Here is a 72,089-nt window from a genome sequence, read left to right as displayed (position 1 = left end):
CATCTATGCCTATGATCTTCCCTGGGCCTTTCCATTCATTAAAATTGTCTCTCTTATAGTATATTATGTCTCCTTGCTGAAAACCGGCATCTGATGGCCGTACATTATGTCTTAAAGTTGTGCGAATTCTTTCAGAGACTTCTGCTTCCAAAAAGGCTTTTCTACTGCTATGTGATGCAGTTAAATGCTCAGCAGAGGCAGAACTAATTGTAGTCCCTTCCCAAGCTGGAGGCTGGTCATCCAAAATGGATGGAATTTTAGAATTTCTACCAAACACTAATTGATAGGGACTACAGCCCCCAACCATCTGCAATGAATTCTTTGCATGTACCGCCCAGGCTAAAGCTGAATTTAACTTGCAGTTTGGTCTATCTGCCAAAATTTTCCGGAGCATGACATCTATTACCGCATGGTTTCTTTCACACACAACATTACTAATGGGCTTTCTGCAGCCATATTCATAACTGTGATATTCACATTTTCACACATATCCCTAAACTCATCATTAGCAAATTCGCCCCCATTGTCCGTAAGGAATTTTGCCGGTGGGTCCATTCCTGTCCCTATCCATTTTTCCACGATTTGATCCAGAATTATTCTCTTTTCTTTACTGTGTACAATGATTGATTGACTAAATCTGGTTGCTGAATGAAAAATAAATATATTGTTAGCTTTATCCCAGATCTTAAGATCCATAGCCACAATGTCGTTAAAATCTCTGGCCAAAGGTAGGGTTACTATCGGTTGTGATGGTGTCCATCTGTACTTCCTACAAACTTCACAGCGATCACTAACCTGTTCTATCAGCTTAGTATAGTCTTCATCCCTTACCCCTGCATCCTTTAATCAATTTTTCAGCATTCGAGGAGATGGATGCGCAAATTGCCTATGCAGTTTTAATACAACAAGCTTTTTATCAGCTAAAGTCCCATTTCCAACTGCCATGAACACATCCTTAACAACTGCACCTGAAATATTATTTGTCAGTAATGGAATACAATAGAGTCCCGACTGTGTAAATTGTAAGTCCACCGTTTTTCCAAAAACTGTTGCCTTATCCTGTTCCATATCCAGTTTCATGTGTGCTTTCTTCATCGATGGTCTGCTCAGAAGCAAGGGTATCTCACTTGATACAACATCTGTGCTAATGAAATGGTTCACTCCGGCAATATTGCAAGGGATCACCACTCTTTTCAGCGACTTCAGAGTATTATCATCCCCAAACCTGAAACTTGTGGAACTTTCAAATTCCTTAACCTTGTTACGATTTTCAGCATTCAAAGAGTCCAGGTAACATTTTACCCAGTCAATCCTACATACAGTAGATGTGCAGCCACTGTCCAATACAGCACTATTGAAGGATTTTGCAACCAACACCCACATTACCGGAGTAAAACTGTTTGTTAATCGGACAATGCCTTCTTTCTGGTCACTATCATTTTCCTCTTCTGACTCTTCCGTGTCATGTGTCGCTTGAAACACTATTATAACGAGTTGGACAGTTGAAAGCATAATGGTATTGAGAGTCACATTGAAAACATTGATTTATCATACCCTGGGAATTTCTGGGTTCATCTTCCTATTTCCATTCTCCATGTCCCTCCTCCTATTATAGGTTCTAACTGGGTTTCTGTCCTCATAATTTCCGGGTCCCGGTCACCTTTCATACTCTTGCAACCTGTTCGTAGCCATACAATTTTGCCATCCTGTCAGTAGTGTATCTTCCATAATCTGCTTTATTGCTGACTGACCCATTGGGTCATCAGAGCCATAGGAATCAAATGTTTCCCCAGAAACTTTTTTTAAGGCCTCTGTCATCTGATTGACTAAGGTATCCTTATCCGCAAACTGAATTTAAGGTTAGGAGAGGTTATTGGGTTACGGGGATAGTGTGGAAGTGAGGGCTTAAGTGGGTCGGTGCAGACTCAATGGGCCGAATGGCCTCCTTCTGAACTGTATGTTCTATGTTCTAACCCCTTTCAAAACCAGGAGCCTATCCATGTTGCTCACTCTAGCATAGTCCAGTAATTTAAATGCCAACACAGACTGTGGAAATTCCAGGCTGTGTTTCTGCAGCCTTTTATATAGTCTGCTAAATTCCATTATATAGTCTTCAATGGGGATATCCTCTGTTTTCCGGAATCTATCAAAATCTGACCAGGCTTCATACCCACTCCTCCATATAACGTAATAGAGTCTCCAGACCTTCTTCTGAGTCTAACTCTTCCATTTCCAGCTCAGAAAAAACTTTGCTTTGGATTTTACTGTCATAAGGTAGAGAAAGAGCCAATGCCATACCTTGTTTCCTCTTTCCCAAGGCAGTTACCTTAGTCCAAGTAACAATTGCACTTCTCCATTGGTTTCAGAAAATAAGGGGGGGTAGTCATATCCAGCCATCTTTAACCAAGGTTCAGCCATATAATTTTTTTTTATAATACTTTTTTTTCTCACTCACTCCTTGGCTGGGTCTGGAAAAGTAGTATCTTTCGACGCTTCACATTTGCACAGCAACCATCCCCTGCTACCAGTGTTAGCCATTTAGCTGCTGTTGTATAAAAAGTCAAAAGTTCTGCTCCTTCTCACAAACAACTTTGTTTTCCTTTAACACAACACTGTACAAAACTCCATCATCACGTCATATGCCCCAAAGGCCACCTGAAGCTTCTTTACATATCAGTGTCAATTATTGGATACTTAACATAAATTAGACATTTATTTGGAATGTCTCTTAACCCATTCTTTAACAACTCGGAGGAGGAAGGACTGACTGCTGGTAAGGAAGGACTGGGTGGGACAGATGTACCACTCAGTCTCACTCTATACAGATGACCGGCTCCTCTATGTCTCAAAGCCACAGGAGGGACTGAAGGCAATACCACAAATACTGAAAGAGTTTGAAACCTTCTCGGGCTACAAACTTAACCTGGGCAAAAGTGAGACATTCCCAGTGAACCCAAAAGGGGGAGGGACAGAGCTGGAGGGGCTCCCATTTAAAACGGCTCAGAACAGATTCCGTTACCTGGGGATCCAGATAACCAGAGACTGGACACAGATCCACAAGTGGAACCTGGCCAGCCCGGTGGAGGAAGTAAGAAGATACCTTCAATGGTGGGGCTCACTCCCACTCTCCCTGGCGGGGAGAGTGCAGACGATCAAGATGAACGTACTGCTAAGGTTCCTCTTCCTGTTTAGATCCATCCCAATCTTTATCCCCAAGGCCTTTTTCCAAAACATAAACAGGCTAATCATGATGTTTGTGTGTGTGGGGAGGGGGGGGGGGGGGGGGGGGGTGGGGGGGGGGGGGGGGGCAAGAACCCGAGAATTCCCAAACCGACACTGCAAAGAGGGAAAGTTAGAGGGGGCCTGGCTCTACCGAGCCTACAATACTACCACTGGGCAGCAGTGGCAGAAAGAGTGAGGGGATGGGTATAAGAACCCGACACAGATTGGGTACAAATGGGGGAGGCATCCTGTAAAGGAATGACCCTCCGGGCCCTGGCTACAGCAGCACTCCCATCCTAATCAACAAGATACACAACGAGCCCAGTGGTAGCGGCCACGCTGAGAACGTGGACCCACTTCGGGATAACTAAAATGTCCCCCATGGCCCCCACATGCGGCAATCACAGATTCCCCCCAGCCATGTTAGATATCACCTTCAAAAGATGGAGGTGGGACAGGGGCACACTGACGGTCGGGGACTTCTACGTAGGGCGCAGACTGGCGACACTGGATGAATTGACGAGGAAGTGGAAACTAGCAAAAGGACAGGAATTGAGACACCTCCAAATAAAGCACTTCCTCCGCAAAGAGACAGTCGTGGCCCCAGAAAACATACTACTAGAGGACCTGATAGGCACAAGCAGCGAGAAGGAAAATATACGGACAGCTACTGGGCAGAGCTCGAACACCACTGGACGGGACCAGACAGTAATGGGAGGACAAACTGGAGACAGGGGCAGGGTGGGGACTCTGGAGCGAAGCACTGAGCAGAGCGAACTCAACCTCTTCCTGCGCAAGGCTAAGCCTAATGCAGCTCAAAGTGGTGCACAGAGCGCACCTGACCAGAACCCGAATGAGTAGGTTCTTCCCGGAGGTGGAGGACAAATGTGAACGGTGCCAGAGGGGCCCAGCCAACCCACATGTTTTGGGCTTGCCCCAAGCTTGCTGTGTTCTGGACAGCCTTCTCCAAGGCAATGTCCAGGGTTGTGAGGGTGGGGGTGAAGCCATGCCCAATAGTGGCAATCTTCGGGGTATCAGATCAGCCAGAGTTACACATGGGGAAGGGAGCCAACGCCCTCGCTTCCCTAATCGCAGGCCGGAGAATCCTGCTCGGCTGGCGATCGGCAGCACCACCCAAAGCTACAGACTGGCTCGCTGACCCCTCGGAATTTCTCCACCTGGAGAAGATTAAGTACGCCATCCGAAGGTCAGAGGAACACTTCCTGGATACTTGGGGGCAGTTCATCGGCCTGTTCCAAAACCTGTTCGAGGCCAGCAACGAGGAGTAAGCTAGGGGAAAAAGAAATGGAGAATCAAAGGACTGCGTAACCCGGGGGAGGGGGGGGGGGGGGGGGGGGGGGGGCGGGGGATATCATAAACCGATCCAGAGGGCAGCAAAATGTAGACGGTGAGGGCCTCCATTGTCCTCCAGGCATGTCGGACCATTGCTGCCTCCTGGCCTCCATGCTCCAGCTCCTCCTCAGGCTCATCATCCAGTCCCTCCTGGTCCGCCTCCTCCACTTCCACAGAGGAGACCGCATGTCCCTCTCCTTCCTCCTCCAGCATGTCATTGTGCAGGGCACAGCAAACCACCACAAAGCGGGAAACCCTCTGGGAGGCACACTGCGGGGCACTACCAGAATGGTTCAGGCATTTTCAGTAGTAAAATGCACCGCTTAATGACAGCACGGTTGGCAACATGGGCCTCACTATAATGGGTCTCGGCCTCGGTCTCAGACCTCCGCACCAGTGTCATCAGCCATGACCTCAACAGATATCCCTTGTCCCCAACGAGTCAGCCCATCATCCTGGGGTGGCACCCAGGATTTCCAAGGATCTCCACACACGTGCATGATATGGAGACGGTGGTCACACACAATCTGAAAATTCAGCGAGTGGAACCCCTTTCCGTTAATAAAGGGCACTCCATGATGCCCCGTTGCATGCAAGGCTACATGTGTGCCATTGATTGCCTCCTGGACATGGGGCATCCCGGCGATAGCAGCAAATCCTGCAGCCCATGCATCCCGGTGGGCCTGGACCAGCTCAAAGGTAATGAGGTCAGATACCTGGGCATACAGAGGATCCGTCACCTACCCAAATGCAATGGTGGGCTGTACATTGTGAAATGCAGCACAGGTCCCCCCTCGAGCCCTGGAAAGAGCTGGTGGCATACAGGTTGAAAGCTGCAATGATCTTCAGGCCACTGGGTGTGTGTGTCCTCCTCCTCCACGGAGTGCCATGTCCACGAGGACATGGCACAGGTGCCCCCCCTCCCCCCGAGCATTGGGGCAGCAACTCCGATGCCCTCAAGTTGCATGCCGGGAAATGGAAATGGCTGCTTACCTCCTCACTTCCCGTCAGCAGCCATTGCACTTTTTTTTCGTAAAGGAGTACTAAATGGCACCCATGTGATTTCTCGCTGGAGAGTTGGATAATTTCCAAGAGGTCACTGCATTTGACTTCAATCTCGCGAATGAGATTGAAATGATTGCAAATGAGGGTTAATGATATTCCCACCATTTTTGGTCGAGATCCAGAACTGGACATTGGTTTGTGGGCCAGATGAATTGCAAACTGGTTCGCCCCTGACGTGAATCTTGATTTTGGCCTTTTCTGCTATTTACACGGCACACCCAGATCTGTGCCGGGTGCAACGCGGTGGTTAAATCGCGCAGATTGTGCCATTCAGCAAATTGGTGTTTGCAGCGAAGTTGTGAGTGGAATTTATGCATCGATTTGAAGTTATGTGTTACTGACAAACAATGGCATTTATCCATTAATCATTATCATAGCCATAATAGTCACAGACTCAGAGAGTCATTAATATGGCACAGAAGGAGATCATCCTTCCCCTAGTGTGGAGAACAATTCCACACACAATACCCTGAATTTTAATGATGTTTTACTTTTTTTAAATTTAAAATAGCCAATTCACTATTTTTCCAATTAAGGGGCAATTTAGCGTGGCCAATCCAAATACCCTGCACATCTTTGGGTTGTGGGGGTGTTACCCACGCAGACACGGGGAGAATGTGCAAACTCTACGCGGACAGTGAACCAGGACCAGGATCGAACCCGGGTCCTCAGCGCCGTGAGGCAGCAGTGCTAACCACTGCGCCACCATGCCGCCCTTTTATTGATATTTTATATAGGCTCTTTAATATAGCTTGGCATTTATGTTTTACACGTCATGATCAAATCTTGAATTCAATTAGCTCTTTTTAATTCCTTATCAACCTTAAGTGATACTTATAACAAATACACTGTGAGCCCACACACCAGATATACCATGTCTTCAGCAGCATTGGGCCCGTCAAGTATTGTTACTGCTAGTTTTACACATGTATCTCTTAGTATTTATCGATGTTCAATTGCGCTTTCCACTCCATTTCTGTGTTGCACTTTCAACATTTTGAACTTGAATTCAGAGATGGACACAACAATCAAGAGCCTGAATGAAATTTCTGATACAGTATAAAATTTATGCAGCACCAATCATAGCTAAAAGAAAGTGCTTCACAGCCAATGAATTACTTATGAGTTTGTTCTTTAGTGTTATGTAGACATACACAGTAGTCAATTTGTTCACAGGCAACAATGACAAATGAGAAATGTATCTATTGTAGGGTTGCTGGTTAAGGGATAAAAGTTGGTCAGGATCCTGAGCAAATTAACCTGTTATTCTTTAAACAATGTCATTGGGTTTTCTGCATTCATCTGAAAAGGAAGACATCTGAAAGATAAAAACCTCTGACAATGCTGCCCTCCCCCAGTATTGTGCTGAAGTGCTTGTCTTGTAAATGTGTTTCAATCATGCAGCAGAAATTGAGCATTAAAACTTTTGATTCAGTTTAGTGTGCGACCATTGAACCAAACTGGCATAATCTTTTCATTTCAATGGTCGCCAATTTTGAATTGCTTTTATCTTGGGAGTTTCCCCCCCACCATTGTTTTTCCCTTCACTAATATCAGGCTGGTTACTCTGTCAAAGTTAATTTAAACTGTTTGACTGAAAAAAAATCATATAATGTCCTTTGGAATATTTGATATGGGAAGTCAGATCAAAACAGAATTCCTTTTTTAAATAAATTTAGAGTATCCAATTCATTTTTTCCAATGAAGGGGCAATTTAGCGTGGCCAATCCACCTACCCTGGGCATCTTTGGGTTGTGGGGGTGAAACCCACGGAAACACTGGGAGAATGTGCAAACTCCCCACAGACTGTGACCCAGAGCCGGAATTGAACCTGGAACCTCGCGCCGTGAGGCAGCAGTGATAACCACTGCACCACCGTGTTGCCTTTAGATTAAAACAGAATTCTACTGTTTTAATAACCATCAATAATTGTTGGAAAAAATTGCTCAAATTAACTATCTTTACCATATAATGTATTTGTTCTGATGTGTGCATTTTTGCATAAATATTAATTAACTGGAACTGAGAGCAAAGTAGGCACAATCAATTGGGGAAAAGGCATGGAAATCTGTAATACCAGACTTATTCAATGTACCACTGGCACTGGGTGAGAATTTGATAGTCGAAGAATGTTTTTGCTGGCTGAGATCCTCTTTATCCATCTTACTCCCCACTCCTAACACCTCCGATGTTCATTTTACATATTCCTCTGGAGACAATCTATACCTTCCTCCTCTCCACGACTTACTCACTAAATGTTCTATTTCACTCCCCCAATGAGTCTGCCTTCACCTTTTTGCTCTAACTCCACCCATCAAATGAAAGACCAAACACCCTTCCACTCTTCAACAGCTTGCAAAATATTTGCTCGCTTGCGAACACGCCCTCCTTGTCTGTATCCTTATCCTGGAGGAGTAAATTGACATTCTGGGAATTGGCTGAAATCTGGCTCAATGCTGCTGATTTATTCCCCCTTGCTGAGAATAACTCTCTGACTTCACATTTCATCATGTCCCATGCCTAAACGTATTGTGAGAACTGGCCTATGACGATACCCTTACTCCTCTGGCTTCTTCACCATGTCACCCTATAGCACACCTTCTCCCCCACCATCGTCACTTTCCATCTCTGGAAAAATAAACTTCACCTCACTCCCACTTTCTCTCAAATTCTAATTCATTCTTGCACCTGCCTTGCATGACCACATTGACACTTCTGTCGACTATTTTCCACTACCGACTCACCTCTACCATTTACGCCTATGTGCCGGATGGACCACTTCTTGTCTTGCTTTCGTTAAACTGTGATGGTTCCATAAGATTTGATAAATTTGAATTATCACTTTTGCTGCCCCCTAGAAATTGAAAAGATATTTAATAAGCTGGTGTTTGGGGATTCCCCAAATTTCAGTACAATAAATAATGTTTTCTATGACAAGATTTGTCTAGCAAGAGAGGAGGAACTCTCCTTAATTGGGTAAATTGATAGTGTGCACCACCAGAATCTGTGACTATTTGGAGAAGGCATTAGGTGGTAGAACTGATGGGTTTGCACTCTCGAAATTGTTAACTTGCGCCTGAGGAATTCAGACACTATGAATTCGAAGTAAAATTTAGGAAATGCAAATGTAATTGTTACTTAGTGAGCATATGATCTCCACCTGAAGATCATATCAATTGGATGGGGCAACTTTGTGTAGCCAATGCTAATTCATTGGCAGAAGCAAAACCTGTGTATTCAATACCATTGGCAAGAGGCCCATATGGCATTTACCTGCCTGCCCATCAATTGGAGAATCCTTGGGTTTCAATATTTGTTGCCCTGTCTTCGAGTTTGCATTCATATTGAGGACTTGATATCCGAAATAGCAATTTATTTTAGTAATAAAGATGATAATATTATGCAAAGGCTAAGCAAGCACTATATTATGTTGGTACATCATCTGCATTACATAGATTACATAGAACATACAGTGCAGAAGGAGGCCATTCGGCCCATATTGTCTGCACCGACCCACTTAAGCCCTCACTTCCACACTATCCCCATAACCCAATAACCCCTCCTAAACTTTTTGGATACTAAGGGCAATTTAGCATGGCCAAACCAACTAATCTGCATATCTTTGGACTGTGGGAGGAAACCGGAGCACACAGAGGAAACCCACGCAGACACGGGGAGAACGTGCAGACTCCGCACAGACAGTGACCCAGTGGGGAATCAAACCTGGGATATGTTTTTCTTATCGTTAGAAGCCTACTCAAAATCTATTTCTCATCTGTGTTGAATGCCCCGGCCCACTATCTAAGTGGTTGCACTGTACCATTTGGTACATCAAAAATATTTCATGTTTTTCTTTATTTGTTCATGGGATGTGGGCATTGCAGGCTGGGCCAGCATTTATTATCCATCTCTAATTGTCCTTCAGCGGGCAGTTAAGAGTCAGCCACATTTCTGTGGGTCTTGAGTCACATGTAGGCCAGACCAAATAAGGATGGCAGATTTCCTTCCCTTAAGGATATTAGTGAACCAGATGGGTTTCTACAACCATCGACAATGGTTTCATGGTCATCATTAGACTTTTTATTCCAGATTTTTATTGAATTCAAATTTCACCATCTGCAGTGGTGGGATTTGAACCTGGGTCCCCAGAGCAGAGCAGCGTGTCTTGCAGTTTTTGTTTTGAATGATAATTTGAAAACCAGTTTGGTGAGAAAGTTGCAATCGATGACACAATTACATTAGGGAGTCAGTAAACACACCTCTGCCTGTGCTTCCATTTACAAATCTGATGAATTACTGGGCAGCTCAGTCAGATAATATATTTGACGTGTACAAAGAAACAGATATGCATATAATCCATTGTTCTTTATTTGGCAAGGCCTCGATTTCTTTAAGAGAAAAAAATTAAAGATTGGCAATGGGAAAGTAGGGTTGAGGAAGAAGATTAGGCATTATCTTATTGAATGATTGAGAAGCCTTGAGGAAGTGTATGGTCTATTCCTGGTCCTATTGCTTATGTTCTTGTGTTGTGACAATCACATGACCTCATGCTCAACAGCTTAATACAGTACAGCATTGGGGGTCCGGGGGGGGGGGGGAGGGGCTCTGTGTAGGAAGAGTTTAGCAGTCCACACTCCGGCTGAGGAATGTCTTCTATACCATGAGAATATAAAAGATAAAGAATTTACAGAATTTATTCACAGCCTCGCTCTGTCTTACTTCTACAACATCCTCCTGCCCCATGTTTCAGCTCTCGTCATCTCCCTCCAAGTCATCATCGCAGGTAGAATCTTCAACTCTAACAGCTGTACATTCCTTAAATTCCAAAAGCCCTCCCATATGGATATGTTTTTCTTATCATTAGAAGCCTACTCAAAATCTATTTCTCATCTGTGTTGAATGCCCTGCCCCACTATCTAGGTGGTTGCACTCTACCATTTGGTACATCAAAACTATTTCATGTTTTTTTTATTTGTTCATGGGATGTAGGCATTGCAGGCTGGGCCAGCATTTATTATCCATCCCTAATTGTCCTTGAGCGGGCAGTTATGAGTCAACCATATTGCTGTTGATCTGGAGTCACATGTAGGCCAGACCAGATTTCCTTCCCTTAAGGGCATTAGTGAACCAGATGGGATTTTACGCCAATTGACAATGGTTTCATGGTTATCATTAAACTTTTAATTCCAGATTTTTACTGAATTCAAATTTCACCATCTGCAGTGGCAGGATTTGACCCTGGGTCCCCAGAGCAGAACTCTGGGTCTCTGGTTAAGTACAATACCACTACACCACCCAAACCCTACTCCAAACCCTATTCAACTGGTTTGGATTCTACAGAATTTGCTTAACTTCCTGATGAAAGATTATGTACATCTTTCTCCCTGTCCCCACATCCCAAGGCAAATCAACGAAAGCACACCCAACCCCACTATTTGAATTATCAGTTGTTGATTAGTTGGTTTAATTTCCACAAACTCCGCGTTAATTTCTAGGTGTCTGAGCAATGTGAGAAAATATTCGTGCCTTGATCGTGTTCCACAGAATATTCCATCAGTAGCACTTTATACATCCTTGTTTTTAAAATTCCACTCCTAACTCAATATTTACACAGCCATTTTGCAAAGATGATAACACGGCATTAAGTTGTTTTAACGCGGAGTTTATTTTCCAAATCTAATCTCCAGTCACACGTGCACATTGTGTGGCCACATTGAGTTTGCACCGGTCGTCGAATTGGAATAATCACCGTGATGCACACATCTCTGAGCATTTTGGAGAGCTGGGTCCCATTTGTTACATTTTTCTCCACTGAAAAATTAATTTCTAAGTGTCTGAGCAATGTGAGAAAATATTCATGCTTTGGTATTCTATGTCTTAGATTCCTCCTCATTTCTCCTTCATGACCCCACCCCCTCAATGCATCAGCATAAATGCAGCATTATTTTGCACCACAAGTGTCAAAACTTGCACCTAATATTTCGAGGGATTGGATAAAGATTTAAAAAACAGTTTAAATAACGATAGGCAAATATGTTTAAGATTCGGTCCAGCAGAAACGGGAAGTTCATTGAAGGAATACTGTTCAAACGTCATGCCCATCGACAGGATGTTTACTTCACCCTCACCGCCCCCCCCCCCCCCCATCCTTAACACCCAATTTTGAAAATAAAGGATTCACCATTGTCTTCCTTGACTAGCGCTAGGAATGACCGCGTAAAGGTGACCTATGTTCAAACGTGCGAGCATGTTGGTGGAAATAGTTGACAACTCTTTTGTCCACGCTCTGTAGCTTTTACTTAAAAGAAAACAACTTTTTATTTAAAAAAAACTAATGTAGATATTCCGCAAACTTAACACCGTGACCTCTTATTTGCAAAAAAAATTCCATCTCGCCTCAAACCAGACTTCCACCTGAATGACACTGCCCTCTAATCCTGGTCCTGAGCAAATTCTTCCCGACACTTCCACCATACATACTGCTTTTAACTTTATTCTGTCCCTGTGATTTGTCTATGTGACTACCTTGCCCCCCCCCCCCCCCCCCCCTCTCCGCCCAATGTACTTTTATTTTGCTTGTGGGAACTTTCTGTCGCTCCGGAAGAGCTCATATATGGGGATTCTGAATAAAATACACATCTTCCCGAGCCATGGGTTAACGTGCTGTTGACAAGGAAGCCGGTAAAAGCGCCACTGGTTTAACCGTCTCAAAGAAAAGTGGGGAATAGGCTACACCATACGTGTCTATGTGTATAGACGGTGTTGACACGCTGATCTCCGTCTTGCTGGATGAACAAATATTGCCGAGCAGCTAAGAAGGAAGTGAAAAGATTACGGAGATGGCGTAAGTGAGGCTTTATGAACTCGGGTTAAAATGCCACAATGACGTACATACTTTCCAACAAATTGCATGAACTGGGCGCCCACATATTTTGCCACATCGGGTTGACTGACTGCCCCAGCTTTTAAAAATGGATCTAATATGGGCTTTTGGCTGTCCACCTCTTCCCCGCTAGCGCCCCCAGCCAGCGCCGCTTCCCGATCAGTTGAATTTATTGGACCAAATGATGTTGTCACGATACACCGAGCGGGAGAATGCAGGTGAATTAGGTGCGATTATTTTGGAATATCTGCCTGCGATAAATCCATGGTGAGTTGTCTTTAACTGTGATTGGGACCATTATTGTGCACCATATACGTGCTAATGCTGAGATAGATGGGTTAAAGCTTGCAACCCCGAGAATTAATGAATATGGATTGACAAGGGTTCTTTCAGCTATATGCTGGCTGCCTATTATTGTAATTACATGTGTTCCATTTCAAAAGAAAAATGCGAGGGCGCTAATGGTATCGTCTTTGCAGAATTCACTTTATAGTGGGCACAGTCCGCATGCATTTATCAAAGTTGACGGCGTTTTGGGTATCAATTGGCTGATCGTCTGCTCCAAGATGCAGCGCTCGGCTCGCTTCTTGAGACAAGGAGACAACTTTTGTGTTAAGGTTTTTTTGTTGTGTAAAAAGTTTTTTGGCGACAACTTAAAGGGATTCTCACGCGACTAGGTATGAGAGTCCCTGCTTCATTCTGGGGTGCACTTGAGTTGATGAGCATGCAGGACAGAATTGATCGAGACGTCGGCCCGGCGATGTCTGGCAAGTTGTACTCTCGTGTCTGTGAGGTCAGTGAGATAGCTTCTGTAAACATCGGTGAACCAATGAGTCATTTTCATGCCTTACCTGGAAGCAGAAATGCGCTGACGTTTGCTTTGTTATTGCCTGTGGCATCCATGAAACTTTTGTGTTATATGTATTGCCTTTCTTGGGGATGAATTTGGGGAGAGGTTGTGTAAACCATGCGTGCCTTTTTGGAGCTCTTTAGTGAACATGGGTGTCGGGGCAGTTGGGACTTCTGTGTTTTGCTGTGGAGTTGTAGGAATAACGCTGTGTGCAATTTCAGGCAGTGCCTGTTTGTGGGATCCTGCACCGACGATACCTGAGTTGCTAATATCGTGTGCCCATTAAAGAACCTTAACGGCTTCCCCTCGTGGGAGGTGCCGATTGTTGGCTGCATTTGGTGCACACGAAACATGCTGCTGAGGGGCTATTTTCGGGAAATCAACGAAATGTTTCGCTGCAGTTGGTAAACCTACGTTTGAGAAATTCGGTGCTGCCGATTCCCTGGGTGCTGCGCTTCATAACAATCTGATATCAAATTGCTCGATTAGCCTGCTGTGTGAAATGTACTAAAAGGTACACAGCGATCCGGCAGTGAATGTTGTCCCGTGTGAGGGGGGTGAGTCGGAGCGAGGAGCATTATGATCTGCTGAGAATTTGCACCATTCTCTGTTTCTACTAAATGTTTATTAAACATATACTATGTAGGCTCAGGTTGGGTGGAACTCACGCGGCATCTTATGTAATTCTATGTGGTCGCGGTGTGTGCCCGCCTGCAGCACTGCAACTGCATGCGTTTGTGTGAGCACTATTCATACTCGCCGCTATCCCCTCCCCTGTTACTCCAGCCCTGGGCGCTGTACCCGACATTGATTGACAGGCAGTCGGGCTGAAACCCCTCCCGCACTGTAGCTTGGAGGGGGCGGGGCTTGGTATTATAATAGTGGGGGAGGGCGCCGCCTGGTGCGAGACAGGTGGGAGAAAGAATGCTGGAACGGAGGCGGGGCGGCGAGAATCACTGACAGAGGGGGCGGGTCCGGAGTGGATGATTGGCAAATGGGGCGGGGCCCTGTGGATGATTGGCAGATGGGAAGGCGGCCGGTGAGGATGAATAAAGATGAATGGCAGTGGGGTCGGGGTCCTTTGTGAGGATTTTTGGCATTTGGGGCGGGCCCGATGAGGATATGACAGTAGGGGGCGGAGCCTTGTTGGGATGATTGTCAGTTGGGGCGGGGCCGGCGAGGATGAGTGACCGTGGGGGCGGGGCAGCTGTGGCTGATTGACAGATGGGGGATCTGGTTAGTAGGGGGCGGGACCGGTGTGGTTGATTGGCAGATGGGGAGGGTCAGGTTAGGATGTGACAGTAGAGGGCGGGGCCGGTGTGGATGATTGACAGACGGGGCGGGGCGGATTTGAATGATTGCATATAGGGGGCGGGGCCAGTGTGGTTGACTGACAGATAGGGCGGGTCCAGTTAGGATGAGTGACCGTGGAGGCTGGATGATTGACAGATGGGGCGGATTCCGTTAGGATGTGACAGTAGGGGGCGGGGCCGGTGTGTGTGATTGATTGGAAGATGGGGCGGGTCAGGTTCTGTTGTCACAGTAGAAGGCGGGGCCGGTGTTGTTGATTGACAGATGGGGCGGGTCTGGTTAGGATGTGGCAGCAGGGGGTCGGGGCCGGTGTGGATGATTGACAGATAGGGCGGCTCCAGTTTCAATTATTGCTGGTAGTGGGCGGGGCCGGTGTGGTTGACTGACAGATAGGGCGGGTCCAGTTGGGATGAGTGACCGTGGGGGGCGGGTCGGGTGGATGATTGACAGGCGGGGCGTGTCCAGTTCGGATGTGTGACCGTGGGGGCGGAGCGGGTGGATGATTGACAGATGGGGCGGGGCTGGCTGACGTCGCCGAGAGGAAAGGGAGACTCTGCTCATTATATTCAAATGTTGTTCCAGGAGGGATTTGATAATACGTAGCCGAGCAGCCAAGCTCTAGAGTCCCTGAGCTTTTCAAGAACTTGTCCAAGATCGGCTGTCAAGAATCATGGACTGTTTTCATCTGCCTTGTTTTCTGTCAGTGAGTAGACCTTTTTATACCTTTGTAATAGATTGGTAGGGATTTCATACTCCTGTTTGCATATTGTTGCAATGTGTGTGCGTGTTTTAACCGTTCATTTAATTCCTCTCTTAACATGTACATGCGATCATTCGCTACATCAGGGTTGGGTGAGAGTATGGGGGGGGGGGGGGGGGGGGTCTGGAATTTACACTTGTCAAGAAGCAATTAAGGAAGTGTTGCACCCTCAAACTCCAAGCTAGCAAAGTAGTCAATGTGGAAATGTGAACACATTTAAAATAAAAACTCTGCACGAACAATTTGTCTTATTTGTTCTCTATATTTCTCAAAAGATCATGAGACCGTTTGGGGAGCTGCCCGTTGCAGGATTTTAGACTTGTTGCTTTCAAAGAATCCAGTCTAAGATAATTACTGAAATAGTGAAAACACAAAAGAGTAACAGAATGGTGCTATCTGCCTGATTATGGGCTATTTAGCTGTAAACCGAGTGAGACCAAGTAATTATACCTCTTCTCTCACTCTCTTTCTCTGTGTCGTGCGCTCTCTCTGGGGCGTTGATTGAAGATTACTTGTAATTCTGATTCGTTTTTTGTTGTTGTTGTTGTTGCTTGTTTTGCTCCGCAGAGACACCATGATTCCTGGTAACCGAATGCTGATGGTAATTTTATTATGCCAAGTCTTACTGGGAGGTAATGCTAGTCTGATACCAGAGGAAGGGAGGAAAAAGTTCGCTGAGCAAAACCAGGCGGGTGGACGTCGCTCTCCGCAAAACCATGAACTGCTACGCGAATTCGAGGCCACTTTACTCAACATGTTCGGGCTGCAGAGTCGCCCGCAGCCCAGCAAGTCTGCGGTCGTGCCCCAGTACATGCTGGATCTCTACAGGCTGCAGTCCGGGGACGAGGTCACCCACGACATTAGCTTCGAGTATCCTGAAAGATCCACGAGCCGGGCCAACACCGTGAGGAGCTTTCACCACGAAGGTACTGGACCTGCAGAATCATTGAGATGATTGTATTGATTACAGGCAGTCAATGATAGCCGGAGCAATACTAGCAGAACATGGCGGGAGATTAACGTAAATGCATTTATTCGTTCAGTTCTACTTTTTAAAGAGTTACGGGGTGTATCGCTGTTATTCTTTGGGGCAGCGTGCGAGGGATACATGCAATTTTAAAACATGGAATGCATGCATTCAATGTGTTTAAATTAAAAGCTTATTTGGCATCCATCGGTGGCTGCAGGACACACAAGGAGTCATATAGACTACTCCAACTCGCCCTGTTTAGAATTCATGTTTCAGTGTAAATATTGAGAGGGGCAGGAAGGGTTGTTTTGGCAGGTGACAAAAATATTTTCTGAATCTAACCGCCATTCGCAGCTGAGTGTTCAGCGTGTGTGAGTTACATTAATTCCTCTGGTACTCATGCAAGTTTTTTTTTAAGTCGAGGGCCAGTTTTGTAAAGTAGGTCTCGTCTCAGTTTGTTTTTTTTATATCAAATTCAGGGTATTTTGTTTTGGTCCAAAGGCATTTTATATTTTCCGTGGGCGAATCCAGTTTTTAAGGGTTGTCTCTCCTTTCTGTTGCGTAACAGAACACTTGGAGCTGATGCCAGGGCAGAGGGAAGACACCCAGCTTCGCTTTGTCTTTAATATCAGCGTGGTGCCCGAGAACGAGGTGCTCTCTTCTGCGGAGCTGCGGCTGTACCGGGAGCAGATCGACAGCGTTTGGAGCCGGGAGGAGGACGGGTTCCATCGCATCAACGTTTACGAGATCATGAGAGCCCCCAGCGAGAAGGGCGAGCTGATCAGCAGGCTCCTCGACACCAGGCTGGTGCACCAGAACAGGACGCGCTGGGAGAGCTTTGACGTGAGCCCGGCGGTGCTGAGGTGGACCATGCAGAGAGAGCCCAACCACGGCCTGGCCGTCGAGGTGATCCACCTAAACGAGACCACCAAGAGGCGGCACGTCCGGATTAGCAGGTCGCTGCACCAAAGGCACGCCGCCGACTGGTCCCAGCTCAGGCCTTTACTTGTAACTTTCAGCCACGACGGCAAGGGACACGCTCTCACGCGGAGGGTGAAACGGAGCAGCAAGGGGCAGAGGCGCAAGAAGAACAAATCGCACTGCAGGAGGCACTCCCTGTACGTGGATTTCAGCGACGTGGGCTGGAACGACTGGATCGTCGCGCCGCCCGGTTACCAAGCTTTTTACTGCCACGGGGACTGCCCCTTCCCGCTGGCGGACCACCTGAACTCGACGAACCACGCCATCGTGCAAACACTCGTCAATTCGGTGAACTCCAACATCCCCAAGGCTTGCTGCGTCCCCACAGAACTCAGCCCCATCTCAATGCTTTACTTGGACGAGTATGACAAAGTTGTGCTGAAAAACTATCAGGAGATGGTGGTGGAGGGATGTGGGTGCCGCTGAGTGAACTAATGAGAATTGACTTTTTTTATATATATAATGTCTGGACACTATTCGAAACAGGCGTTCACCATTACATTATTTATGACTTATGTGCAAATGTTGACCATATGATCATATATTTTGACAAAATATATTTATAACTACATATAAAAGGAAAATAAAAATGAGTCATTTTAAACGTAAAATAAATTTCTGTACAACGTCCTTGTTAACTGTATATTAGTATGTATATGTTTAAATTGGAATATAGAAAAAAATGTTCATAAATGTTCATTAAGTGTATTATTTATTATTTTTTCACCCTTTTCAGAGTTGAATTCAGTGTGTAAGTTTGTGCAGAATTAGAAATCTAAACTGAACTACTTAATGAGTTCCTCCTTTTTAGTTTCAAGGAAGCGGTTTAAGCATTTGACGATCCTTTGTTGGGAAGTCGATTTATAAAAGGTGTGAACGGGGGTTTAACATGTAGGAAGGCCTAGCAACAAATCCACTTCTTGTGCTAATGGATGTGAATAGGTGACTTCGGTGCGCTGGGAAACGGCTGTCCAGTGAATAGCTTGGGGGGGGGGGGTTGGGTGGTGGAAGAGGGAGAGAATCACCTTGAAAAAGACTTGGGGGGGGGGTGGTGGTGGTGGAAGAGGGAGAGAATCACCTTGAAAAAGACATGAGGGGGGAGGGGGGGGGATCTCACATCCAGACGACTCGATCTGCTTTAACTGCTATAATACCTGTTGTCATTCATGTCACTGGCATTTCAGAGCCTGTGGCAGGAATACCTTCAAACCGATCAGAAATCTCCTTGGGCCACGCCATGGGTCAGATTCCTGTTGAAAAGCGCTGGCTCTGGTACCTAAACCTTCAAATGAAACCGAATTTCTCCCGCCATTAAACGTTAACTTGCTGAAATCGTTTCCCAGTGACAGCGTTGTGTGTCACTGGGTGGGGGTTACTGTTTTAGAATTTCTATCTTTTCAATTGTGTCCTCTCCACTCCACCCCCCCCCCCCCCCATCCCTAAAACTGTAAGAAATTTGCCTCCAAGCAAATCATTGTCAAAGGGATATTAGGAAGGTAGCGGGAGGGTTAGCAGATGTTAATCAAGGCTGCATGTTAGGCTTAATTTTTTGGAGATGTTGAAATGCAGACTGCTAGGGCCCAAAAGGATTCTAAGCAGGCTTTCAAACTATACCCCCCCCCCCCCCCCCCCCCACACACACACACACACGAAAAAAAGCCAACTCCAAGAGTTGCCTAAGCCTGCGCTCCCTGGAGTGTGTGCAGGTGGAGAGAGCAGATCAGACCCTCAGGCAAAGCCATCCATGCTCCCTCACGCAATTTACTCACGGCCCTCTCAGTCTTCAACTGTGGCCAACTTGAATAAATCTTTTTAAAAAAGGATTGGATGATTGCATTCCCTCAGGAAACATTTGCTTTCGTTCCACATCATATCTCTTCAACTGTATAGCATGGGAGAGGGGTGGGGGTCGACTTTCAAATCTGCAATGTTTAGGAACTTTATTTTCGCCATTAAGTAGTCTGGCTCTATCTTGGGGTCTCTCTCTCTACACAAGTGACTGTGTTCGTTGTTTTTTTAATGAATGGAAGCGGTATATAATTGTACGCCAAGCTTGTCCCTTTACTGTTTTGTCACGAGGCATCAGAATTATACGTGGACTTTAAAAAAAAACATAGTGTAATTTTAACATTTGCGATTATAATACATTATATACCGTAGCGTTTAAAAGGAATTCGAATGTTAGCCTTTGATTTAAATGGGTTGGGCCTAGAACACGCCTGCAGGCTTGAGACTGGGGGGTTGCATCAAAAATACAATAAGGCAGAAAGACGCCTTTTCCTATGTTCAAATGTTCCTGGTTTTCAAAGTTTGTGTGTGGTCTGATCGCTCTTTTATGGGATGAATTCGGCGAACCTTTTTTGTTTGTAGATGAACGGCTATGGAATGTCTCTAGACAAGGAAAATTACCCCCACCAAATACCAGATTGCACATTTTAATCCCCAAGACCAGGTTTAAATCATTCTGCAGGCTTGCTGGCAACAAGCGGGTCCCAGGCTGATAATGCCGGGAGAGTGCATCTTGCTTCCCAAAATTTCTGTCTGGGGTGGGGGATAAAAAAATCAACAAGAGCGAAATCATTTTCACGGGATTTGGAAAATGAGTGGAGGTGGGAGTTGATTCCTGTGTCAAATTCGGTTCCAGTTGAATCTGACTGAAGCTTTTTCTTCTTTTGCAATGCCGACCTTCGAACATGGCCCATTTTCCTTGGTGCCTTCCATATTTATACAATTATATTGACATCACCTTCTCCCAAAACATTCACCCCCCCCCTCCCCCCTCCGCAAAGAGTCCCCAGCACACGAGGGCCACTCAAACTGAAACGCACATTGCCCATCCTCATCTCTCCCCGCTGTCCTGCGAGAGGAAGGTAGCCTTTTATTTGAAGTCAGCTCCCACAGGTTACTGATGCCAGTTTTTTTTTTAAAGCGACCGAAAAGGAAAATCATTTCTTCCCATTCTCCCTTCTGCCCAGCCATCGTTCTCCTATCTCTTAAGGCCCGAAGGCGGGCGACCTGCTGCTTTCTCTTTAACGTCCTGCATATCAGGCATAACCATGCCGGAGAAAGAATTTCATTTTGAAGTGCCAATAAGCTGAAGGGGAGTGCTTTTCAGCTGTTTGACAGTGCAATTACACACATTTCAACTGATACGCTTCATTCAGATAACATCGCCCTACCATTACTAAATCAGGAATGGTAATTGTCTGGTAGCTCATTACCCCAACACTCAATTCTCCCAGCTACACGGAAAACAAGCACACATTTATTAAAACGCTTCAGGAAATGAAGCGACAGCCTTCCTGCATATGTGCATACCTCTCTAGACTTCTTAGCGCCATAAGCAAACGTTTGAAGCTATTAACTGATTGTAACATTACACTTTTGGTATTTCAGCTTTGGCCTTCGTTAGAATGTATCTGCACCAGTCTCTTTTTCAAGTCTTGCTCACGGAGCCATGTGCACCGAAATCAAATCATTATTTTGTTCAGTCATTTCAGTTTCCAAATCGTGCCTTTGTTCCAATTTGATTCCATTCAACAGGCTCCAACATGCAGAAAGCTGGTTCATTTCAAATCACAGTAGGGTTTTGCAGGGAAATATTTGTTCAATATCGCGTAAAATGCACAATCTTGCAAGGGCGCATTGAAATTGAGCTGACTTTTCGCGTGCGTGCGACTCTTATCACGTATAACTTCATTTGCGTAATTAATGAACAATAAACAACAAATCACTTTCGTGTAATATAATGTGCAAGTAATTCCAAGATTGGAACTTCATTCAAACACAAACAAGAGCATCCCTGTTAAAACTGCTACATTTCCAATAAAGAATTCATGAGCTGCATTGAAGCAGAGAAACTCCTAACTCACTTGCAATCCCTTCTTGTGCTGTCCGTTGACCTCAAAGGCAGAATTCAATCAAATGCTTTGATTCGCAGTATTCTTTATTTTATTTTAATGTACACTGGTACGATTTGGGCTTGAGTTTAGATTGAGCGATAAGGACAACTAAGGTGAAAGGTGAAACTGCACACTACAATTCTGTACATGAATTAAAGATACATTTGATCAGATATCACTGAGATCTTGCAGATGTTAAAGTTGAGAAGTCTGGTTAATGAATGCATTCAAATGCCACCAATTCTCTTTAATTCTTCCTTTCTTTGTAAAATTATATTCCCCATAAATTTATCTTCATTTTCCTTTGCTTAACATCGGGCCTTAAGACGTTAATTTTTAAGTTTAGTGCGTTTGGACAACAACCTTAGAGTCAGTGCTGGATGCTAACATGTAATGTTAGGCCTGGTAACTAACTCCAACTTGATGCCAAATCAGGAGTAAAAGATCGGAGTAGCACAGTGATTAGCACTGTTGCTTCACAGCGCCGGGGCCCCAGGTTCGATTCCCGGTTTGGGACACTGTCTGCAGAGTCTGCACGTTCCCCCGTGTGTGCGTGGGTTTCCTCCGGGTGCCCCGGTTTCCTCCCACAAGTCCTGAAAGACGTGCTGTTAGGTGATTTCGACATTCTGAATTCTCCCTCCGTGTACCCGAACAGGCGCTGGAATGTGGCGACTTGGGGCTTTCCAAGGTAACTTCATTGCAGTGTTAATGTAAGCCTACGTGTGATAATAAAAGATTGTTATTATTATTAAAAACCGTCCACAGAGGTACCAGGGACCTTTAGAACACATTTCAAATCTACCTGCAGTAATTTAACAATCAGCTGATATTGGCACTTCAACCTTCCCTCTCTCACCATTTTGTTTTTTTAACTATCAGGAGCCCTGCAAATGCTTATAACCACATTTCATCTGGGCTGGAGTTTTCGCAATTGTGTCATAATACAACTCATACAGATTTGAGGCTGCCAGTTGCAATGCGACGGTCATATAAAATGCAAAAGTAGTCAGAATTATTCTTGAACATATTATTCTCATTATCAGGGGAAGCACAGTGGCGCAGTGGTTAGCATTGCTGCCTCACGGCGCCGAGTACCCGGGTTTGATCCTGGCCCCGGGTCACTGTCCATGTGGAATTTCCACATCCTCTCCATGTGTGTGTGGGGTCTCACCCCCAGAACCCAAAACGATGTGCAAGGTAGGTGGATTGGCCATGCTAAATTGCCCCTTAATTGGAAAAAAAGAATTGGGTACTCTACAATTATTAAAATATATATTTTCATTATCTGGAGGCAGCTGTTTTCACCAGTCATTATTATAATAGACCCACTGTGTCAAGCATGATCAAATTCTAAACCGTATTCATTTGTTAGCACTTTGCAATTGTGACAGCATACAAGATGTTAAGCACAGGTAATTTCCAGTGATGTTTCACGAAGCGCTGATGATACATATATTATAAACCAAAAATGAATACCGCAGTCCCTATAAAATGTTTAGCTTTGTTAGTTGTTATTTAAAAATCTCTAGTTTGGTGAATCCAAATCCATTCGATTGATTAGGAATGCCTGCGATTATTCACTTTGGTTAAGAAATGGATTAGGAAAGTATGTGTGAGTTGATGAGATGCATATTTATGAGTCAGTAAATAAATGAGCCATTTTAAAGAAAATAAGCACCATTTTGTCTTTTGACACTTAATTCCTGTTAAAAAAATTTTTATAGGATAATAGTGGATGGCTGGAGGTGAACTTCAAACATAAAAGTTTCACTCTCTTTTATGATAAATGGCTGTTCTTTCATCATGGCAATGAAATGAAAAATGAAATGAAAATCGCTTATTGTCACGAGTAGGCTTCAATGAAGTTACTGTGAAAAGCTCCTAGTCGCCACATTCCGGCGCCTGTCCGGGGAGGCTGGTACGGGAATCGAACCGTGCTGCTGGCCTGCTTGGTCTGCTTTAAAAGCCAGCGATTTAGCGCAGTGAGCTAAACCAGCCCCTAATGAAAAGTCGTCTAATATTGGAGAACGATGGACTTGTGATGCAGAGGACTATTCACAATAACTACTTAACATCTTCAATGGAAAAATTACTGGAAAGATTCTCATGCCTTTGTTACTTCCAGATCTGACCATTCTAATCCATTCCTGGCTTCCCACGTCCTATCCCTTCATAAACTTGAGGTCATTCAAAACTCTGTTGCTAAGTCATAACTCACATCAAATCCCATTTTACAATCACCCCTGAGCTGCATTGACTGCTGGTTAAGCAACACTTTGATTTTAACATTCTCATCTTTGTCTTCAAATCCTTTGCACCCTCTCTATCTTTGTCCAGGCCTTCAGCCTTCAAGATTGGATTGGATTTGTTTATTGTCACGTGTACCAAAGTACAGTGAAAAGTATTTTTCTGCGAGCAGCTCAACAAATCATTAAGTACATGGGAAGAAAAGGGAATAAAAGAAAATACATAATAGGGCAACACAAGATATGTAATGTAACTACATAAGCACCAACATCAGATGAAGCATACAGGGTGTAGTGTTAATGAGGTCAGTCCATAAGAAGGTCATTTAGGAGTCTGGTGACAGTGGGGAAGAATGTGAGTCTGTGCGTGTTCTCAGACTTCTGCATCTCCTGCCCGATGGAAGAAGTTGGAAGAGTGAGTAAGCCGGGTGGGAGGGATCTTTGATTATGCTGCCTGCTTTCCCCAGGCAGCGGGAGGTGTTGATGGAGTCAATGGATGGGAGGCAGGTTCGTATGATGGACTGGGCGGTGTTCACGACTCTCTGAAGTTTCTTGCGGTCCTGGGCCAAGCAGTTGCCATACCAGGCTGTACAGTACTTTGCTTCCTGAAGTCAATGACTAGCTCTTTAGTTTTGCTGGTATTGAGGGAGAGATATTTGCACTCCTCGAAGTGATCACCCCTGGTTTTAATTGTTACACAATTGGTGGCCATGCCTGCAGCTGCCTAGACCCTAAGCTCTGGAATTCCCAAGCTAAACCCCTTCATCTTGCTACCTGACATTTCTCCTCTTAGGCATACCTCAAACCCTTTCACCAAGCTTTTGGTCATATCTCCTAATGAGACTTGGTGTCATAATTTGCTTCCTAATGCCTCTGTGAAGTGCCTTGGATGTTTTATTATTTTAATGGCACTATATAAATACAAATAGTTATTGATGCAAATGTATGCAGATTATAAAAAGCATTGTAAGAATATATGGATGATACAACTTATGTACACAGTATAACTTTATAGAGAATAGTAGTAGATACTCAAGTTATCTCAAAATAGAAATGTAGTGAGGAGGGTCAAAAACGTTACTTTCTAATTGAATTGTAAGATTTGTTCAATGACTTGCAATCACTCTGTACAAGTGTTTGAGTGGTATTCAGTTTTGTGTTGGTAAGAATTGTTGATGTGGACACAGTGACTGCCAGCGCACTTATTCTTGATGTGTAATGATGTTCACACTAAAATGTTACCATTTTGGAGGTTATTCCTGCAGTTATTTAAAAAAGTAGAATTAACAGGCGGGTCCTTAGAAATGATCTAGCTGGATAAATATTGTAATATTATTTTCATTCAATTGCCTCCTTAATTTGCATGAAAATTGAGGATAAATATGGTATTGCTGTGCATTGCTTTTTCAGAGGGCAATCTTATGACAAAGGAATTGTCATTGGCCAAAAGTTGGTGAGATAATGCTATTTAAAATCATTGCTTCACGAATACAAACACCTCTCTTCACAATATGGTGTAATGTGGTGCCATGATGTCCAGAAGTGCCAGGTCCAATTAACTAGTTTCAACCAACATGACATTGGACTATTGCCATCAATGCTTGGTCTTGTGGATTAGAGCAGGAAAAAATGGTCATATTGATTGTTTTCTGGTGAATCTGGGTGGAAAATGAATTTGGGTACAATAAGGTTCAGGTTCAGTTGTGATGCCTAATTACTCCCCCCTCCCACCCCCAAAATCAGATTGTATGCTAACACTCATTGCGGGCTCACCAAGAAAGATACTGGATGACTGCCAGTAACTGTCAAGCATTACACATGCCTTTCATCAGAGGGAGAAGAAGAGGAGATAAAATGGAAGTTTTATCCATATGCTACTTGGTGCAATTAGGAAAACAAACTGATGAGGTCACAGACTGCTTTAGATCAGCTTCACCCTGAGAGGCATGGTGGCACAGTGGTTAGCACCGCTGCCTGACAGTGCCAGGGACCCAGGTTCAATTCTGCCTTGGGTAATTATCTGCAAGGTGTTTGCACTTTCTCCCTGTGTCTGTGTGGATTTCCTCTGGGTATCCCGATTTCGCCCCACAGTCCAAAGAACTGCAGGTTAGGTGGATTGGCTATGCTAAATTGCCCCCGAGTGTCCAAAGATGTGTACGTTAGGTTAAGAGATTATTCGGATAGGACAGGGCAGTGGGCTTTTCTGCAGTGCTCTTTCAAAGGGTTGGTGCAGACACGATGGGCTGAATGGCCCACTTCTGCACTGTAGGGACTCTATGATTCTACCCCATTTAGAGTCAAGTTTTTGCTCATCCCGCATAACAATTGGCAAAATAAATTCCATCAAACTAATTTTGTTTAGGAGAAAATAGCATTTGAAGGAATATAACTATAAATGAATTCTAGTCTGCATGATTTTGTTTAACCGATGTGTGAGCTGGTTTCTCTGCCAGCTCATTGCATACGGTAAAACACATTTGTGGATAGGCACCAAAGTTGCTCACGTTCATTTGAGGGTAAACTAAATTACTCAATAACAATATTAAAATACATGAAAATTAAAGAGAATTTTTATGATGGGTAAAAATGCACTAGATTGAATGGTAGTAGGTAAGGTTTTAATTTTGAGAGAGGAGCTTACTTAAGGAAAAGCAATGCACAACGTAATTAGTGTCAGGAATTCAGAATCAACTATCTGAACTATCTTGAACATTGCTGGCAAAATATTTTAAAATATTATAAAAGACATTTATCTATTACTAAAGACCATTCGAAAACATAGGTAATAGGAATTGGCATATTAGCAATACTCTTCTCTTTTTGTGTCTTTAGAAATAAAATTCTCCCACTGCTGCCCCACAGCGCCAAGGTCCCAGGTTCGATCCTGGCTCTGGGTCATTATCCGTGTGGAGTTTGCACATTCTCCCCGTGTCTGCATGGGTTTCGGCCCCACAACCCAAAGATGTGCAGGGTAGGTGGATTGGCCACTCTAAATTGCCCCTTACTTGGAAAAAATGAATTGGGCACTCAAAATGTATTTTAAACCAAAAAGAAAAGAAATAAAATTCTCCATTTTATAATTTGAATTTGGTTGTGCATTCATCTCAAAGTCAGAAAGGGGACAACTAGACTATTGATAACTCCATAGCAAATAATGAACTTCCGTATTTCTTAACAGGCAGGGTTGAGAATATCAGATCTCTTTCTCCCTCCACTTGAAATCAAATGATTCAAGATTTTTTAAAAAATTCTGCAGAAGTGAGGCCACGAAATGCAGAAACGTACCTTTGATATTATCGGAAATGAATTGTTGGATTGGGGTGGATTTGAACTCGAGTCCCAGTGCATAATTGAAAGTATTTTTTGGGTATATTGAAGATTGTATGTAATTTATTAGATTGTTGCTTTACGTTTTTTGGAATTCTTAAATGAACATTTTAATTCTTCCTCCATTTTCTAACTGGACACTTAATCCTCCAACTCTTCTAAGTACTAGGGTTCAGTTAGGCAGCCTTCTAGTAGTACATCCCAATGACCAGTCTGTTTGCGTGAAGGTCGAATGTAAATTATGATAATAGTGATTATCAGAGTTGGGTTGGACCCTGTCTTCATTTGATGTTCATACATGTGAATTTTTAAGCCTGGATTGTAGTCAGGAGGTGGATACTGGTTAATTATCTCTTTCTGAAGTCAAGAATGCAACTGTCGCTGTAGTTTAGATCTCATAATTTGGCATTAATTGGAAGTCAAATGTGGGACAGGAGTAGAATGTATATAATTCATGGCCCAAACAGATCTCACATGTACTCAAAACAATTGGCGAAGCTCAGAATAGCTTCTATGTCATTCAACATCTTATTGTACAAAGACAAATAGGAATGTAAACTAAATGTTTCTACAATCTAAAAACATCTAAATACTCAATTGAACAGGGTTAAATAAAGATGAAGATCAGAGCAAAGAAACCTAAGGTGCCATTTAAGTAAGTTAAAGGGATAATGGAAAAGTGGACTGCAGACAATCGTGGAACTAATGGATAAAGATTTTATAGTTGTGTGAAAAATTCTGACTGTCAAAGACTGTATGAAAGATGATCAAGGAGAGATTGTGAAGACTCAATGAGCACGGTGGAAATGTTAAAGGAGAACTTTCCCCTCGCCTTCATTTTTGGAAGATCATCTCAACTGTTAGAATTTAATGATGATAATAAAACAAGTGGGGTTGGATTCTCTGATTCAGGGGCTATGTCCCCACGCCGGCGTGCAAAGGGTGGCGTTTCACGCCAGAAAAAATGGCATAAACCAGCCACCGATTCTCCGTTTTGCTGGGGGTTAGTGTGCCGGCAGTGTAGAGCATCCAGATACGGTGTGAAGAATTGCTGGGTCCGTGGCTGCGCATGCGTACGGCGTAGGCCTGCAGTGGCTGTGCCATGCTACATGGCGGAGGCCGTTCGTGGACAAGGCCCGTGAATTAGTGCCCCCTTGTTGGCCGGCCCACGCGCCCCGGACCCCCCCTACAGTGCCCCCAGCCTCTAATAAAGTTCCCCCCTACCCGCGGATCGTTCGTTCCCCGACTGTGGCGACGCTAGAATGAGTCTGCAGCCGCCACGCCGAGTTCCCCATGGATGAGACCACATTGGACGAATGCCATCGGGAACTTGGCCAGTTGGGGGCGGAGCATTGGTCGGTGGGTCTCAGGCAATGTCCTGAGGTCATCAAGTATGCCGGTTTGGAGGGAGCAAAGCATCGTGAAAGCAGTGGCGCCCCAGATTTGGTCTGGAACTTTGATTCTCCGGCCGTTCGCTGAACGCAATTTCGGCATCGTCGACCAGAGAATCCAGTCCGTGAAGTTCAATAGACAAATATATTGGGCTGGATTCTCCGTTACAGCAGCTAAGTGCTGGCTCAAACAGAGAATTTGCGGGCATTAATTGGCGGCGCCGAACCCTCACCAATTCCGGGACCGGTGAGGGGCTAGCAGCGGCGCCGCGTGAAACTCCCGGCTCCCGTGCCGAAAATGGCCAGAGAATGGACGGGTCCCTAGCTGCGCATGCGCACGCCAACGACTTGCGGCGGTCGCGCCGTTGAACTGGCGCCGACCGTGCGCGGACCTAATCCGCCAAATGTGACCACACTGGCCATCCCCCACCAGTCACCCCAGCCCTCATGGAAGCCCCCCTGGCCAACGGCACGTATCCCGGCTGAGTGCGGCGGCGCTGGACACAGTCTGCAGCCACCACTCCGGGTTCCTGACCGCTCAGACCACACGTCAACCGCGTGGTTTGGAACTCAGCCCATCGGGGATGGAGTATCGCGGGAGGGTTTGCGGCTGCAAGCTGTTGCAATGACGTGATGACACTATTGCGGAGGGAGTGGGAACTCGCAAACAGGCGTTAAACCGGCACCGGCCTCGATTTGGGCGTCCGCCCAATCAGCGATTACGATATCGCATCGGACTTTGGAGAATCCCGCCCATTTTTTTAGATAGAATTAAGAACCTGAAAATAGATAGGGAAGCAGGGCTGGACGATATTCACCAAAAGTCAAGGGGATGAGACTCTAACTGTGCAAGCCCATTGGCTGTACTTTTAATCGCTCATCGCAGTCTAGGATGGTTTCCAAAGACTGGAAGACAAGATGGTGGAAACAAATAAGTGTTTGATGTGTCAATTCGTTTAAAATCAGCAATAGGAAAGATGCATGAGGAATCGTTAAGGATACAATATATGACTGCTTCGATAAGGAGCAACATATTAGGGACACCCATCATAGCTTCAAAAATGATCAAGCATTAAATTTAGCAAAGAAGTCACCAAAGTAAAGAAAGCCCAGTAGACATCAACTTCCAAAAAGTTTTCGACAAGGTACAATGCAATAGGCTTCCCTACACGATCAAAGTCTCTGGTATGAAAGGTAATATATTGAACTGGATTGCCGTAGGCAGAAAACAGTCACAGATGCCTTGGAGTGGTGTTTCCTGGGGATTGGTGTTGGGACCATTTCTTTTTACTGTTTTTATGAATGATCTTGATACAGATGATAGGGGCATGATCTGTAAATTTTCAGATAATACTGAGATTTGTGCAAGCGTTGACAATGCCTGATTGCTTTGGGCAGATCTTGATGTTATGGTGGATTTTGCTTGTGACTGGCAAATTATGATTTACTTGGAAAAGTGAATGTGGGCAGGATTAATGCTGAAAATGCATCCAGCCTTCAGGAATAAGCATTCCAGAAGGTGGAGAAAGAAAGACATATGGAGGATCTACTGAATATATCTTTAAAAGTTCACAAACAATGCTGTGAATTGACAGCTATAACAAATAAGGAATTGGGGTGCATTTATAGGAAAACTGAATACAAGATGAGGCAGATTATTTTGCCCTTGTACAAGATATTGGTAATGTCTCTCTTAGAATTCTGTGTCCAGTTTTGGTGGTCCTACATAATGGGTGGTGTTGAGACTTTGGAATGGGTGAAAGGATGTCCTAATTTTCAGATTAAAGCATCATTATTAGAAAGGTAGGGTTAAAGAGCTGACACTTTATATTTCAGAGAAGTATAGATTTACAGATAATTTGAATGAGGTTTATAAAGTGAAGTGGTTATGGGGGTTGGGAAATGAAATGAAAATTGCTTATTGTCACAAGTAGGCTTCAAATGAAGTTACTGTGAAAAGCCCCTAGTTGCCACATTCCAGCGCCTGTTCGGTAGGCTGGTACGGGAATTGAACCGTGGTGCTGGCCTGCCTTGGTCTGCTTTCAAAGCCAGCAATTTGGCCCTGTGCTAAACCAGCCCCATGGAGCTGGTTCTTGCCCTGCAGTGGGTAGTCTCCCTGCCTCTGATCCAGAAGCTCCAGGTTCGAGTCCCACTCCAGGACTTGATGGTCACAGAAGGTGTGTTCATACGGTGGCCGAACAGGTTGATTATCAACCTGAAAGTCTGTCCAATATGTCTATGGCAGGGGATAAGAATGGGAGACACTCCTGGTCAGCCATGCTTTAAAAAAAAATTTAGAGTGCCCAATTCATTTTTTTTTCCAATTAAGGGGCAATTTAGTGTGGCCAATCCACCTACCCTGCACATCTTTGGGTCGTGGGGGCGAAACGCACGCAACCATGGGAAGAATGTGCAAACTCCACACGGACAGTGACCTAGAGCCGGGATCGAACCTGGGACCTCGGCAACGTGAGGCAGCAATGCTAACCACTGCGCCACCGTGTTCCTCTTGGTCAGCCATGCTTAATGTACTGTGACACCCCTCAAGCTAAAGCTTCAGGTTAGTAACCGTTTCCAGGAAAGATAAGCTACAGAAACAGATGGAATCAGTGCATCATCAGCATTGTGCGTCTCTAGGAGTGGGAAGGGAATCAAGAGAGAGAGAGAGAGATGGGATGAAGAAAATAAACCTTAGGTCCAGTATTTAGTCCCTTATACCAGGTGCAGCACCATAGTGGCAATGTCGGCGGGCAAGTAATCCAGAAGCCCAGAACTAATAATCCAGAAACATGAGTTTAAGGCCCGCCATGGTTGTTGGAATTAACGTTCAGTTAATTAAACACATCTGGAATTAAAATGCTACCATCAGTAATGGTGACCATGAAACAACCTAATTTCCACAAAAACCTAATTGGGTCAATCATTTCTTTCAGCTCTTTATGAGAGTTCAGATGCACTGCAAAGTTGTTTGGCACGATTTAACTACCGCGTTGTGCCTGGCGTGTATTCGGGCACAGATGCCAGTCTTCAGCCAATTTGATTCACTCCATGGCGTATTAAGAAATGGATGAAGGCACAGCATACTGCAAAGGCTATGGGCCCTGACAACATGTTGGCAATTGTACTGAAGATCGGTGCTCCAGAACTTGCAGCTCTCCCACAGCTACAACACTGGTATCTACCCAGCAATGTGGAAAATTACGCAGATATGTCCTGTACACAAGAGACAGGTCAAATCCAACCAGGCCAATTGCCACCCCCATCAGTCTATTCTCAATCATCAGTAGAGTGATGGAAGGGGTGGTCGACACTGGTATCAAACGGCACTTACTCAGCAATAACCTGCTCATGGATGCTCAGTTTGGGTTCCACCAGGGCCACTCACCTTCTGACATTATTACAGCCTTGCTTCAAACATGAACATAAGAGCTGAATGCAAACGGTGAGACTGACTGCCCTTGATATCAAGGCAGCATTTGACCAAATGTGGCACTAAGGAGCCTTAGCAAGACTGATGTCAATGGGACTCAGAGGGGAAACTCTCCACTGGTTGGAGTCATACCTGGCACAAAGGCAAATGGTTGTGGTTGTTAGAGCTCCATGATCTCAGTCCCAGGACATTGTTGCATGAACTCCTCAGCGTAGTGTCCTAGGCCCAACTATCTTCAGCTGCTTCATCAATAACCTTCCCTCCATCATAAAGTCAGAAGTGAGATGATCGCTGGTGACTGCACAATGTTCATCACCATTCGCCACTCCTCAGATATTGAAGCAATCCATGTCAATGTGTAGCAAGATCTTGACAAAATTCAGGTTTCAGCTAATAAGTGGGAAGTAACATTCACAGCACACAAGTGCCAGGCAATGACCATCTCCAACAAAAGAGACAACCATAGTTGAATCCACAATCATTAACATCATGGAGGTTACCATTGACCAGAAACTGATCTGGACCAGTCATAGAAATACGGTGGTTAGCACTGCTGCCTCACAGCTCCAGGGTCCCAGGTTCAATTCTGGCCTCGGGTGACTGCCTGTCTGGAGTTTTCACTTTCTCCCCATGTCTGTGTGGGTTTCTTCCGGGTGCTCCGGTTTCCTCCCACAGTCTAAAGAAGCACAGGTTAGGTGGATTGGCCAGGCTAAATTGCTCCTTAGTGTCCAAAACGTTAGGTGGGGTTAATGGGTTACAGATATAGGGTGAAGGCTTGGACTAAAGTAGGGTGCTCTGAAGGGCAGCACGGTGGCGCAGTGGTTAGCGCTGGGACTGCAGCGCTGAGGACCCGGCACTGGGTCAATTTCCGTGTGGAGTTTGCACATTCTCCCTGTGTCTGCGTGGGTTTTGCCCCCTTAACCCAAAGATATGCAAGGTAGGTGGATTGCCCCATGCTAAATTGCCCCCTAATTGGAAATATAATAATTGGGTATTCTAAATTTAAAAAAAAGTAGGGTGCTCTTTCCGAGGGCTGGTGCAGACCCGATGGGCCGAATGGCCTCCTTCTGCATTGTAGCGATTCGATGATTTCCTCCTCTCTGCATTCGTCCTATTACTCTGCCAGTTTATATTAGGAATATTAACGTCCCCCATTATTTCCCATTTTACACCTCTTAAAGAAGTTCACTCCATGAGAATCACGCCTCGCTTTTGGCGCCCTCCCACTAATTCTCGTGCCCCAGGCAAACTGAATCACTGCAATCACTGGGGAGCTCCATGTACAGGCTTCGTCAGCACTTGATCCAGATCCAGGAGAAGGGATGGCAGCACGAGAGCCTGCACCACGGTTCATGGAGGGAGCCCTGACCAAACTACTGGATGGTGTCCAGCGGGGGTGGGGGAGGAGAGTCCTATACCTGCAATTCTGGAAGCGGCCCACCTGGGAGACTTGGTAAATGCCAGCACTCACCAGAAGAGAACAGGACAGCCATGCAGGAATAAAATGAATGACTTTCTTCACGTGACCAGTGTAGGGCTGCCATCTCTGCATGCCCTCACCCACCCCTCACACCGCCAAGGTGATTTCTCAGCCAGGCACCTCACGGGTTTCCCTCAGTGAAGAGGCTCTTTACTCCCTGCCCACCAACCACCCCCCCCCCCCCCCCCCCCCCCCCCCCTCCAGCCTCCCCCAGTCATAGCTCGGCTCTTCACATCCGTGATCCCACTCCAGTCTCATGCATATCACTCCTCAACCATCCGAACTGGCAGGACTCCTGCCTACACTCTCCCCATCTGTGTTTCCACAGGACAAACTCAAGCACAACTGGCGTGAGAGGCCACAGCCACCTGGAGTCACGTGGGAGTTACAAACCTGACCCCACATGAGAATAGAGCGCTTGAATTGGCCGGGGAGGAGGCTGACCATGCCTGCGCTGATGGAGAAGTGAGGGCAGCGAGCAAAAGTGAGAACCCTAAGGACAAACTGTCATTCATCAAGCTTCACGTGAGTAAAGATGTCGCATCATTTATCCCCCATGATGTACGAATGCCACCTTCCTTCCCTTGCAGGGCATTCAGACGGGCAGCCCAGGCCTTCCTCGTGCTCCCTGGAATCACCAGACCTGAGCAAGTCAGAGAGGGAATTCTCGGACATAACTATTGAAGAGGTGTTACATCTGCCACCCGCACTCTCCACCAGCGCGGATACTCACACCTTGGTGGCATTACCTAGTAGGCAGGTTTCTGGGTCACTCACTGGTGAGCACCTCACAGCTGATGATCCACAGCAGGTGGAGGTAGGAAAGTCCCAGGGAAGCGGCACTCAGAGGGAAGCTGGGGCCCTGGATAGTGCTGAGCCCCAAACCGATGACGTGCCCGTGCATTTGGTCATCCCAGAGCTGCTGGAACTTCAAAGGCACAGTCATGAGAATCAGGAAGATTTGACCCCAACCATCCTCGGACTGCAAGACTGACTGGAGGAGTCCAATCACCTTCTGTCCGAGGGGATGGTGCTGTCACTCCAATGCAACAAGCCAACATGGCGAGGGTGGCGTTCACAGTGGAGACCTTTGTGCAGGATGTGCATTCCGTACCAGGGGACATCTGCTCCATGGCTAAGCTCATGACCTCTATGGCTGAGGGCTTCACCTATATGGTGCAGGCACTGGTGGGAATCCATGATGTGTCAGTGCCAGAGAATGGTGGGACTTCTGGATTTCACTCCAGCTGCTCCTCTATCCCATGGAGGAGCACAGGGCCCCCCCAAACACCCAAAGGGAAGAGGATCGGCAGGAGCACAGCCTGGGGTCCTGCAGGTTGTCCAGCCCATCTGATTCCCCCTCGGTGTGAGCAACGTAGCTTAAGCCCCGCTAACCGAGGCAGACAGCACTGCAACACCCGTGCTGCTCGAGAGTGTGGCCGGAACCTCAAAGTCCAGGCCCCCGAGGGTCGTGTTTTTCAAACTTTTTTTCCGGGGACCCATTTATGTACTGGCCAACCTTCGGGACACACGCCGGTCGACATTCGCGATCCACGCCGGCCGACCTTCGCGACCCACGCCGGCCGACCTTCACTTTTTTTTTTCTTTTTTTTTTTAAATTTAGAATATCCAATTCATTTTTTCCAATTAAGGGGCAATTTAACATGGCCAATCCACCTACCCTGCACATCTTTGGGTTGTGGGGGTGAAACCCACGCAGACACGGGGAGAATGTGCAAACTCCTCACAGACAGTGACCCAGGGCCGGGATTCGAACCCGGGTCCTCAGCGCCGTAGGCAGCAATGCTACGGCCGACCTTCACGACCCACGCCGGCCGACCTTCACGACCCACGCTGGCTGACCTTCGCGCCCCAATGCCAACCGACCTACATGGTCCACGTCAGCTGACCTGCGCAGCTCACGCCGGTTGACCTTCGCGACCCACCATTTTCTCTTACCTTGTTTGCTGCTGACAAAATGGAGGAATCGCAATCGCGCCCAAAGCACGTGATGGTGACGTTCGGGGGCCGTGACCTGCTCTCTGTCTCCCTCAGGCAGGAAGATTACATAGAATTTTTTTAAAAATCTTATGCGTCTCTGATTGCGCAAATTCATGGTCTTCAGCCGCAGCAGCCGGCTTTTCTGTTCAATTTTAATTTATTTTTTGTAAATTGTAACAATGTTGTTGGATGGCACGTTTAATCAAAGAGACCAAAGCCCATGTCATTGTCAGACCCTGCAGATTCTTCCTGTTTCTCCTCTTCCCTTTTCTCTTCAGCAGCAACAGGGGCAGCGGTGGAAACAACTGCTGCAGCAGCTGGGGCACTGCTACCAACACCAACATTGCAGATCAGACTATTGATGTCAATGTTAGCCAATGCCTTGACAAACAGACTAGGCCAGCAAGGCTCAATGCTCACACCAGCTGTTTTAATCAGGGCACTGAGTTTGTCTTCAGTGACGGTGACCTCACCGTCGTGCAGGATGAGCGCGCTGTAGATACAGGCGAGTTCCGTGGTGGAGGCCATGGCACTGGATCTCTGCGGGTGGGTCCGATGGTGCAAGTTGCCGGGGGTGAAAACTCAGCCTTAGCTTCGTTCAGAAGAACCGAGCACTTCCGAACCGGGCAGAGCGAGCAGCAGGACTATGCTGGCTGCGAGCGGCCTTTTTACCACATAAAAAAAAAATACGGCCGCACTGCGCAGGTGTGCCCGATCATCGGTGCCATGATGATCGGGCACGCCTGTGCAGTGCAGCCGAATATTTTTATATGTTCGTGGCCATTTGGAAGGCCGCTTGCAGCCAGCATAGTTAAAAGCCGGCTGCTGTGGCTGTTGTGCATGGATTTGCGCAATTGGAAGCGCTGCGATGGACGGCTCCTCGACCCTCCCGACACCCGCCTGCAACCCACCCGTGGGTCACGCCCCCGACTTTGACCATGCCTGCCCTAGAGAACACTCACAAAAGTCATCTCAGGGAACAGGGTGTGGAAGGCAGCAGACTGCCTCCACTTCAGCTCTGGGTCCTGGACAGACGTCTAGGTGTCTGTCCAGGACCCTGAGGTGAGGAAGAGTTGGGAACTGTAGACGCCTAGTGGGCATGATGAATGTAGGCACTAGTTAAGATAGCTCACCACTGTAAATAGACACTTGTAAATAAACTTTGTTCACCACTGTCCTCCATTCTGTCATTTCATTGTGCCTTGCTCTGCAAACCCCTACGCACACTTGACGCTTCATCCCTGTGCAGTGTGAGACTCACAGCGCTATGTCTCCGATGACTGAGTGGAGACACGTTGCTACAGGCAACCCTCCCCCGGCATCAAAGCTCAGGCCTTTCGTTTCAGTCACTCTTCTCCAGTGATGAGGGTGCCATGGACTGACAAAATGCAGAGAGGCTGACCCACCCCAGAGGTGAGTTGGAGGAACACTCCAGGACCCCTGACCCTGAAGGGAGCTGTAGCAGATGAGAGCTCATCCCAGAGTACCATGCCCCGGACCCATGTGGTGCAGGCGCCAAAATTGTGCACGCATTTTGTGTCGCCCAGTTTTCACTCGTGCCACTGCGAGCATCGACATCTGTGCGTCTTGAAGGGGTCCAGTTGCGGGCGCATCTGAACACCTAGGTCTGGGATGACCAGGCTGGGAAGTGCCGATGTCCCATCAGCAACTCTGCTGGTGCCTCACTCGTGGTGGCATGAGGGGTCGTCTGGTAACTGAATAGAAAACGGGTCAGTCACGTAACCCAAGATCCTGTGGTCAGTTTTTTCATTGCCCTTTTGAAAGTTTGTACCGCCTGCTCGGCCAAACCTTTTGAGGTTGGCGGATACGGGGCGGTCCGTACATGCCGAATTCCGTCCAAGGCCATGAACGCGTCAAACTCCTGGTTGGTGAACGCGGCGCTGTGATCCAACACCAACACTTCGGGCATGCCTGGGTGCTGAATGTGTGCCGCAACCTATCTACTGTTGCCTTTGTGGTCACAGTTTGCACCTTGTGGACGTTGAGGCACTTTGAGTTGGTGCCTATCATCACGAGGAATGTTGCCCTCTGGAATGGGTCAGCATAGTCTATGTGGATATGGGACCATGGTTTTCCCAGCCATTCCCAAGGGTGCAGTGGCGCAGCTGGTGGGGCCTTCTGGATTTCTTGGCTTCTTGATGTCAGAGACTGAATCTATCATGGGCCAACTGGCATAGCTGCTGGCAGGCATCTTCATTTTGGATACCCCAAGGTGTCCTTTGCAGAGGTCTTGTACCAAGAGTGCCTGACTGCGTTCTGGGACAACCACCCATGTTCCCCACAATAAACTCTGGGCGCTTTGTCCTATAGGCCCACAGATCGTCTGGCAAAGCTCTGTGCTGGCCCCATGCTGGACCATGTGCCGGACCCTCAATAACTATGCGTCCATCTGGGTCCATTCCTTTACCTGAGCCGCCATTACCGGCAAGGACTCCATGAACTGAAGGGCCGCTACTAATTGTGCGGCTAAAGCGGGAGCCGAATATAATGGCACGGTAGCACAGTGGTTAGCACCGTTGCTTCACAATGCCAGGGTCCCAGGTTTGATTCCCACTTGGTTCATGGTCGGTGCGGAGTCTGCACCATTTCCCCGTATCTGCGTGGAATTCCTCCGGGTGCTCCGGTTTCCTCCCACAAGTCCCGAAATGCGGGCTGTTAGGTAATTTGGACATTCTAAATTCTCCCTCAGTGTACCCGAACAGGCACTGGAGTGTGGTGACGTAGGGGCTTTTCATAGTGTGCCTGAACAGGCACCGGAGTGTGCGCTGAGGTCCCAGGTTCGATCCCGGCTCTGGGTCACTGTCCGTGTGGAGTTTTGTACATTCTCCCCGTGTTTGCGTGGGTTTCGCCCCCACAACCCAGAAGATGTGCAGGGTAGGTGGATTGACCATGCTAAATTGCCCCTTAATTGGAAAAAATTAATTGGGTATTCTAACTTCATTAAAAAAATGTAACCTATTTGTGAAACTAATAAAGATTATTATTATTATTATTATTTTAACAGCCAGGCAGTCCTTCTCAATTTGGGCATAGTTTCATTCGGCATCGGCCAGTGTGTACAATGCAAAAGCTCTGATCCGCTGGGCATTCGGTGTGCGAAAAAGTCTCCGCCGTATTCGGAGAAGTGGTTTCTCTGTTCAAGGTGCGTCAGCAGTGTCTCGGATGACACCTGCCTTTGTACCTTTTGGAATGCCTTCTGGTGTGGGGGGTTCCATTCCCATTGGTGCCCTCTTTTTTTAAAACAATTGGTGGAGTGGACTCAGCAACGTGGCTAAATTGGGGATGAATTTCCCATTATAGTTGATAACTCCAAAAGAGGAACGGAGTTCGGTTGGGCCTTTGGAGATTGGAGCCTGCTGGAAGGCCTGCAGCTTGTCTTCCTGTCGACCTGGTACCCTAAATAGATAACTTTAGGGGGGGTTAAAGACACACTTCTCCTTGCGAAGGCAGACACCAGCCTGTTCAAAATTACGGAGGACTTTGACCAGGCTCTCCAACTGTTCTTTCTCTGAGGCCCTGGTGATGATTACTTTATCCAGATATACGGCCACCCTGGGTAGTCCCACAGGGTGTTTTCTGTCCGCGTTGGAAAATCGCACAGGCACTACCGGTGGTAGCCATGGTGTGAGTGGTCGCACACAGGGCAACTCCTGCTTGAAGGCACAGAAAATAACTCTTTTCACACAATACTGGGTGGAATTTTGATGAAAAGGCGTAGATGAAGATTGGAGAAGAGTTCCCCCCGGAACTGGTATATCTGCTAGTTATCAGACCCGTCAGAAAACAGTGAGAGACCAGGCTAAAGAGTTGGAGGAGGCCTGTACTGTAGCAGCAGTCAGTGTAAGCAAGGCGGCGGGGGAAGGGCTGATGCAAAGTGGAAAGCCCCAGAAGGAGCAGTTGATGGTTTTTATTAAGGAGGAATTCCAGCAGCAGAGGAAGGAAATGCAGGAGAATCGCTCGAAGGCCATCAAAGGAGCTGCGGCACCCCCGAATCGTTCGATGGAACGATTGGAGAAGTGTTTGGAGGTGCAGGGTTTGCAGATTCGGGAAATCGAAGGAGTGATCTCAGTCCACAGTGATCAAGTGGTGGCTTTGAAGGCGGAGGATGGGTTCCTAGGGTTCCTCCGGGATACACCCTGCGGGAGCGACTGTTTCCGGATGTGGAAGGGGAGGGAAAAATTGGGGATATATATATATAAACAAAAGGCTGGGGGAGCAAGGAGGCGAGCGGGTGGTGATGATCAAGGAGAAATGGGAAGCAGAGTTGGGAGAAGACATCAATTAGGGAGTATGGAGTGAGCCACTGCGTAGGGTAAATGAGACCTACTCTTGTGCAAGGATGAGCCTGATACAGTTTAAGATGGTGCACAGGATGTATATGACTCGGGCGAGAATGAGTCTCTTCTTCCAGGGGGTAGCAGCTGAGTGTGGGAGGTATGGGCGGGGGCCAATGAATCATGTGCACATGTTTTGGGTTTGTGAAAAATTGCGAAGATTCTGGGCGGGAGTGTTCACGGTCTTAGCCAGGATAGTAGAGGAGGAGGTGGACAGGGACCCTTTGGTGGAGATATTTGGGGTTTCAGAGAAGCCACAGCTCATGGAAAGGAGGAAGGCTGATATTGTCTCCTTTGCCTCTCTTACATCACGGTGACGAATCTTACTGGAGTGGCGGTCGACATCGCCATCTGGGGTAGCGGCTTGATTGGGTGACCTGTGATTGCTGGGAAGTATGTTTCCCGGGGTGTTCATTTGCTGTAACCTAACCGGTTTTAATACATGTTTGTAATAAAATACATTTTTTTAAAAAAGGAAAATCGCACAGGCCGATGAAACCCCGAACAACAGTGGGGTGTATTCGTACCGCCATCTGTGGGCGTTTACTGTCACGTACTTCCGAGAGTTCGGATCTAAGATCAGCTGCAGGTACGTGTGGCTCACGTTGAGCTTCATAAATGTTGTCCCACCATTGAGTTTTGTGCACAGGTCCTCACCGCGCAGGACTGGGTAAAGGTCAAGGCGAGAGACCCAGTTCACCACCATCTTGTAGTCCCCACACAGACGTATGGATCCATCAGGTTTTAGCACCGGGATCACTGGTACAGTCCAATCAGCAAAATGGATGGGGCAGATGATGCCCAAGCGTTCCAAACGATCCAATTCTGCGTCGCCCTTGGGCCGCAGCAGGCACTGGGCGTTCACGGAAATAAAAGGGTTGTGCATCCTCGTCCACACTGGTTTTGGCCACTTTACCTTTTATCATCCCGAGGCCTTCCGCAAAAACGCCCGGGAACTTTGCCAATACTCCTTCTGGGCAGTGGGGGTATATACTACAGACACGTTGCCAGTCGAATTTTAAGTGACGTAGCCAATCGTAGGCCAGGAGGCCTCCTCCACGAACTACCACCAAGGGCAAATACGCCGATTGGTAACCATTTGGGTGGTTACCTCAATGTCCAAAGGCTCTCCAATGTACATCACCAATTGGGCATCCGTGTCCCGAAGATTCAAGGTCTGGAGACCGGACTTTATCATGCTGAATGTCCAGCAGCAGATCACTGAGGCTGCCATGCTGGTATCCAGCTCCATTTCAATGGGGTGTCCATTCACTTTTAATGCAATCCGGAAGGGTGAAACCCTGGGGGCTGTAACGCTGTGCAACTGCTTGTACTCTTCCACTTGGTCTTCCATATAGTGTGCTCGGCCTCTAGGGGGGTGGTAACGCCTGGGGTTTAGGCTGGGAATGGGGCCCTCCCGGACTTGTCGTGTGTCCTGGCCGTGTTCGCGGCCGCCATCTTGGTTTTCCGTTTCGTGGGAATCCTCCCTGGTGAGCCGGGTGCACAATTGCAACGGCCTTGGGTTCTGCAGTCTGCCCCGCTTCACGGAAGCTCACGCTGTCCGGGCCTGTGAGCCGTCAGTTGATGGTCACTCTGGCGACCGAGGTTCAGGACCGACAAGCCCTGCAACTCTTGGACCCCATGCACCGCGCTCTCCTGGGAAATGGTGTTGTCCAACGCCTTCTGGTGGGTTAAGTCAGCCTCCATAAGGGCTCCTCTTTGGGTATCAGCGTCTCATTTCATTTCATTTCGGAGCCCACAGACGAAACGGTCCCGTAAGGATTCGGACAGTGCGGCCCCAAACTCAAGTGAGATAATGAGCGTCCTTAAACAGGCCAAAAATTTGTCATCAGTATCCGCGTTGAATTGGTAGTTTCCCGATGTGTGGCATCTCACTGTTCGGAGTGGAAGCCTTTGCGGGCAAGAGTGAAGCAGGTCAGTGGTATAATGCATGGCGACTGCGGTAGCTTTACTTCATCCTTGTCGCCAGTGTAGAACCCAAACGAAAGAGACAACAGGAACATACGGTGGGGTAGAAATGAACGACTGGTTCATCACAGCATACACAAAATAATAGAACTACGACTCCTCTTCCTGAAGGGTCACCGTCCCTGACCTGCACCCATGTCATAGTTTTAATACAGAGTAGTGTTCCCTTGTAAAGGGGAAACCCCGCCCACAATTACCAGGGGACTTTATATTCAGCTCTGTAAAGGGGGAGATTGAATGGAGCACAGTCCTTGGCTCCCAAGGGGGTCATAACATAAGTGATGGCACAAATATGAGATTGGAAGCTCATCTCAGGATCAAAATCTGGCACCAAGATTGCAAACAGACTTAACCTCAGACAGTTAAGTTCAGAGAGGAATGAAGTCAATAACTAGGCAACTGAGTTTGGAGCAGGCACTGAAAACAATGGATTCAGACTCCCCAATATTTAATATTTAACCTCTGGTCTTACTGATTCAATTTACCTTATTTTTAAGTTCTTAAGCTAATTTCTTGATCTAGATGAAGCTATTAACAGGTTAACTGAAGTGTTTACCTGTCAATCTAACCTCACAGCCCCTCATTGTGCTGGACATCACCTTGTTTTTATTATCTGGCTGTTCTGTTCATGTTTCTCACATTCCTGTCTCTCTTAATAATGAAAATTATTGTTCAATCAATTATTTTAATTCTGTCGATGAATTTGTTAATCTCATTTATTAACTTAATAAGCAATATCCGTGACAGATTTTCAGCTCAGTGTTTGGCACACCTCGACGACTTAAAGAGCAAAAATAGAACTGCACTACTCACCAATCTGACACCTACCTGCTGTCCTGTGAGGCAACACCTCGATTTTGAATTGTTTCTATTCATTAATAGTGCCGCCAATCTACATTTAAACTGGCTTTGGTATTTTAAGCAGATAAAGAACATGACAGTGTGGCTATGTATGTGTGCAGCCCACAAAATTCAGCAACCAGTTACCACTCCAGGAAATCACTGCGGGCGCCTATTTGATGATGCCATTACTGGGATCATATTTCTCCTATTGACCCCAGCAAGACCAGGAGCAGGCAGAAAGGCCAATCCCAACACAGGTTCACGAGGGAAATAGTCTTAAACCATTCAGCATGATTCATTATTGCTTACCGTTGGCTGCACGAGATCTAGCAGCCAGTGACATCAGGGCAATAATAAAAGCAATTGAGAGCGCTTAATGGAGTGTTAATTAAAAATTGGGCGTGAATACATCCCTGGATTGCAGACAATCAATAGTGATTACAACACACATTGTATAATGAAACTGTGGCATTTGTCATGTAGCAATTGTTGTCTCCTTGCCACCTAATTGGTTAATTAGTTAGCCATATAAAATGGAGTGAAAATAGACTCACTCCAATAGACTTCCAAATCATTGTACTAGAATGTTGTAAAGGTTTATCCCATTCACACGTCACCATCGAGACTTGAAACCTACTTGTGAATTTCCAGGAATGTTGGGAAGAGGTACAATACGTTCACAGCTTGGGGGTGGGGGTGCTTTCCCTTGTTCTATCTTCTACTGTAAGTGAGAAGGTAGAGAAAATAAACTGACTGCATTTGGATATATGCACACCTGGGTCCACTTGGACCCGGTTCAATTACAGATTATTTAAAACAATTTTGACCACATTTGGAAACTAAGCTCTCAAAAACAAATCTGGTGGGAACAGCTCGCAGTTTAGTCTCCCATCAGTTTAATAGAACATCTGGTAGTAGGAGATTTACAGATATATTTCCACTATTATGTTGGATTGAATATTTACTACATCACCTTCTAGCTCCCACTGAACCGTCTAATTTTCTTGGTGCTACTTCATATGTGAACATGAAATTTATTTACACATCAAACAAGCTAAATGGAACCAGTTCTGTTGCCTTGGTATCTAATACTCCAGAATCCTGGCTTTTTTACAATGTAGGATGGAATTTTACGGGTGCGATTTAACGGGACAGAAACAGAGTCCCGTTTTTGACACATTTAGCGGGGTATTTATCGGCGGCAGCAGCACCGAAAACGACGCCGCTGTTTGACGGCACTTTAATGTTTTTGGGGCCTCGGTGAGGAACGCCCTGCCGAGGCCGCACTTAAATCATTTGCTGCACTGGCAGACTGAGCTCACTGTGCAGGAAGAGTGTTCGGGGATCGGGATACCATTTTTTAATGCTGACCCGATCTTTCAACCCCCTTCACCCCCCCCCCCCCCCCCCACTGCAGCCTCCGCAGCCCCCCCTCACTGCACCCAACTTACTTCTTACCGGGTGCACAAGCGCCCCTCCCCCCCAACCCTCCTCTTAAGGGCAAGACAGGTTTGATCCCTGGCACAGGCAACCTGGCACCTGGACACGCTGGCACTGCCAGGGTGGCATTGACAAGATGCCAGACTGGTAGTGTCTATGTGCCCAGGTGTCAGCGGGAATGTAAGAGTACCACACTGCCCATAGCCCAACCTCCCAGTGGTCTCTCATGGCTTGGAGACCCCCGCCCGCCCAGGTGGCATTATGCCTGGTCTGTGGAAACCAGTGCTAAATGGTGCCGTGGCGAGGTTTCCCAGGCGAGGCCATTAATTCCTGGGCCCCGGGAGAATCCAGCTTAAGGATATTTAAATGAGCCTAATGGGCAGCGAGGGTGAGATCCAGATCACGATATCTCGCAGCCGCATATACACATTTCACTCCCGACGCACACCATCCCAGCGAACAATACATCAATGGTTACGCTGGAGTGCACCCAACCTGTTGATGGGTCAGTTGGGCCCAGAGGGCGCCTGGGGGGGGGGGGGTACCCTCGGGGGACACCCATACGACCTGTGGCCCTAAGTTCACAGTGGGCAGTCAGTGGCGTGCGCAGCTGACTGGCTGCCTTGCAGGCCGTGGCAATGGTGCTCCATGCCCGTCCACCCTACCCCCACAGCCCACCTCCTGGTCACACCCCACTACTACCCCGGCCCTGGCAGTTGCCCCTCCCCCATCACCACCACCGCGGCATGCGGCACGACTGTCAGTAAACTATGGCTATAGTGAGCTGTGTATCTGCTGGTATTTAAAGGGTTAACAACTGCATCATAGTGTTAGACAACAACTAGATGGCAGCACTAGATTCATGTACATAAACTGAACCTAGAAGATCTTCCCTCTCTTCGAACTAGGAGTGATTAGACAGCAGAGTGTTAGAGAGATGTAGCTTAGTTGGCATGTGTAGTTAAACATAATTAACACTTCTTCTAATTTACTTTATCATCAGTTATAGTTGTGGAGAGTGAACGAACTCATTAGTATTTATATTCGTTATTCGTTAAATGTTATTTGCTTTAAATTGAAGACTGATAGTTTCATTGAAATCCAACCATCAGACCATTCTGGGAGTAAAGCAAAGAGTAATGACGTATTACGATTACGTAATATAACAAAGGCGACGTTGGACACTTTCCCTACCCCTTCCATCTTCCTTGGAAGCCATGGCGCCGGTTTCTTGATTTTTAAAAGCCCAAGTGAACTTCGCCATTGGGAATTTGCCCCAATGGAGGCGGAGAATCGCGGAGGCCCCGGAGAATATCGAGTTGGACCCGCTAATGATATGCCAATGGCGTTTACTGTACATGTGTTCTGGAACATATTGATGCCGCTGTCGAGGCAACAGGGGCGCAATTCTCCGCACTCACGATGGTGCGGAGAATAGCGGGGGTCGTAAATTTTTACAGCCACGCTAGTCCGGCGCCCTCCCGCTATTCTTCTCCCCCCCCACGCCCGACTCCCGACACGAATCGCTGCCGTCGTCTTTTTACGGCGAGCAGCGATTCTCAGCTGGCCGATGGGCCAAATTCCAAGCCCTTTACAGCCGTTTTTACGAACGGCAAACACACCTGGTCTGGCCGTTCGTAAAAACGGCCGTAAAGTCCCGATCTTGGCAACCATGGCACCGATTGGCACGGCAGTACCACGGCCGTGCCAAGGGTGCCATGGGCCCGCGATCGGTGCCCACCGATCGCGGGCAGCGGGTCCGATACCCGCGCACTCTTTGTCCTTCCGCCGCCCCGCTGTATCAATTCGCGGGGCGGCTGAGGGGCATCCCGGCCCGCGCATGCGCGGGTTTCGCGCAAATGCGCGATGATGTCATCCGCGCATGCGCGGGTTGGAGTCTTCCAATCCGCGCATGCGCGGCTGACATCATGCGACGCGTCAGCCGTCGCAAACTCTGGCAAGCGGGCTTAACGATATTCGTTAAGCCCGTGATGCCGGAGTTCACGGCCGCGCCATACTAGCCCCGACCGGGGACCAGAATCGGTTCCAGGTTGGGGAGGGGGAGGCTGGCGTCAAATCCGCCCGGTTTTGACGCCAGCCTTACGATTTCTCCCTGTCTGGGAGAATCGCGCCCCCGAATTTGCGATTTGGCGTGAAATTGGCACCCGCCACGTTTTCAGCGTCTGAACCAATTCCAGCGTCAGCCGACAGAAAATCCCGCTCAGTATATTTCCATTGACTGCAGTTTAGCTAGGGCTCCTTTGATGGCATGCTCAGCCAAATGCTGCCTTGATGTCAAGGGCAGTAACTCTCACCTCACCTCTGGAAGTCAGCTCTTTTTTCCATGTCTGAGCCAAAAGCTGTACTGAGGGCTGGAACTGAGTGGCCCTGGCAGAACCCAAACTGAGCGTCTATGAGCAGGTTATTGCTAAATAAGTGTCGTTTGATAGCACTGTTTAATTCCATCACTTTACTGATTACCGAGAGTAGATGGGCCATAATTGGCTGTGTTAGATTTGTCCTGCTTTTTGTTTGCAAGACATACATGGGGGATTCTTTCCTTTATTACTTGTGGCCTAGAGTATAAGAGGAAGGAGAATTTGATAGAACTAAATAAACATCATTTGTCAGAGCCAGAGTACTGTATACAGTCTGTCATTGCATTAAAGCTGGGATATGATTGCACTACAGAGGAGATTTACAATGACATTCCCAAGAACATAGCATTTTAGGTAGGAAGAAAGGCTAAACAAAGGAGGGTGAGAGGAGGTTTAACTGAAGTTTTTAAAATAATGAGAAGTCTGGGTAGAATGGCTCACAAGGACTTATTTCCCTCTTCAAAAAGGTCAATAACCGGCAGCATTGATTTAAGGTAATTGGCAGAATAATTAGAGGAGTTTGAGAAGATTTTCTTTCCTCAGAAGGCTGTATGGGTCTGCCACTCACTGCTTGAAAGGGTGCTGGAAGCTGAAACCTTCATCACATTGTAAAAAAACTCGAAAATGCACTTAAAATATCGCAACCTACAGAGCTGTGGACCAAGATCTGGAAAGTTGGACTGAGGTGGATCACTCTTTTAAGATGAACATGGATACGATGGATCAAATGGCCTCCTTCTATGCCAATCTAACATTCAATGGTTATGTGTTGTGTACCACTGGTGGGGCGGCACAGTGGCGCAGTGGTTCGCACTGCTGCCTCCCGGCGCTGAGGACCCAGGTTCAGCCCCGGGTCACTGTCCATGTGGAGTTTGCACATTCTCCCCGTGTCTGGGTGGGTAACACCCAAACAAGCCAAAGTTGTGAGGGGTAGGTGGATTGGCCACGCTAAATTGTCCCTTAATTGGAAAAAAATAATTGAGCACTCTAAAATTTTTTTTTAAATTGTGTACTACTGGTGGTGTAGAGAAAACAACCTCAGTTATCAATCATGCATTGCCAATTCACCATGCCACATATATTCTAAACTACTTTGAAAGAAAGATTTTCATTTATACAGCACCTCACTTCACCTCAGGATGATCTAATGCGGTTCATAGCCATAATTTAATTTTGAAGTGTTGCAATATAGAAAATGTGGAAGCGCCTAGCTCCCACCTCACCCCCGTGGCGTGTTTTGCATTGGCTGGAGGCAGGATCGCATGCTCCCATCACTAACAATAGGTTTTCCAGTTGTTTGCATCATCTGTTACCTGGGAACCCACAGCAGTAGGAGGAGGAGGAGTCGCTGTCGGCGGGATCGGCTGGAGAATTTCGGCTACGGAGCACGACTTGAATCTGTAACCGTCTGATCGTGAGGTGACAGGAGAGTAATTCCCACTGAGTCATGATGGACACCTAAGTAGATCAATTTTAAATCAAAACAAATATAATTCGGACTACGTATTTGCAAGGCCTTGGGTGGGGGGCAGGGTGTGCGGCAGGTGAAATTTTCAGGCCATTCTTACCAGCGGGATCTTTCAGTCCCAACGATGAAGCCCCGCCAAGGGTTTCCGGGGGCAGGGGTGGATTCAATGGGAAGTCCCTTGGCAGCGGCGTGATAGAAAGATCCTGCCGCCGGCCAATGGCAGGCCGCCTACCACTGCCGGGAAACACACCGGTTTGGGGGGGGGGGGGGGCGCGGAAACTCCCCCCCCCTTGCCTTTCTATAAATTTGGTTTCTTTCAGCCCCTACGATTCACTTCATGTAATTCCGAATTCGATGCACCATTCTGCGGGCGGATTTTGGATACGCAAAGGTATTATGTGTGATTTATCTGCAATCACTGGTTAATGTCTGTTTATACACAAGTTAAATGGCTTCAATGAACTGTAAAAGCTAGGTCAGGAAAAACTTTAAATGTAACAACACCAAATTGCAGTGAAATACTCCCCCTTCACCTTCCAGTTCAAACACAATTCTTTGAAGCCAGTAAAGTATAAAAAGGGAGCTTTATAATCAATGGTGTGGCTGAGAGAAAGGCGGCGGCATTTTTCCTTAAAGCAGACTGCTTGGGACTGAAATTCTGTAATGCCCTATTTTGTTATCGGTTTCACAATGAAGTACCTGAATTGTAATAAAGGATATTTCCAGCAGGCAAGTGCACACTGAATTCTTTTTGTTTGTTTGAGAATTATAATGTCTTTCTAAACTGTACTTTATTATTATTTCTTTTTTTTTAATTTTAGAGTACCCAATTCATTTTTTCCAATTAAGGGGCAATTTAGCGTGGCCAATCTACCTACCTTGCACATCTTTGGGTTGTGGGGTGAAACCCACTCAAACACGGGGAGAATGTGCAAAATCATACGGACAGAGCCGGGATCGAACCTGGGACCTTGGCGCCGTGAGGCAGCAGGACGAACCCACTGCGCCACCGTGCTGTCCCTCTTTATTGTTATTTCAACACTTCTAGGGGTGTCACAGTGGCGCAGTGATTATCGCTGCTGCCTGACGGCGCCAAGGACCTGGGTTTGATCCCGGCCCTGGGTCACTGTCCGTGTGTTGTTTGCACATTCTCCTTGCGCCTGTGTAGGTCTCACCCCTACAACCCAAAGATGTGCAGGTAGATTGGCCATGGCTAAATTGCCTCTGAATTGGAAAAGAAAGAATTGGGTACTCTAAATATATATATTTAAAAATTCAACACTTATTTCCCACCCACCCCTCAAGATCCACATTTAATTTGGATGATTGTTTAGTAAGAACATTAGCCTTCATCTATGTGGACAGCACAAGCTGAAGTGATAAAATAAGCTACAGGTTCCACACTGAAAATAGTTCCCTAACTTTTATTTATGAGTTTTTAAAGATTTCAAATTGTTTTTAATTATTATTTTTTTCCTTTTTATTTCTAAGGATGGGCCTTAAGTCTCTACTTGCTATCATATATAAAGACCTTACGAGAAATCAGGCTGGACAAGCATTTCATGATGCTTCACCAATGGATGGTTGACCTCTGTAGCAAAGGCAGTAGAGACTGTCATGCCAGAGTGCAGTACCTGAACCACACCAGGCCATGTTTAACACAGAGTCGACCACCATGGCACAAGTTATTGTTTCCTGAGATGGAAGGTTGCCAAGGACAAGAGGGTGGCCCATATAGAAATTGAAATAAAGCTACAGCACTTTTCAGGTTCCCGGAGAAAGTATGCCTGTTTGAATTAAGAAGCTGGTAAATCTTGTGCTGCTATTACTAGATTCAAAACAGGAGCAATGTTTTGTTCCCTCTTTTTTTTCCTGACGTGTAAGGCCCTTTAATTGTTATTGTGTGATGTGTTTGGGCAGTATCATATTTAAAAATAAAAAAATCCTGAGGGGCAATTTAGCTTGGCCAATCTACCTATCCTGCACATCTTTGGGTTGTGGGGGTGAGACCCACGCAGGGGAGAATGTGCAAACCCCACACGGACAGTGACCCAGGGCCAGGATCGAAGCCGGGTCCTCAGCGCCATGTGGCAGCAGTGCTAAACACTGTGCCACCGTGCCACCTTGCATAGTATCCTAAAGGGGCAACATAGGTGGAGAAGGTAGTCAAGAAGGCATACGGCATGCTTGCCTTCATTGGCCGGGGCATTGAGTATAAAAATTGGCAAGTCATGTTGCAGGTGTATAGAACCTTGGTTAGGCCACACTTGGAGTGTAGTGTTCAATTCTGGTTGCCACACTACCAGAAGGATGTGGAAGCTTTAGAGAGAGTGCAAAAGAGATTTACCAGGATGTTGCCTGGTATGGAGGGCATTAGCTATGAGGAGATGTTGAATAAACTTGGTTTGTTCTCACTGGAACGAAGAAGGTTGAGGAGCGACCTGATAGAGGTCCACAAAATTATGAGGGGCATAGACAGAGTGGATGGTCAGAGACTTTTTCCCAGGGTAGAGGAGTCAATTACTAGGGAGCATAGGTTTAAGGTGCGAGGGGCAAGGTTTAGAAGAGATGTACGAGGTAGGTTTGTTACACAGAGGGTAGTGGGTGCCTGGAACTCGCTGCTGGAGGAGGTAGTGGAAGCAGGGACGATAGTGATGTTTAAGGGTCATCTTGACAAAAACATGAATAATTTGGGAATAGAGGGATACGGACTCCGGAGGTGTAGAAGATTTTAGTTTAGCAGTATGGTCAGCGCGGGCTTGGAGGGCTGAAGGGCCTGTTCCTGTGCTGTACTTTTCTTTGTTCTTTGTTCTTTGTATGACCTACACAAGCACCAATGGATTGCTGATAAAAGGTATTGAGAAAGTAGACGTGGAGCGGATGATTCCTCTTGTGGGGCAATATAAAATGAGAGGTCATAGATATAGGATAAGTGGAAGCCGATTTAAAACAGAGATAAGAAGAACTTACTTTACTCAAAGGGTTGGAATTCGCTACCCCAGAGTGCAGTGGGTGCTGGGACATTGAGTAAATTTAAGGAGGCGATAGTCAGATTTTTAATTAGTAATGGGTTGAAGAGTTATGGAGAAGGGGCAGGAAAGTGGAGATGAGGCCAAGAGGAGATCAGCCATGATCGATTTGAATAGTGGAGTGGGCTCGGCAGGCTGAATTGCCTACTCTTGCTCCTAGTTCTTATGTTCTCATGTGCAGCCAGGCAACCTACAGGGAACAGAGTCCTCACTAAGTTGCGTGCCTGTGCAGCTGCCTAACTCTCTACCAGTTGCCACACACTAAATTATTACAATAGCATTCATTGTTAAATAAAGTTTTCTGCCACTCTGACCACCAAGCAAAGAACTGGTTGACTTCCACGCTACAGGAAATTAACAGAGGGGAGATGCCACCCAACATGATTAATCAGGTGGAATTAAATGGTGAAATTCATTTGTGTCAGCTCTTGGAGACCAAACGTAGATTAGCATTCCCCATTTCTGTGGCAGTTCAATGATCATTTGGCTTGCCCACCTTCCACTAGCCGACTTTTTTGCTGGCTGCTTCCCTCCTTAACCCTTCTGCTCCCTGATCCTTCTGCTCCATATCTTTCACTCCTGAAACCTCCAGCTTGCTGTTTCCCTCCCCGACTCTTCCGCGTGTTGCTTCCCTCTCTGACCTTCCCGCTCACCACAAACGATGTCAACATTCATTCTTCCTCTTGAGATTTCTATTTTCTTTTCAGCATAACACTCTCTTCCTCAGTTCCCAGATGTAGTTCCCCCTTTCAATATTCACTTAATTTACTGGGATGTGTCACCTGAATGTTTGTGCAGATGGAGAGGCTCCAGAAAAGCTCATCATGCATTCTCAGCTGAGAGCCCAGAAATCAATTAGAATGTTGAGCAGCTGAACCCCAGGAAAACATTACTTAATTGACAGCTCTGACTCTCTGATCTCTTCTGTCAATTACACAATGCTTATTTACCCAAGATAAAGACGCTTCAAGTACTTGCATTTTCTACCATTGATATTTTAAAGGGTCAGGATGACTGAGACTTTTTATCGGGCCGTAATCCAAAGCAGTTTTATTTTTAAAGAAAGCAGAAAGCTATCAATTAATGATTTAAAAAAAAAAAATAATCCTCACATCCTATTATCACCACATGGTTCATTGGTTGTGTACAGTATCTAGAGGGTGAATGGGCATAGAAGTGCAATAGCTTGGCATGGGGACATGAAGGATCATATGGTCTGGGTTGAAGGGTACCCTTAGGACAGGAGGAGGATCTTTTAAACTTACCTTTCAACGGTCCTTTTATGCAGACTATGGTTCACAACACTTTTGAAGAGCCGCAAGCTGCAACTCTTTGAAAATCTGGTCCATTTCCATGTAAATTGTGGATGACTAGGACATGCCTAACCTCCCAAATGGAGCTGGTCAGGTCAGGAGAGCAGCATGCAGGTCCGCAACCCGAATACACCCGCACCCTTAAAAGGCTCCATTGAAAATCAGAAACTTTGGGAAGGAGGTTGGGAATCCCGGAATCGGATTGCAGTCACCACTTTAACTCCTCCACAGGCAAAGCAGAAGGTCACAAGGAGGGCTAAGTGATTGATTCTCAAGGCCCAGTCTGCAATTTGGAAACTGAAAGAAAATGTAATGAAGCTTTTCAACCTACATTAAAATTATTCAACAGTAATTGAAAATGCATTCAGCTGCCTGGGCCCTAAACTCTGGAATTCGCTCCTTAAATTTCTCTGCCTTTCTGGATTCTATCTTCTTTAAGATATTACTTATTTCTTTGACCAAGTTCTTTGTTAACTGTTTTGATATCTCCTTATCTGATTGGTGTCAATTATTATTTGATAATGCTGTTGTGAAATGCCTTGCTGGGTTTTTACACTTCTTGGGTCTCACCCCCACAACCCAAAAATGTGCAGGGTAGGTGGATTGGCCACACTAAATTGTCCCTTAATCGAAAAAAAATGTAAGTTTTTTAAAATCACATGATTATCTAATAACATTGGAGATAGAAGATTTTTTTCATTCCTTAGAATCCCTGCAGTGGAGAAGGAGGCCATTCAGCCCATTGAGTCTGCGAAAGAGCAGTCTACCTAGGCCCACTCCCCTGCCCTATTCCCATAATCCCGTGCATTGATCATGGCCAATCCACCTAACCTGCACAACTTTGGACTGTGGGAAGAAACTGGAGCACCCGGAGGAAACGGACGCAGATACGTGAATAATGCACAGACTTCACACAGGCAGCTTTTTTTTTCCAATTAAGGGGCAATTTAGCCTGGCCAATCCACCTTTCCTGCACATCTTTGGGTTGTGGGGGTTAGACCCTCGCAGACATGGGAAGAATGCGCAAACTCCACACAGTGACCTGGGGCTGGGATCAAACCCGGGTCCTCAGCGGCGTGAGGCAGCAGTGCTAACCACTGCGCCACATTGCCGCCCAGTGAGAGAACCTTGAATGTTTCTAAACAAGGTATTCTTGCTCAGGAATCAAAATTCAGACCATCAACTGACAAGATACCACAGTCACGGCTCATTGGCAGTACTTTAACCAAAACAAAGAAAAGCTGGGAATACTCAGTCGGGTAGCATCTGTGGAGACAGAATGGGAGTTACCATTTCAGGTCAATAACCTTTCATCAGAACGATGAGCATTCTCTCCACAGATGCTGTCTGACCTGCTGGGTACTCTAATTTTTTTTGGTTTTATTCCAGTTTTCCAGAATCTGCAATATTTTGCTTTTGTTTCATTGGCAGCGCCGTTGACTCGGAGTCGAAAGCAATAACATCTTGCGTATATAACTATGTCTTTCATGCAGCAAAACATAGAACATAGAACATAGAACATAGAACAGTACAGCACAGAACAGGCCCCTCGGCCCTCGATGTTGTGCCGAGCAATGATCACCCGACTCAAACCCACGTATCCACCCTATACCCGTAACCCAACAACCCCCCCTTAACCTTACTTTTTAGGACACTACGGGCAATTTAGCATGGCCAATCCACCTAACCCGCACATCTTTGGACTGTGGGAGGAAACCGGAGCACCCGGAGGAAACCCACGCACACACGGGGAGGACGTGCAGACTCCACACAGACAGTGACCCAGCCGGGAATCGAACCTGGGAGCTGTGAAGCATTTATGCTAACCACCATGCTACCGTGCTGCCGCAAACATTCCTTGCTGTTTGAGAAGAGTGATATCAATCAAAATTGGACACCAACAACAGAAGGAAATATCAGGATGGATGGCCAAAGAGGTCAGTCAAAGGGGACGATTGCAAGGAGCACGTGAAAGGAGGGAATTCCAGAGATTGGGATTGATGCACTGTAAATATGGCCACCAATGATGGAGTGATTTAAATGGGGAATGAATAAGGGCCAGGTTTAGAGGAGTGCCGAGATCTTAGGGGGTTGTGGTCCTGGAGGAAGCTACAGAGAGTTAGGTTATGGGAGGGATTTGAAAACAAGCTTGAGAATTTTGCAATTGAGGTGTTTGCTGTGCGGGAGCCAATGTTAGAGAGCAGAGGGGTGAATGGGATTTGATGAGTGTTATGCTGCAAGCAGCAAAGTTTGGATGAGCACAGTTTTATGTAGGGTGAAGGTGGGAAGTCAACCAGAAGGCATTGGATAGTCAATTCTAGAGCTTGAATACACATGTTTCGACTGACATTTCAGAGGGACTCCTGCAGGTCCGTGAGTGCTAAAGCTTAGATCTTCCTCCTTGAGTGAATATAACCAACACAGTGGCATTCACATTTGAAGAAGGGGAGTTGTCCTTGCTAATATTGATCACTTAAATAATAACAACGACCAGAGATTATCTGATCATTATCTCATTGTGTTTTGAAGGCCTTACTGTGCATATATTGATTGATACATTACCAGAATGAGGACACTTCTAAAGAACTTTGGATAAAGCCCTTTGTGACCTCTTGAGGCCATGTGCTAGGTGCTGGCCATTTCTTCCTGTCTAAGTTTAAATACTGCAGCTCTGAATACTTTTTGACTTCTGAAGGATCTGGTACCTTGCTGGATACATCTGTTTAATATTCTTGGAGTTCCCATGAATTTTTTATTCCATCCAAATACTCTCAATGTGGGTAGAAATTCAAGTGAGCGAATTGAATGCTAATTTGAAGGCACTTTTGGATCAAAAAGCTTATGCAAACAGCAAATTTAATTTCTATCTTCTATCAAAGAGGGGGTAGAACTAACCCAAGGAATTATACACCACCAAGTTTAACATCAATAGTAGGAAATTGACTAGAATATTTGCGAAAAAAGATCAGACAACAAAACATCCTGAGATAGAGGGGAAATTAAAAATGTTCAGTATGGATTTCAAAAGTGAAGTTCATGTTTCACCATCCTTGTTGAATTCTCCAAAGACGTGTCAGAAGAAGTAGTCAGGGGCAATGCAGTGAATGTATTGCTTATGGATTTTCAGAAGCCCTTTCATAAGGTGCCATTTAAGAGACACATGACCTCTGAGTAGGGATTCTGAGGTTTATTTCTCACTGATCTCCATACTGTCCTTCCGGGGTCAGTGCAGCAGGGGGTCAGGTAACAGATTTGAAGATGGTTACAAAATAGAAAATGGAGAATAGGCGTTCGGGGTGCTTTTTGGACTGGTAGAAAGTGGGAAGTGGTGACCCAAAAATAATCTGTCCTTGAGCCGCTATTGGTCAACATATTATAAACACATAATCTGGACTTGGAAACTGGAGGTTTCATATCATCATTTTCAGATTGAGTAATGCAACAAAATACTGGAGAGCAAATAGGCCTGCAGAGTGGATGTATTAATGATAAATTAATTTCAATATAGCTAAGATTGAGATAGATTTTGGGGGGGGGGGGGGGGGGGGGGGTTGGAGAGTGGGTCAACTTATTGATAGGAGTCCATGATTGAAGATAGAATGTGGCTGGATGATTCCGGTTAAATCTGATGTTTGTTAAAGCAAAATTGTTTAACACTGGTTTGGCACAAACATTCCATCCAATTGTTACTTTTCAATCTAGAGAAATTCAACGTATCTCTAATAACGCATTTTACAGTATTTATTTGAACTCCTTTGATATTGCTTGGTCTGTCAATCCCTGAGAAAATGTCTTGATTGTTATTTCATCTACTCTACAGTTCCTTGAACTGAACCTCTGAAATTTATTTCTCATGGGTCTCCAGACTGCCCTTCTCAAAAATAAACTGATTTGAAGCTTACAGATTTCTGTATTCACAGCATGTATTTAGCACATATGGGATGATTACAGATTACTTTTTATACTTTCTATTGACGGACTCTTGGGTATTTCCAAACGGCAATTCCCCATTGCTAAGCTGCTACAATATATATCAGTACCAGCAGTAAAGGACAATTTTGATGATTCTGGGCTTGATACATTTCCATTCCCATCCATGTGTGTGTCTGTAACAATATTATGCAATACCCCAAACACTGCAAATAAACAGTAGCTCTCGTTATCAAATGGAATGGACAGAAGAGGGAAAATATTGCTTTCTTGGTTCAAGTCTGAGAATTAAAAACTAATAAAATATTTTTTCTGTTAAAACAGAGTTGTTTGACCTTAATGTCCTATGTTTGGGGGGTGGGGGGGGGGGGGGGGGGGGGGGGGATCTATTTTGCTTGTTCCCGCTCTTGATCATTATACAGTGACTCTCATCCAGATATATATGGGCATTGGCTGAAAACAGGTTCAGACTGAACTGAAATAAGTCCCAATGGCCAGATAGCCTACTGACACTCACTGTTTGAACTCACAGGTAAAGTATGGCCACTTGATTGGATATCAGAGGATATTCTTCATTCCTGTTTGAGTTCGGACTGGGTGGGGGCGATTTTACAGCCACATTGAGACCAGCGCAAATCCCCCTATGTAGAAAAAGTACTGGATGAGCCCTTAAATGGGATTTGCGCTGGCCACCAAACAGTTTGCGATGTAATGTCCCGGCAGATGTAATCTGGTTCACACCCAGCGAGTGTGTGAACCAGATTAGCATATTCAAATGTTTATTTAAATATGCAGGATGTATTTTAAACGGGGAAACATCAACGAGGGGTGGGTCCAGATATCTGAGGGCGGCAAGGGTGGGGGGGGGGGGGGGGGGGGATGGAGTAGTCTTAAATTTCACTTTGAGTTCAGGGCGCCCTTTTAAAATGGTGCCCCAATCCCTGTGCCAGCGTGAGACCAGACTCACAAAGCAACTGCTCTACTTAGAACTCGGTCATGGTAGGGGATTCCCAGGAGGGCAGCAGAAATGCTTTAGAGGCAGCCCTAAAGAACCCCGAAGAGATCAACTATCTCTGCCCACTCACGGGAGTTCTTGGCTTGTGACCAAACAAAACAGAGAAAGTTAATTCCGGAAGACACGGAAAACATCAGGAAACCTTGCCAGGAGCATGCACAAGACGTATCAGCCATCTCAGAACCTGTTGAACCAGAGTGAGAAACAAGTTATCCTTGACCCTGAGGGGCTGCCTAAGAGAAGAGTTTATATAGATTCTGTAGACTGTTTGCTGTAATGTACTGTTTGTATAGAATCTGCTTGCTGTACAATTGATGGTTTGCTGTAAGTTCTGTCAAAATTCCGACTCGTTAGTCGGCTCAGTGGGGTCAATAGATACTTAGGCATTTCGATGATGGAATCTTATGTACTTAGTGAAGACAGGTGTCAGGAATGGTATTGTGTCCTTGGTACTCAGCATAAATAAGAAGACAGTGGGAAATTGAAATTTCAAATGGCTGTAAACGGGATGCAATTTGATCACAGCAATGGTAGATTGGCCAAGGTGCAAACAATGTTTATTATAATAATTATTTTACCAGCACAGGACTCCCATCAGATTGGAAAATAGAGGCATATGGGATAATGGGGAGTATATTTATTTTATATTACAGTTTGCACCTGTACATACAGTATTGAGAAGAAACCCTACAGTTCATAGGGATGTCAAGAGTACAACTTCAAAATGGTCAAAAAATAAAAGGAGGGGTTAGATAATGCATCTTTACAGAGAGGCTTGTTAATATGTGGAATCCTCTGCCACAAATTGTCGTTGAGGAAGAATGCACAAATCTTGAAAGAAAAGACCTGGACCGGCTTTGACAAAGTCATCCAGTCTCAAAACTGCTCCCCTCTCTCTCCACAGATGCTGTCAGACCTGCTGAGATTGTCCAGTTTATTCTATTTTTGTTTCCGATTCCAGCGTCCACATGCTCGATAGTTGTCTGATAAAGCGGAATATTAAAGGACGCAGCTTGGAAGCAGGGATATGAGATTAGACTAAATCATTCACATGGAGAAAATGACTTACACAAACATTGGAAGGAGTGGCCTGCTTCTTTGCTGGACCATCCTGTGATAAATCTCTGATTGCAGCATTTGATCGGTATTACTTGTTGGATCAAACTCTCACTGGAGCTTTTCCTCCATTCAGAAAGATAGTCATTACATACAGAATGATACATTTCACTTTGCTGGCATCCTAGAACCCTCCTCGTGTATTTCTGACTGTAGCTCATGTCACAGAATCACACAATTGTTACAGCACAGAAGGAGGCCATTCGGCCCATCATGTTTGCACCGGCTCTCCAAACGAGCACTGTGGCTTACTGCCATTATCCTGCTTTTTCCCCTGTAACCCTGCACATTGTTTCTCTTGAAGTAATCATCTAGTGCCCTCTTGAATGCCTCAATTGAACCTGCCTCCATCACACTTCCAGGCAGTGCATTCCAGACCCGAAGCACTCTTTGTGTGGAAATGTTTTATCTCCTGCAGAATATTTCTGAAACAGAGAGATTGTGCATTCTATATCGCATGACGTGATAAATTTCTGTCAGTATATTTTCCTTCCTACATTATGTAAAGACACTGAATGGCAGCGAGGTGGTAAACCACAAACAACGGTAACAGTCTGTTACCAGTGGAGATGGAGCAAGCTAAAGAGACAGAGACAGATTCCCAAGACCATGATCAGATTAACTTTTCAACTAGGGAATTAAAATAATCCTATGTGATTGTAAGGGAAATAATACATCTAGATCACGTAACATAAGGACCAAACCACAATATAAGGCACATGCCAGTGGACACTGTCAGACATTTATAAAATATACATGGTACCTTAGTGTTAAAACTCAGTGTTGAGCACAACTGTTCAAATAGCACCACAAAAATAAGATTGTAATGCAACCAAGTGACCATGTACATTTCTGTTATGCAGCTGAATACACAATATTAACTAAATGATCATATATAAATATCATGTGAGCATTTTAACAATGTGTCTTGTTTTTGATTACAAAGAGCGAAATAATTATTGTGGAAATTAACAAAAACCATCAGATTAAGGCCAAGAATTTCTGTTTTGGTGTACTTGGTGGTCTGGGCATAAATAACACTCACACTTGTGCTAGTTTTCACAAGTGTTTTTGTTGCTCGGGCTTCTGCTCCAACTCATTCCGGTATTACCGAATTTGAAATCGTCCAGGTGTGACATACTTAAGAGTTGGAACATAATGCAGTTTTACGAATAGAGCTGATATCGCCAAACAATAAAAGTTATTAATCAGAAGGTCCAGTCGACCGTCCGTGAGCTGAAAGTGAGTTTAAAAACTACACAGAATGATTTACTAGTTACATTGGTGTACAAATAGTCTGCTTCTCAGTAAATTTAAAAATAAATGACCAGCTACTAAACCATTTTTTGCATCAAAAAAGATCTTAATTTTAAGATTGTCCTCAAAGTCCTGTAAACGAGCACAATCATAGGAAACTCACCACGGTGATTAAGTCAATCTGAGGGGCGTGGCCAATTTGTGGGTGGACCCACGTTCAGACAGGCGAATTTTTAAACTAGTGCAAAGGACTGCAGAATTCGCCGACCATTGGGATTCACTTTTCCCGGCGGCAGCGCACTCCCTGCCCGTGGGATTTCCATTGGCATGGAGTGGCTTCAATAGAAAATTCCATTGACAAGTGATGGGAAGACACAATTCCAGTGAATGGCGCACCACTGAGAAACACACAGCTGAAGAATCCAGACTCAGTTTGTGCTTAACATTTTTTTAAAATTTAGAGTACCCAATTATTTTTTTTCCAATTAAGGAGCAATTTAGCGTGGCCAATCCACCTACCAGGCATATCTTTGGGTTATGGGGGGTGAGACATGGGGAGAGTGTGCAAACTCCACACGGACAATGACCCAGGGCCGGGATCCAACCCGGGTCCTCGGCGCCGCGAGGCAGCAGTGCTAACCACTGTGCCACTCCTTGTATGTGCTGAACATAATTAGTGCTTGAAATGCATTATCTTTTGATGTGGTTAGGCTGATTTTAAATGAATTGTTTGAGAGGGTTTGTAGTTTAAGAGAATTGCATCTTTCAGTTTGATGTGATGCAGATTCAGTTTTTGACATATGGGACTGAACTTTAGGCTAGGGGGCATAACTATCCATTTTTATAAAATCGAGAATCCTTGTTGATTTTGTTGTTGTCAGTTGTTGCAGGTGAATAGTTTTCCCTTCGACACGGCATCAGTATTTTGCTTCTATTTCGAACTCAGCAATGGTGGACTTTCTGGATTTTTTTCAACAGCAACGCTGAGCCTATCAATGCATTATAATGTCACAACTGTCATCACACTTCAGCTGCCTCATTCGCCTTCCCACATTGAACCAGCTCCTCACATTACTGCTTCAATGTACTTGCACACAGCTCATTCAGAACTTTTTCAGTTAATGTCATTCAGAAGTTACCTAAGTATTTGCTGCTAGTTTTGTTCTGAAGTGTTGTCATCTAATTAATGGACCCTAAAGCTTTTGCTCTTTGTGATGTGCTTTTCTGCTATCCTGCTTGCCTTGTTATTATGGTGATGAACACTTGAACTGCTGTTGAATTATACATTAGAGTTTGTAATCACCATGGCATTTGAAGACAGGAATGGGGAGAGGTTCACTGGTATTGGCAGCGCATGACGATGTGATGAGCTAATCATGAAAATAGCTGTCTCCCACAGGTAGTAAGCATTGTGACCCATCACAATAAGAATGCAAAGGTGCTTTGAGTTGTGTAACTATTGTTTTTACACACTGCTATGCACATATTTGAGGACAATTTAGATTTTTATCTACTTGGACTCAGGAATTGAAAATATACAGTGGTTTATATGGAATGCTCTCTCTGACACCATTAATTTTCATGGGTAAAAGTTAAGCATTTCTTATATTTTTGTGTACTTGTCCAAATATATGTTAAATAGTATTATTGTGTGACAATTAATCAGCATTTTATTAAAAAAGTATGGATTAATCCTTAAACCAGAGGTTTGTCTCTTTACTTGCAAGTGAAAGATAGGCAGGACTAAATATACCTTTATGTGCAGATCTAGATTCCTGGAATAACCATTTCATCAGTAATACTTAAGATATCATTGGGAGAGAATTAATCTGCAATGATTTTATAATAAACATTTCCTACCACAATGGATAAAAATCCTGCTATTATATCTTAGCAGTTTGGGGCTCCGCTTCTGATTTAGAATTTCTGATGTAGAATTGAACCATGTAGACCCAAAAGACTGATTCCTGGTCTGTGCTGTGTCAACTGATCTTAGATACAATGGTGTTATAAGGACTACAACAAGTCATAGTGCCTCTGGGTTGAAGAGGAGAAAATTCCGTTTTAGTCTTTCTTACTTATCAAGTTACGGGAGGTGGTTATTAGCCACGGGAATGTGCTATTTTTGTAGGGGAAGGGGAATTGGAGAAAAAAAATCTTGATTATAATAATAATCTTTATTGTCACAAGGAGGCTTACATTAACACTGCAATAAAGTTACTGTGAAAAGTCCCTAGTCACCTGTTCGGGTACACAGGGGGAGAATTCCGAATGTCCAAATTACCTAACAGGCACGTCTTTCGGGACTTGTGGGAGGAAACCGGAGCACCCGGAGGAAACCCACGCAGACACAGGGAGAACGTGCAGACTCCGCGCGGACAGTGACTCAAGCCGGGAATCAAACCTGGGACCCCGGCGCTGTGAAGCAACAGTGATAACCACTGTGCTACCGTGCGATTATTATGAAGCCACTCTGTCCCCCATGACTTTTGATATTGGAATACAACAGGATTTACGTGCTGCTCTTTGCTCTTGTCCTCTTTTTCACCTGCATGACATTGATAATTCAGTTATTAGAGAGATTATATTCAATGGCAGTCCAAGAATTCCACCATGGGGAATTCACATGCTTTTCACCAGACTAAAAAGAATGAAGTCTCTATGCAGGAGTACATTGCAATGTTCAATGACAGAATGTTGTGTATTATGGGGTTCAGTAAGTAAACATTCCTCTCTATACACTGCACTTAAGATAAAAACCTTCACTTGTCTCTCTAAATTGTACTGTCCAATTAGGTTTCCGCACTGGCCACAGCACTGAAGCAGCAATTAAAGGCACAAATGACACCCTATGTGGCTGTAACAAAGGTAAACTTTCCCTCCTCATCCTTTTCCACCTGCCAGCTGGCTTTGACACGGTTGGCCACAGCACAATCCTTGCACTGTTGTTGTGGCCACAGAAACATTTGCAATGTCTTCTCTTTCCACTCCCACGCCATTGCCTCTGCTGTCCGCTAAGGATCTGTCCTTGACCCTCTCTTTTTTCTCATCTACATTCTGCCCCTTGGTGACATCGTCTGAAAGCACAGTGTTAGGTTTCACAAGTATAGTGATGACACCCAGCTCCACCTCACCACCGTCTCTCCTGACTCTGACACTTGTTCTAAATGATCAGGTGCTTATCTGTCACCCAGCATTTGATAAGCAGTAACTTCCTCCAATAAAATGTTGAAGTCTAAATTATCTCAAGAATTTTATCTCAAATTTTTTTTTTTTTCCAAATCATTGTTTTTGGTCCCCACTCCAAACTCTGTTCCCTAATTATTGACTTCATCCCTCTTTCTGGCAGCAGTTTGAGGTTAAGTCAATTGGTTTGCAGCCTTTTGGTGTCACATTCGACGCTGAGATGAGCTTCCGATCTAATTTTTGCACCATCACAAAGACCATCCTTGTCCGACTTTGCCTCATCTCAACTGGTCTGTTTTTGAAATCCTAATTCGTGGCTTCATTACATCTCACCCTGACTATTCCAGTGTACTCTTGGCTGGCCGTCCACATTCTGCCCTCCCTAAATTTGAGGTAAAGGAAAGTTCTGCTACTCAAATCTTAATGCGCATCAAATCATTCCCCTATCATTTCTGTGTTCACTGGCTACATTGGCTCCCGTTCATGCAATATCTTTTTTTTTAAAAATAATTTTTATTAAAAATTTTTGGAAAATGTATAACAACAGAACAATAATAATAATAACAATAATAAACACCCCGGCACCTGTAATACCGCATATAACGAACCCCTCCCCCCCCCGGGTAGCTGCTGCTGCTAATTTAGTTCCTTATCGTTGAGCCAGAAAGTCGAGGAAAGGCTGCCACCGCCTAAAGAACCCCTGCCGTTCATGCAATATCTTGATTCTAAAATTCACCTCCTTCCTTTCAAATCCCTCTTGGCCTCCCCCCTTCCCATCTCTAGAATCTCCTGCAGCCCCACAACTCTCCAAGATATCCGTGCCCCTCAAATTCAGGCCTCTTGTGCTTCCCCAATTTTAATCACTCCACCATTCTTGGCTACACCTTCAGTTGCCAAGCGCCAACTCTGGAATACACTTACTACAACTTCTACCTCTTTACATGCTTTTATAATTTAAGAGACCACATAAAACCTACATTTTGACGAAGCTTTTTGTCATTTGACTTAATGGGCGAAATGTTCCATCCGTTCACGGCAGGGGGATTCTCCGGTCCCGAGACGTGAGATTTGGTTGAGCGCCAAGTTCCCTGTCCTCGCTAGCAGCGGTAGCGGGGTGGACTCACAACGGAGAATCCTGGCTAATATCTCTTTAGGTGGCTCGGTGTCACACTTTGGACTGGATTATTCCGCCCCGCCCGCTGCAAGAATTCCACAGGCGAGACGCAGACAACGGAGAAGTCCATTGACCTCAGTTGGGATTCTCCGATTGCCGGGCGGACGCAGCCAGAGAATCCAGCCATTGGTTTGATAATGCTCCAGTGAAGCGCCTCAGGTCATTATTATTTTTTTGTTTATAAATTTAGAGTACCCAATTCTTTTTTTTTCCAATTAAGGGGCAATTTAGCGTGGCCAATTCCCCTACCCTGCACATCATTTTGGGTTGTGGGGGTGAGACCCACGCAGACATGGGGAGAATGTGCAAATGCCACGTGGACAGTGACCCGGGGCCATGATCAAACCCGGGTCCTCAGTACCATGAGGCAGCAGTGCTAACCACCGTGCCATTGTGCCACTCACTTGAGGTCATTATGTTTTGTTGTTGGATATTTGTGGTTGTTTTATATATTAGAGATTATTCTGTGCCGTCACTATTGTACCATAGCCGATAAAGCCAACAATCAATTGGTATTATGGGATTATTTTAATATCAAGAAGGATAATCAGGGACGTAAAACATTAATTCTTCCATTCCTAGCAACACCATGGGCTGGACTCCCCCCCCCCCCCCCCCCCCCCCGGTCGGAGTATTGTCGGGGGGGGGGGCGGGCGTGAATCCCGCACCCCGCTGGCTGCCGAATTCTCCCGCGCCAGAGATTTTGTGGGGGCGGGAATCGCGCCGCGCCGGTCAGCGGCCGCTCGCAGCGACAACCCTGGCGATTCTCCGACCCGCGATGGGCCGAAGTCCCGCTCACTTTATGCAGGTCCCGCCGGCGTAAATTGGACATAGGTTCCTTACTGGTGTAACCTGGCGGCGTGGACGGCCTCCAGGATCCTCGGGGGGGCGGGGGGGGGGGGAGGGGGGGGGGGGAATCTGGCTCCGGGAGGGGGGGGTGCCCCCACGGTGGCCTGGCCCGCGATCGGGGCTCACCGATCCGCGGGTGGGCCTGTGCTATGGGGGCACTTTTCCTACACGCCGGCCACGTAGGCCTCCGCGATGGCCGGCGTGAAGGTGAATCCCTCCCCTGTGCATGCGCGGGGATGACGTCAGCGTTGCTGACGCTCCCGAAGGCCTTCGACGCCGGCCGGCGGGGCACAAACCACGCCGGTGCCGGCCTAGCCCTGAAGGTGCGGAGGATTCCGCACCTTTGGGGCGGCCCGACGCCGGAGTGGTTCGCACTACTCCATCCCGCCGGGACCCCCCACGCCGCCGGGTACGGGAGAATCCCGTCCCATAAATTCATAAGATATAGGAGAAGAATTAGGCCATTTGGCCCATCAAGTCCGCTCCGCCATTTGATCATGGCTGATCTCATCATGGCCTTAACTTCACCACCCTGCCCTCTCCATAACCCTTCAACCCATTGCCAATTAAAAATTTGTCTAACTCCTCCTTAAATTTACTCACTGTTCCAGCATCCATTGCACTCTGGGGTAGCGAATTTCACAGATTCACAAACCTTGGGAGAAAAAGTTTCTACTCAACACCGTTTTAAATTCGCCAACTGTTATCTAAAGACTATGACCTCTTGTTTTAGAATGCCCCACAAGAGAAAATATCCACTCTACATCTACTTCATCCATACTTTTTATCATCCTGCGTATCTCAATTTGATCTCCCCTCATTCTTCTGAACTGTGGAGTATAGGCCTAAACTGTTCAATCTCTCTTCAGATGATAAACCTCTCATCTTTGGAATCAACCTAGTGAACCTCCTCTGAACTGCCTCCAATGCCACTACATCTGTCCTTAAATAAGGGGACCAAAACTGTGCACAATACTCCACGTGTGGTCCCACCAATGCCTTGTATAGTTGCAACAACACTTCCTTACCTTTGTATCCAATTCCTTAAGCTATAAATGGCAGCATTCCATTTGCTTTCCTCATTATCTACTGCTCGTTTTCTGCGACTCATGAACGAGGACCCCCAGATCCCTCTGCAACGGGGCACCCTGAAGTCTCCCCCCATTTAGATAATAAGTTGCCTTCCCATTTTTCCGACCAAAATGCACGACTTCCCACTTATCCACGTTAAACTCCATCTGCCCCATTTTGGACCATTGTCCTCACCTATATATATATCCGTTTGCTGTTTTTTTTTTCATTTTCCTCTTCTGACAGTAGTGGCTCATGCTAGAATATGGTCAACTGCAGCCCAGTTGGTACCAAGCTATTGAATGGAGGTGGGAGGTGGTATTAATGGCAGACTACTTCACATCTGAGCTGGGTGTTAAATTGAAGCGACATGTTTCTTAGACAGTTCTTTCACTTCCATTTTTTGGCCCTGATGTCACTTGCTAGTTCTATAGTAAGCCTTGCTTCAATCTTAAGATTGATGCTGCAACAGAAATGATAACAAATTCTGTGGTTTCTTAACTGATTTTAATATCTATAGCAATAAACATAGAATACTCAGCAGGTCTGGCAGCATCTGTGGTGGAAGTTAATGGTTTGAGTCAAATATCACTTCTTCAGAACTCAAGACTCTGGGCGGAATCTTACCTTAATTTTTCAAAGTGTGAGGCTTAGGCTGAAAGCAGCTCTCCAGCTACACAGACCAGTTTTCACTCCAGGTCTTTTAAGAAAGAAATCTGAGTGGGGTGGTGCCTGATAGAGCAGGCAACCAGCTCCAGAGAGAATGGCGTGCCATCTTTAAAGGGTGCCTCAATCAGAACTGACACTGGACAGTCCCCAGGCCCCACCACAGAGTATTGGAGCTCCCCCCCTCACCCCCGGACAATCATCAGGGGCTTCCCTCGCCCTCCTGACAATCATCGGGGGCTACCCCTACCACTGCAGAAGTATCGTGTTGCCCCGCGCCTGCAACTTCCCGCTCACTGCCCGCTCCCCCCCCCCCCCCCCCCACCTCCCTCCATGACACATAACTGGAAACTCCCCCTCTGGGGCTCCCACGAGGGCCTGTCCCTGGCACTGACCCCAGTACAGATCGGCACTGCCAGGGTGACACTTCCAAGGTGGCACTGGCAACATGTGCCATGGGGCAGGTTCCACTCACTCCCTTACCTTTGTGCCCCTTGACGGATTGGAGGCATTCCCAAGACTCATTCTCGTTTTTGAAAAGCCACTGTAAACCTCGCCGACATGGCGTCACGTCGGCGAGGTATGAATGGGGAGTGGGCCATTTATAATCTAAAAATTTATTGTAACTCATTGAAATGACGTTCCCGCCTGATGAGGCCATGAACGTCATGCCACCTCCGGCGAGAGATATGGAAAATCAGAAACTGCAATTCTCTCTGGATTGTCATCCCCCGCCCACTCCGCTCACAGTTCTTTCTGACGGCGATCGCGGGCTGAAAATCGCTCCTCATTAACTCTGGTCTTCGCCACACAGATACCACCAGACCTGCCGTGTATTTCCAGCAATTTCCTGGTCCCGCCTGTCTCGGGAATCCGGGCAGGTGGGATGGACAATTTGACGGACCATTTAACGGACTGTTGACCTCAGTGGGGAAAGTTCCAGTCACGGGGCGGGTGCAAACGAAAAATCCCTTCCACTATTTTTATTTCAGATTTTCAGAATCCGCAGTGTTTTGCTTTTATTTTAATATCAACAGTCTTAGTTGGAAGACTGACTGGGGTGAGGTGTGAAAGGCCGGGCAAGGAAATTATAGATTGTTATCTATAATTGATGGAACATGAGTAAATAAATATGGGCAAATGGCTACCAGCTGGGATTTTAACCCATCATTTCAGATCGGACTGCTATTTTTGATTTCGATTTTTAGCTCCAATTGATGGTTTGATGTTGCTATTTAAGTTTAGAAATTTGACTTTTTCCAAAAGTGATAAATTTGAAGGGGAATGCAATTCAGAAAATGTTCTATTGCAGTAGGGAGATACTGATAACAGTTAATGATGGACTTGTCAAATTGGTGACGACCCCGGTCCCTATTGGAGATTAATGGTAAATGTTCACCTCTTTGTGCATCATATAATAATAATAATCTTTATTGGCACAAGTAGGCATACATTAACACTGCAATGAAGTTACTGTGAAAAGCCCCTGGTCACCACATTCCGGCACCTGTTTGGGTACACAGAGGGAGAATTCAGAATGTCCAATTCACCTAACAGTACGTCTTTCGGGACTTGTGGGGGGAAACCGGAGAACCCGGACGCAACCTGTGCAGACTCCGCACAAACAGTGACCCAAACCGAGAATCAGACGTGGGACCATAGCGCTGTGAAGCAACGGTGCTAACCCCTGTGCTACCATGCTGCGCATTTGAGGAGGTGTTTAATTATATTCATAAATTCTACTTATCTATTTTGAAAGGGGTGATTTCTGGATTGGCCTTTCGCAAAACCTAAAGATTATGGGCGGGATTCTCTGACCCCCCCCCCCCCCCCCCCCCCCCCCCCCCCCCCCGCTGGGTGGGAGAATCGCCGGGGGTCGGTGTGAATCCTGCCCCCGCCATCCTCAGAATTCTCCCGCCCCCCAAAAACCAGCCCAGCGTGAGTCGCGTCGCCCGCCTTGGACAATGGCGGGGTCTGGTGCGACTCAATGGGCGCCAGGGCTGCCCGAATTCTCCGGCTCCTGATGGGCCGAAGTCACGCCTGTCTGTTGCCGGTCCCGCTGGCATAAATTGGAGTAGATCCCTTACTGGCGGGACCTGGCGGCGCGGGCGGGCTCTGGGGTTCTTGGGGAGATCTGGCCCCAGGAGGTGCCCCCACAGTGGCCTGGCCCGCAATCGGGGCCCACCGATCCACCGGCAGGCCTGTGCCATGGGGGCACTCTATCCTTCCGTACCAGAGGCTGTGGTCCTCCGCCATTTCCTGTGAGGAAGCAAATCCCTCTGCGCATGCACCGGGATGACACCAGCACGCGCTGGCGCTCCCACGCATGCGCCGACTCGCGCCGGCCGGCAGAGGCTTTTCGGCGCCGGTTGGCGTGGCACCAAGCCCCTTTCCCACCGGCCGGCGGGGCGCCAACCACTCCGGGGTGGGCCTAGCCCCTGAAGGTGCGGAGGATTCTCTCAAGCCACTCCGTCCCGCCGGGACCCCCTGCCCCATCGAGTAGGGGTGAATCGTGCCCCATATATATATATATCAGGGCGCATTTTATAATAATTCAAGGTGGACAGGTCAATTCAACGCCACCTAGCCTTGTTTAATTTTTAACTATAATTTCCAAAGACGCTTCTTGGAATCAAAGTGCTGGGAATCAAAGTGATCAAAGCTTTACAAACTATATGTATGAATAGGTAGACTGGTAATTTTTGTTAATGGAAAAGATTTCCCTCAAGAATCCATTCTCAGTTCTGCAGTGTAACTGAGAATAGTTAACTGCAGAGAAATCTGTCATTACCAAAGATCTTTTAGAATCTTTTCCAGGAGATAATTTGACGGAATGACTTCTGGGTATTCAATAATGAAAGGTTACCTGAGATGTTGGCGTATAAGTTGACTTTAAAGCCTTCAGAAATCCCTACAAAAACGGGAATTCAATTTATACGCCAAATGTAAAAGTGAGTGGTTAAATATTGCTGGCATCTAATGTAACGATTGGGGATGTGATTCAGCGGACTTGAAATTAAGTCCGGTTTCGGGCACAAGTGGCAGGGTATTCCTCAGCGGCTGCAGCTCCGAGATTCACCTGCTATTCATCTGCATGTTGCCGGCTTTTGGGGCCTCAGGGAGTTTCTTTCTGCCAAGGCCACACTTTAGTTGATGCCCTGCACTAGCGAGCTGAGCTCTCAAGCAGGAACAACTCCTCTTGGATCGGGGCGCCATTTTCACCATTAGCACCCGATCTCAGCACCCCCACCCATTCAGCTCCTCCCCCACTTTCTAGACCCCCCCTTCAAACCCCCCCAACCTTCTAGTGGCCCCTGGAACCCTCCCTCACCCCTCATCTAATGGACAAGGCTCTCCTGGGCCTGACCCCTGGCAGGGCCAACCTGGCACCAATCGCCTAGACACTACCAGCCTGGGACCCTGGCAGTGCTCCTGGCATCCTGGCAGTGCCATCCAGGCACCCTAACAGTGTCAGGGTGGCACTGCAAAGGTAATTGGGTACTCTGAATTTATTAAAAACACTTTCAGGGGGCGATTCTCTGGCCGTGGTGCGCCTGGCTGAAATCCCATGTTGGGAGAATTGCGGGAGAGCCCTGAAGTGGGATTTAAGTTGGGCGCCGAACAGAGTGCACTGCTCCCGGTCTGCTGCAGTTGACTTGATCCGGTTCACGCTTTTGCTGGGCGTGAACTAGATTAGCATACTTAAATCGGCATTTAAATCTGTAGGGAGAATTTGAAGCTGGATTCTCCCGGCTCCCGCTGTTCACCCACTCACTGGTGGAACATGAAGCTGGTGGGAATCACTACTGGTCTCCACCACAGATGCCGCCGATGGTGGTGGGGACCTTTATTATCACTTTGAGATCGGGGGACCCTGGCGTGTATAGGTCCCGTCCTTCTCACTGCTGGTGGAAACTCCCCCCTCCAAATATCTCCAAGCATGGATGGATTGCGATCTGGATCGCGCTGAACCACTTGGCAGGAAACGCATTTCCTGCCACAGGCCACCCTTAGAATTGCGGTTGGAGAATTGCCCCCAAACACCACAATTTATGGTATGTTGGCAAAACGATCCTTATGAAATGAAAATGAAAATCTCTTATTGTCACAAGTAGGCTTCAAATGAAGTTACTGTGAAAAGCCCCTAGTCGCCACATTTTGGCATCTGTTCGGGGAGGCCGGTACGGGAATTGAACTGTGCTGCTGGCCTGCCTGGGTCTGCTTTCAAAGCCAGCAATTTAGCCCTGGGCTAAACCAACGAATCTCATGAATTTTGACATTAATGGTATGGAATTACTTAAGTCAATTCAGCCTATTATGCTCATCTCTATTTTTAAATTAAAAAAAAAAAATTCCAGTTAAGGGGAAATTTGGCATGGCCAATCCATCTACCCTGCATATCTTTCGGTTGTGGGTCGAAACCCACGCAAACACGGGGAGAATGCACAAACTCCACACGGACAGTGACCCAGAGCCGGGATCGAACCTGGGACCTCGGTGCCGTGAGACAGCAGCATTAACCACTGCGCCACCATGCTGCCAGCTTGCTCATCTCTATTGATGATCCCAACACTATTCTAAAGGTGGAAAACCTTTTCAGGTAAATGCAAGTCTCGTCAAAATATAACCAGCTGCTTTAAATCTGATAATGCTCAGTTTTTATGATTCAAGCCACTGAAGTAACAACGCCTGGACTGCAAACAATCCAGGGACTGCCTGGTACATGTTTTACCAACCTGGCACTGCACAGGTCCGGTGGAGCCCTCTAGGGATAAGCAGAGTAAGATGATTCTGGAACTAAATCTGATTTATTTTCAGGTAAACCAGTCTGTTAATCCACCTTTGGATTTTTAAGGGTGCAACTCAAATTTGCTTTTTTTAAAAAGAAACGAATAGTATTTTCATCTGGTGTCTGAACCAACTCAAACAGGTTTGTATTAGACTCAAAAGAAATTTGCGAGCTCAATCTTGGGTGATTTCATTTATATATGCGTTTAACTGACTAATTTATGATATGGACTTAGACGTTAAACAGACTTATCGTATCAAATAAAAGAAAGATAGTAACAAAGTAAAAGAAAATTTAAGAGAAAAATAAAAACTACAGGCAGGTAAAGTAAGAGAAATGTTACAAAATGGGTGTGAATGAATTAAATCACTGACAATATCGAAAGGCTATAATTCCAAACTACATTACATTAGGGTTGGAAATGAAAAGGTTTAGGTGTGTGCATATAGCCTGTAGATCATCTGTAACCGCTGAGATGCACTCGTTTAAAAAAAAATGTTTGACATTTAATGGGTGCTGATATGACACAAAGCAAGCGCATGCTACAAACCAGATATCTTCATTTCCACTGACCTATGCTCTTAGCTCTTATGTGAAACTCGGACAAGAATGTGGAACAGGAAATATGATCCACAGTTTATATGATTCTTGATCTCTCTTTATGGTATCCCAATAGTAACAGTACTGGCTTTACAACCAGATGGTCATGAGCTTAAGTCTTAAAATTAAGAGACTCCAATGCGCACACCATGTTTTTTCAGGGTTGCTAGGTGGAGCATCTCACAGCAGGGAGTACTCCACCTTCGAGTGCAAAGAAAGTTGGTATATAATACTGAGCCCACTCAAGCAAACCTTCCGTGAGCCAATCACTGTGAAAAAAGCACGTTGAAAACCATTTTTATGCATTGCAAAGACTATTTTCTGACAGGAGCCTGTGCTGAAAATTCAGGTATATGCTGCAGATGAGTTTTTGGAATGTTGTGTAAGTACACAACCAAATTTCCAATTTGTGCTTCTGTCAAGCAAAGCTCCCCAATGGGATTGCAAAG

At 46.1% G+C, this 72,089-nt stretch overlaps 2 protein-coding genes across 3 annotated transcripts; one reads left to right on the top strand and one right to left on the bottom strand.

Annotated features, from left to right (window-relative positions):
* Positions 1-12,598: 12,598 nt before the first annotated feature.
* Positions 12,599-18,180, top strand: bmp4 (bone morphogenetic protein 4). 2 transcript variants are annotated; one of them, XM_038779098.1, is made up of 4 exons: positions 12,599-12,790; positions 15,267-15,383; positions 16,012-16,370; positions 16,983-18,180. In XM_038779098.1, the coding sequence occupies exons 2-4, from the start codon at positions 15,355-15,357 to the stop codon at positions 17,819-17,821; spliced, it is 1,227 nt and encodes a 408-aa protein (XP_038635026.1). In that variant the 5' UTR covers positions 12,599-12,790; positions 15,267-15,354; the 3' UTR covers positions 17,822-18,180. The 2 variants fall into 2 exon arrangements, with proteins under 2 accessions (XP_038635026.1, XP_038635034.1); XM_038779106.1 differs by having other exon boundaries at positions 12,607-12,790; positions 15,267-15,387.
* Positions 18,181-35,370: 17,190 nt separating this feature from the next.
* LOC119962372 (60S acidic ribosomal protein P1-like) lies at positions 35,371-35,700 on the bottom strand. The gene has a single exon (XM_038790339.1). The coding sequence runs from the start codon at positions 35,698-35,700 to the stop codon at positions 35,371-35,373; it is 330 nt and encodes a 109-aa protein (XP_038646267.1).
* Between the last annotated feature and the right edge of the window lie 36,389 nt (positions 35,701-72,089).

Source organism: Scyliorhinus canicula, chromosome 2 (genome assembly GCF_902713615.1).
Source record: "Scyliorhinus canicula chromosome 2, sScyCan1.1, whole genome shotgun sequence".
Classification (NCBI taxonomy): Eukaryota; Metazoa; Chordata; class Chondrichthyes; order Carcharhiniformes; family Scyliorhinidae; genus Scyliorhinus; species Scyliorhinus canicula.
This window is presented reverse-complemented; position numbering and strand designations above follow the sequence as displayed.

Coding starts and splice junctions, on each gene's coding strand:
- LOC119962372 (XM_038790339.1), bottom strand. CDS start 35,700: ATGGCCTCCACCACGGAACTCGCCTGTATCTACAGCGCGCTCATCCTG.
- bmp4 (XM_038779098.1), top strand. CDS start 15,355: ATGGACTGTTTTCATCTGCCTTGTTTTCT. Junction 15,384..16,011: donor TTTCATCTGCCTTGTTTTCT/GTCAGTGAGTAG, acceptor TTTGCTCCGCAG/AGACACCATGATTCCTGGTA. Junction 16,371..16,982: donor GAGGAGCTTTCACCACGAAG/GTACTGGACCTG, acceptor GTTGCGTAACAG/AACACTTGGAGCTGATGCCA.